Source organism: Corapipo altera, unplaced genomic scaffold (genome assembly GCF_003945725.1).
Source record: "Corapipo altera isolate COAL_440 unplaced genomic scaffold, ASM394572v1 68, whole genome shotgun sequence".
Classification (NCBI taxonomy): domain Eukaryota; kingdom Metazoa; phylum Chordata; class Aves; order Passeriformes; family Pipridae; genus Corapipo; species Corapipo altera.
In genome coordinates, this window is record NW_020884919.1 from 1,843,292 (window position 1) to 1,911,347 (window position 68,056).

At 44.0% G+C, this 68,056-nt stretch overlaps 3 protein-coding genes across 6 annotated transcripts in view; 1 reads left to right on the forward strand and 2 right to left on the reverse strand.

Annotated features, from left to right (window-relative positions):
- MMADHC (metabolism of cobalamin associated D) overlaps nt 1-2,218 on the forward strand; it is a 10,003-nt gene extending 7,785 nt beyond the window's left edge. Inside the window, exon 7 of the mRNA XM_027656243.1 lies at nt 4-2,218. Within this exon, the coding sequence (XP_027512044.1) occupies nt 4-170 (167 nt within the window). The 3' untranslated portion in view covers nt 171-2,218. The remainder of the gene's footprint in view (nt 1-3) is intronic.
- An 8,013-nt stretch (nt 2,219-10,231) lies between these two features.
- LYPD6 (LY6/PLAUR domain containing 6) lies at nt 10,232-46,265 on the reverse strand. 3 transcript variants are annotated; one of them, XM_027656331.1, is made up of 6 exons: nt 45,738-46,265; nt 45,218-45,394; nt 17,703-17,848; nt 16,079-16,177; nt 13,104-13,234; nt 10,232-12,271 (listed from the first exon to the last, which is right to left on the reverse strand). In XM_027656331.1, the coding sequence occupies exons 3-6, from the start codon at nt 17,803-17,805 to the stop codon at nt 12,047-12,049; spliced, it is 558 nt and encodes a 185-aa protein (XP_027512132.1). In that variant the 5' UTR covers nt 17,806-17,848; nt 45,218-45,394; nt 45,738-46,265; the 3' UTR covers nt 10,232-12,046. The 3 variants fall into 3 exon arrangements, with proteins under 3 accessions (XP_027512132.1, XP_027512131.1, XP_027512133.1); XM_027656330.1 differs by having other exon boundaries at nt 45,218-45,399; XM_027656332.1 differs by lacking the exons at nt 45,218-45,394; nt 45,738-46,265 and adding an exon at nt 41,079-41,630.
- Nucleotides 46,266-65,016: 18,751 nt separating this feature from the next.
- The window catches only part of LYPD6B (LY6/PLAUR domain containing 6B), a 46,564-nt gene continuing 43,524 nt past the window's right edge, over nt 65,017-68,056 (reverse strand). For both annotated transcript variants that reach the window (XM_027656295.1, XM_027656294.1), the window contains exon 6: nt 65,017-67,900. In XM_027656295.1, coding sequence (XP_027512096.1) covers nt 67,736-67,900 — 165 coding nt within the window. In that variant the 3' untranslated portion in view covers nt 65,017-67,735. The remainder of the gene's footprint in view (nt 67,901-68,056) is intronic.

The window sequence follows — 68,056 nt, forward strand, 5'->3', positions numbered from 1 at the left end:
CCCTGTTCGAGACGGACGAGCGTTACAGGCACTTGGGATTTTCCGTGGACGACCTCGGCTGCTGCAAAGTCATCCGGCACAACCTCTGGGGCACCCACGTGCTGGTGGGGAGCATCTTCACCAACGCCGAGCCCGACAGCCCCATCATGAGGAAACTCAGTGGCAATTAAAGCCCTTTGCACCCTTTGACTTGATGATCCTCTCCAAGGAAATGCCACGTTTTCAAGTGTTCTTAGGTAATAAAGTAGCTGTTATTTATTCTCAGTCTTTGTGTTCACCACACGTGACTTGGAAAGATGAATTGGCGGCGTCCAAACAGATCCTTTTGTGCCACACGAGTTTCCAGCTGTGAGTTTCCTTCATCTTAAATGAGTTTAAATTTACAAGTACATAGTTATCTGCATTTCCTTTTTAATTTTATCACACAAGCCACACTTTTCAACCATTTTGTCTTTCAGTGTCCAACAAATCTGCTTAGTAATAAAAATCCTGATGCCACTGAAATTTGTAGGAATTGTACCACTTAATCATTTCAGTAAGTGGCAAAAAAAAGTGGAATAAGTAATAGAAGTAATAAGTCACCACATGTGACTTGGAAAGATGAATTGGCAGCATCCAGACAGATCCTTTAGTGCCACACGAGTTTCAAGCTGTGAGTTTCCTTCATCTTAAATGAGTTTAAACATAGTTACTTGCATTTTGTTTTTTAATATTTTTTAATATCATACAAGACACACCTCTCAACCACCTTGTCTTTCAATGTCCAGCAAATCTGCTTAGTAATAAAAATCCGGATGCCACTGAAATTTCTAGGAATTCTGCCACTTACTGAAATGACTAAGTGGCGAAAAAAAGAGTGGAATAAGCAATAAAATTGTGCTCCCAGAATATAGAATTTTATAAAAACTACAGAAGTTAATACTGGACTAATCACTTACTCAGTGTTTTAAAAAGAGGATATTGAGATAAGCTCTAAATACAGGTAATACTTTAGTAAGGAAGTGTTCACTCAACTGCTACATCCACAGACTCCATAAAAAGTCTTAAATTACTCTAAAATCAGTCATCTCTTATTGTTTTTGGTTTTTTTTTTTGTCTTCATGGTGCTTGGGATTTATTTTCTCAATGTTAGCTAAATATATTTAATTAGTTTATATATATAAAGGTAATTTAAAGTTGCTTTTGTAACTTTCTTAGGTCATTAAATACAGGAGGGGAAAAAAAAGATAATAGAGCAATGCCTGGATATCATCATTGTTTTCCTGGACTCTGATGCAATTTGGACTTGTCTCTGGAATTTTGAAATGCCTGTGCAAAGAGCAATTATGATCAATTAGTGCAATTATAAAAGGAGGGTTTCAGTAAATCAGTTCAGGCTCTTCAGGGATCACAAAAACAATCAGATCAGTTGAAGGCACTGGGGGAAGAACAGGGAAGACATTTCAAGGCACTTGGAACACCTGGAATTTCAATGCCTTGAAATTTGGCTCCATAGGTGAAGGAATAAAGCAGATTTTAATCTCATCACAGTTTTGGGGCCATTCTTTATGACACCCCTGCAGTCATGTAACAATGGGAATCCCTCAGTCTTGACTCCATCAGAAAGTTGAATTTTGAGGATAATGACTGCCCAGGATGAGGATCCAAGAGTTTCAGCTTCCCCTCAGGTAGCCTGGGATTTTATCCTTCTGTCTTTTCCCAGTGTTCACCAACAACATGAATTTAAACCTTGTCCTGGGTGTGTGTAGTTCTTCTGTTCCCTACTCAGGTCTCAGCCAGTTTCCACCAAAGTCCTTTTCTTGGCTTTAATGGCTTTAGAACCAGATCCTTTCCCAAGTGCCTGTCCCTGTCCTTGGGAACTTTGCTGGACCAGGGAGGTGGAAGTGAGGAAGCCTTTCCCTTGGAGAAGTGAGGAAGCCTTTCCCCTGGAGAAGTGAGTGCTGCCCACCCTGAATTCCCTCCCAAAGCCAGCAATTCCAAGGTTATCCTACTCACCTTCCCTTCACTGGCTCTACTCTGCCCGCATTCCAAGGTTTAAGTGTGTGGCTGCTGGGGCAGGATTTTTGTTTTTCCCTTTGTCCTGGAATTTGTGCTGTATTTCCAGAGCCCCAGTTCTTACCCTCTGCTCTGCTGTCCAAGAAAACTGTCACTTCAAAGTCTTTTATTGCTGTTTGATTTCCTCATTCTCATCAAGAGGATTAAAAAAGCTTGAGAAGCTGCAACGTGTCTTGTCTGTTTGCAAAATACACTTAATTTTGGTGAGCACAAGCGAGCTCATGGGATAAAAGAGGGGTGGTGTCTTGCTGGACTCGGGGAGAACTTTGTTGGGTAAATATTAGAAAAATCAAGTTGTGAAAGAGTTTATATATATTGTAAATATCCTGACAACTTGATGTTACCTTTCCCTGTGCTTTGCTGTACTTCCTGTGTTTTAGAAAGGGTGGGAGCTGTCAGGTTATTCCAGTTAAGCTTGGGATGCTCATTTTTAAATTCATGTCAAGTTTTGTCCTGTAAGGGATTTTTCCTTGTCAGAAATCTCACTGGAAATAATGAGAGTTTTGCCTTCACTGATATTAATGTTTCATGCCAGGATTTGAGGGGAGGGATGATTTCCCAATATTTTTCTAAACAGAACTTTCTTCATATTAATTCCCAGAAGAGCTATTCCAGTTCCATTCCCCTCCCATCAGACCTCAAACTGTGTATTAATTAACTATATTAATATACTAGGAAATAAAAGTCCTTGAATGCAGTGTAACTGAACTTCTGATAATAAAAGCCAGAACAACTTTCAGAGTTACAAAATGAATTCCTTTTTAGGGGAAAGAAAGGTAAGGTCACATTTTCCTGCCTAATTATCGTCAGGTCTTCAGTGATTGGGATCTTTCCACGTGGACACTCCTCAAGTTCAGACTGGGTGATCATTTTTAATCAGACTTCAGTAGAAATGTTGAGGGAGAAGCCCCAAAAATGTGTGTTCTCAGGGAGTGGCAAGTTAAATGTCCAGTATAAGAGCTTGTTTTCAGAGCTGTTACCTCATCAACACCAGGTGGGGATTTTCCAGGTTGGGATGGAGGAATCTCTTCCAAATCCTCTGCTCAGCCACTTGGGTTCAGGGAATTCGTTGCTTTATTCATGAGATCCTCGTGCCACAGTGCAGGATTTACAGCTCAGCTTTATATTCAGCTGTTCTTAACTTGGGAGAGAGCAAAAAAACCTGGGCTTTGGAGTTAAAAATTAACACTGTACATGTGGAGGGAGTAAAAACCCCGTTAGTGATGAGGAGCTGAAATACAAGAGCAAAATAACTGCCTTGCCTCATGTGCCCGCTCCTTTTAAAGCCTCTTTTTATTAAGAACAGGAAAAAAAGAAGCTGGGTCATGGAGCAGCTCCCATTTCTAAGAGCATAAACAGCAAAGAACAATATTCCCCTTCCACTGGCAGCCACCTGGCTGGAAAAAATAATCCCGAGGGTCAAAGAGGGGAGAGGGGCCCTTTGCTGTGCCTGCCATCTTGGCTGGGGGCTCCTTGCCCTTTCCTGCTAATTGAGGTGTCATTCAACAAGGGATCCTGCAGTTCCTAAAGCCCAGGAAAGCCAGGTGTAACTTTAGACAGCTCCAGGAGCTGATCCAGAACGGAGAGGCCGCGGGATGGGAGTTAGATTTGTCACAGGAACATGCTCTGGGAGCTTGGCTTGCTCCAGTGGCAGCAAAAATCAGGGTTAAGTCTGGATGGCTGATGAAGTTCTCTGGCCAAAGGTCAAAACTTCAGTCCTTCAGCCCTTTAATAGGAATTCAATTAGCCCTGGGCAAAGGGAATAGTTTATTGTATTTATTTTCTTCTAGTTCAAATAAACCACAGGAATTTTGCTCTGTCTTAATGTTATTTATAATTTTCTGCTGGAAATTCTGACTGTTAGTGCTATGACACAGGACTTGCATAAAGGAGATATTTTTGGACCAAAAATATGGAATCCCAGCATGGATGGTTTGGGTTGGAAGGGACCTTAAAGTCCATTTAATTCCAACCCCCTGCCATGGACAAGGACACCTTCCAGTAACCCAGGTTGCTCCAAGCCCCATCTAGCCTGGCCTTGGACACTTCCAGGGATCCTGGGACAGCCCCATCTGAAGGGATCCTGGAGTTCCTAAAGCCCAGGAAAGCCAGGTGTAATTTTAGGCAGCTCCAGGAGCTGATCCAGAATGGAGAGACCGCGGGATGGGAGTTATTTGTCACGGGAATAACCCTCAAACCTGGTCTTGCTCTAAAAGCTGCCCAGTCAGGCTCAGCTAACTGCACAAATCTGGATATATATGGGAAAACATCAATTTGGAAGTGATGCTGTTGCTCAAATAATTGGAAATAATTATGGAGTGGCAATACCATTTTTATTCCTGGGGTGGTTTTCATGATCTGAGATACCAGAGCACACTTGCTCTGCTTGGTTTTCCCTCTGCTGCAGCTCTGGAGAGCAGCTCTCCCTGCACTTTTCCTGAGGGAAAGGTGAAAGCTGCTGGTTCAGACCCCTGTGGAATTGATTTTCATGGCTGCATGGAATAAAATGGCTGATGGATGCAGACAAGGAGGTTATCGTTGTGTTGCAAGGTACACAGCATATATATAAATATAAATATAAATATATTTCTGAATTTGTGTACTTTAGAAATGAGGTGACAAACCCACAGTGCTGCCACTTAAAAGCTGCCCATGGGCCTGAGGCTGTTAAATTAATTCCTTCCTTTACTCTTAAACTGGGACCTGGAGGGCTGAGGAAGGAGAATGAACTGTATCCATGGGAATATCCATGGAATTCTGGCCTACAGAAGCTGTGGCTGCCCCATCCCTGGAAGTGTCTGAGGCCAGACTGGAGGGGGCTTGGAGCAACCTGGGCTAGTGGAAGATGTCCCTGGTGGAATAAGATGAGCTTTAAGGTCCCTTCCAGCCCAAACCATCCTGGCATTCTATATTTTTGGTCCAAAAAATATCTCCTTTATGCAATTGCTGTGCCACAGCACCAACAGTCAGAATTTCCAGCAGAGAGAGATCTAATTATAAATAACATTAATACAGAGGAAAATCCTCGCAGTTTATTTGAAACAGAATAAAATAAACGAAATAAATTATTCCCTTTCCTCGGGGGCTAATTTAATTCCAGTTAATCCCTAAATTTCGTGCAGCCTGGCACTGGTTTAGGGGGGACTTTTCCCTAAATCCAGGAGCTACATGCCCAGATCCACACACACTCCCAGCAGCTGCCTGGGGACAACAAGGGCAGCCTGTGCCAGCTGCAAGAATCCCTTGTGTGTTGGCTTTTTCAGAGGATCCTGCTCTGGGATAATTCCCTTTGTTTCCAGGGAAATCAGGGCTTCCTTTGTCAGCAGCTGGTGGGTGACACCACTTAGGTCTGGGTGATACCCTTAGGTCTGGTTTAAGGATGCAAAGCTGAGCTTTGCCCTGTTAACACACAGGTTTGACTCTCCAACCTGGTTACTTCTTAACCAGAGCTCTCAGTCTGAGTTGTTTGCTCACAATCCCACCCTAAACACTGCACTTAAGCACAAAAAAAAAAAACTCATAAAAAAGCAAATTTTAGCTTGGCAAAGCTTCAAAACACCAAACAAACCCCACCCTCACCCAGTGGTTACTGGTTTTCAGCAGGTGGGGAACTGGGGCTCAGTGTTCTGCAGCTTTGGGGTGATGGGACTCCCCATTCCTGCCTTTTCCCCTCCTGCTTCTCTAATCCCCTCCACCAGCACAAAACTCTCCATGATCACTACCCATATTACTAATTATTAGTTAATTATTTCTTCCCCCTAGCCCAGCTCATTCTCATCAGAAAAAAACCTGTGGTGGGGTGTTTTTATTGAGCTGCTCAACTAATCCTGCCTCTCCCAAGAGGATTTAATCAAAGTTTTATTGCCTCCACACAGGTAAGTTGTGTCTGTGAGATGCTTTTGGCTGTGAATGCTGTGAAAATAATTTAAATTACTCTAAAATAATTTAAATTGCCCTGAGAGTATTTGGGTTTTGAGGCAGTGAGGAGCCTGTGAGAGTCCTACAGGTTTTGGAGGGGATTTATCTGGGTCTGTGCAGCATGGGGAGGAGGAAGAAGGAGACTCCAAGGTGGCATTTTTGTCAGTCTTTGCTGAGGAGTTGATGTGGTGACAGCAGAAAAAGCCTCAAGGTATCAGTGAACTCAAGTGTGGCTCAAACACTTGGGTGGTTTTGTGCCAGCTGGGCTTTCCCTCAGGGCTCCTTTTGCTGCTCAGCCCCAGGCTTAGCTCAGAAAAAACTGAATTTGAAACATCTTGAACCAGGTAATTTATTAATTTGACTAGAAACTAAATGCTGAGGTGGTTATTTAGTAATTTCCTTTAGTTTCTTGGAGGATTTTCAAGATATTTTTCTCTTTATTTTGCCCAGTTTGCTCCCTCTAAGGGGAGGAGTGTTGTGTGTTTGAAGCCCAGAAATACATAATATTTCTGGAATATTGAAAAATAGAGGTTGATGATGAATAGTGAGATAAGAAAAGAGGTGCAGGAGTGAGGCAGGTTTGTGTGGAAGTGTGGAAAAGGAAATTAGGGAGTGAGGGGAGAGGGCAGGATTGTTGATGACCTGGTACTTTGGGGTCTGAGAGAGGAGAGAGAGATCAGGGAAGTTGGGAATTCAGAGACAAAAGTACAGGTAGTAACATCAGTAACTCCTGCATCCCAGCAGGAATCAAAGGAAATGCAGGTATTTAACTCCATCCTGTTATTTATGGAAACATCCAGAGCAAGACGTGATTTTTTTAGCCCAGGAATTTTCCCTACAAACCAACACCCTCCTGGTTGTGCTGCAGATTTGGGGGTGATGGGACCCCCATTCCTGCCCCTTCCCCTCCTGCTGCTCCTCACCCTCCACACAAAACACTCCATAATCATTCCCTACAGAGCTGGAAAACTAATTATTAGTTTATTATTCCTTAGAAATCCAGGGCTGTGTGATCCATAACCTTTTTCTGTGCATATCTAACAACAGACTGTGAGCAATTCCTCCTACTCCATAGGTATGCCCTGGCCTCATTCTTCTGGCAAAATAAATATATAAATAAATATATATAAATAATATATATAAAATATAAATATACATAATATAAATTTATATTATATATAAATAATAAATATATATTGTACTTATAGACAGGTAGACACTCTCATGTGTGTCTGGATCTTGCAGGAGTTGAGGGTTTATGTGGATGCACAGAAAAAAAAAGTCTGAAAAAATCTATATTGAATTGTAGAAATCCCCTATTAAAGAGGATTTTCACAAACAAAACTGATAGATGGGGTTGTATTATTATTATTATTTAGTAGTTTAAAAATAATTCCTCTCCTTGCCAGCTTTTTTTTACTGGTCAGGTTTTCTGCTGGCTCTGATGCTGGAAAATGGCTGCAGATTCAGGGAATATTTGGTGTTGGAAAGGGCCAGGGGAGGTGGTCAGGCCCAACCTGTGGGGCCAGCTGGGAAATCTGGGAGTTTAAAAAAACACTGACATATCAATGGGTTTAAAACCACTGAACTATCAATGAGTTTAAAAACACTGAACTCTCAATGAGCTGAATAGCAATAAAATGATAAAAAATTAGGTTCCAAAAAGCATCTCAATGACAATGTAACTGAAAAAAAGCTCTGTTATTCCCAATTTAAAGTGTAGTGAATGAGGTTTTCTGCTACACAGTAACCCCCAGGATTAAAACTAGCTGGGTTTTTTTCCTCTGGATAAATATCCCAACACCATCCATCAAGGAAATCCTTGGAAGCTGGGATTGTTTGCCTTTATGGTGGATAAAGTCCATCTTTTTGAAGATATCCTGGAATTTTTTCAGCCTGAGGCTTGGAGGGTTGAGCTGCACTCCATGAAAGTTGTGAATGTTACGTGTCTAGAACCTGGTGAAGATAAAAATGCTTTTAAAAGCTTTACCCAGCCAGTTATTTCTACCTGGGTTTTGTGGGGCTGGGCTGGAATTTGGTTGAAAATGGAGAAGTTGGTTTGGATCCCAAAAAATTTAAATATCAGGGATTAATAATTGGGAGGTTCAGCATTGCTTTGGCTGCCTGGGGTGGGTTAAAAAGGGATAACAAAGTGTTTGTAATCCAAGGGTGCACCAAACATGAAACCACAAGAGAAGCTTATTTTGGGATTATTGGGAATTTCAGGAGCTCTAAATCCATGTTCCATAGTTATCTGTGCTACCATAAATTGCATTTATTCCACTTCAAGCTGTGGGAATTGGGGCTGTGCAGAAACACTGTGAGCTGCCTCTGACTTAGCATTATCCACAAATAACTTGGAAACCTTTCCATCAGCTCCAGGAGGTTGTTTCCATCCAAGGAATTGTTGGTTTCAGGAGTGGAAATGAGAGGTAAAGCCATGAAAACCCCCAGAACACGCTGGGACTAAATTAGTGTGACAGCACAATTATGGAGAACATGTTTTCCCAGAGCAGGGGAAGCAAGATCCAGGGGTCACAAATTAAACAGGAACCTCCTCAGACTTATTTTATTAAATAATAATTGTCCAACATGAAACAATTTGTACCCAATAACCACGGGAGCTCAACAGGGGGGGAACCATGGGAAAGATTCATTAACTACAGGGAGAGTTAAAACAAAATTCCCTAAATAGAACTCACAAAATTCTCTAAATACAGCTCAACTTTTGGGGTGTTTTTGCTGATAGGACAAGGAAAGAGAAAGGAAAAGGGACACAGGACAGGGGGTGACAACTCATGGAAGATCAGGACTGGTGAGGACAGTTTGATCAGACACCACCTCACACATCGTGTGCATATTTAAAACATTTATTTATACAAATGTACAGCATTTACAAGAGTTAAAAAAATTAGACATTTCAAAGCAACAGCACAGAGAGAACCTAAACAATAAATATGGTGCAGCTCAGCATTTGTGTGGTTTAAAAACCCTCTAGAGCTCAGTGGGCAGAGCAGGCACAGGGACCTGCTGGTGCTGGGTGGGCTCAGTCACCTTAATTTCCTATTTTTTTTAAGCTCAGTGTCCAAAATCCTCAGACCAGGAGGCAGCAGCTGAGCTGGGCAGGGCTCAGGTCCCTTTGGAAGAGCAGGATGGTGGCCCAGTGGGGAGGGAGAGGCACCAGCACAGCACAAGAACTGGGATTTTCTCCATTTGCAGCAACGTCCTGGTGGGAGCAAAGCAGGTGATGTGCTCAGGAGTGGCTCCTAAAACAGGTTTTGCAAAGCATTAGTCTTGGCTTAACATGTCTAGGAGCTGGACACCTTCAGTGGGGTGTATTATCCACATCCATCGTGTGCCTGAGCTGAGGGAATTTAACCCTCCACCTTCACATATAACAAATCAACCCCTGAAATGCCACTTTGTCCTCCACTGGTTACAGAGGGAGTTGAAGTAATGGCTTGGTTTAATCTCTGTATGACACCAATAACTAAATTGGATCAGTGGCATCCCAGAGTTTGTGGGTAGAGAACCCAAAAATGTCTCTGGTCACAGAGATCCCACCTGGGAGTGCCCCCCAGCCAGCACCGAGCCCACCTCACCTCACTGCAGGCACCACACCCTTCAGGAGGTGGGAGCGGTCCCAAAATCTAACATTTTATCAAGAAATCCAGCCATTCCTGCAGCTCAGCCCTTGTGGTTCCACAGATTTAGCCCAGAGGAACCACAGGGAAGGGTTTTAAATAATAAAGAAACTGCAAAATATGTGTCTCGTGTGGAGGCAAACTGGGAGAGCTGGGGGGGTTCATCCGGGGAAGAGAAGGCTCCAGGGGCTCCAGGAGAGCTGGAGAGGGACTGGAGACAAGGGATGGAGGGACAGAGCCCCTGCCCAAGGCAGCAGCTCAGCTCAGGAGGTGCCATCCCCTAAATGCACATATTTAAAACTATGAGGCCCCCAAAATTAAAATGCAATCCCCTTAAAACGCCCCAGCTGAGCTGCCACAACCCCTGCCTGAGCCCTGAGGACAGTGGGGACTTGGGATACAGCCCAAGCCTTGAGCCCACCTCGATTGAATCTTAAACTCTTCCATTTTGCAGGCTAAAATAATAATAAATATCTAAATTAATGCCAGAGAAGTCACAACCCCCTCTGCCTCGTTCTCCCCCAGCCCCTCAGTACCTTAATTCCTTAGATTCCCTAAATACAGAGGAGGGGACAGGCTTCAAGGAGGCTGCAGGGTTAATTTTTTTTTTTTTGGGAATCTCCAGAGACAGGTTAAACTTGCATAGAACAGCAGATTGCAACAACCCTCTTAATATTGGAGATCTGTGAGCAAGTCACAGAAGGACTGAAAGGACCCCAAAATATCTGGCTGCGTGTGAGGTCAGCCAGCACCCCCCTCAAAAAGGGTTTTATATAAAAAAATTGAAAATAAACAGTGTTGGAAGGTAAAATTTCCAGTGGTGTATATATAAGTTTTTATATATATATATATATATATATATATATTTTTTTTTTTTTAATAACACCACACTGAGGTTTCCAGCCTTTCCTTCCCCAGAGAAATCACCTGAAGGTAGTGCGGAGCAAGTGCTGCTCCTGATCCTCCTCCTCTGCTTCCAAGAAACCTCCCAGGAGCACAAGGCCAAAGGACACAAAACCCAGGACAACCCTTTGTGTGCCCAGATCTTCAGATTCCTCATTTTTCTACTTTTTGGGACTCTCCAGGATCCCTTGACACAGCCTTCGGATTCCAACTTTGCCTTCCTTCATCTGCATTTCACTGTAACTCCCTCCCAAAAAAAGCACTTCAGGGCAAAAACATGCTGGAACTTGAGCTCAAGTTACCTTGGAGCCTGAGCAGCAAAAGATTAGCTCATAAAAGGACAATTTATGACTGTAATGGTGTAAAAAAATTAATTATAAAGTCGTTTGATTTAACTTTAAGCAAGTCCACGACACCCTGCTTTTATTACTGACTTTGCAAACAAAGTTAATTCTTTATATATATATATTTCTGATAATTTATATATTACAGGCTCACTGACTTGCAAAACACCCATTTTTTTTCCTGGCAATATCAGCATTAAGAATCTTTTAAACACTTCAGACCTTACTCAACGTAGAAAAATAAATATTGCATCCGAGATTTCCAAGCAAAACAAGCAACACAGGGCACCAAAACACAGCTGGGGTAGCCCAGACTTCATTAAATAAAATAACAGAGCTATTCAGGATCAGTTTTCTCTCTCTCATACTCTAGGGCTAGGTGCCCAAAACAGGAAAATATTGTCCTAAAACAGCGTGGAAATGGTGGTTGGTGACCACCAGCAGCTCAGCGTGGGGATCCACCAGCTCTCCATCCTCCTCACACCTGAGGGTTGGGGATCACACACCTCTAATCACACCAGAACAAGGATTTTTTTGAGTTTTGCTGGTTCAGTTTATAAACCCCAGGGATTTTCTTGGGGTGGGGGGGCCCTGGGGGTTGCTCTTTGCCGTTGGACACCTCGGAAGAAGCACCTTTGGGCACCACTGGTTGCTCCAAGCTCCCTCTGCTCCCTTGAGCTCATCCCTTCCAGGTTGCTGCTTTCTTGCTGCGAATTCCTACCCTCTCCAAGAGGATCAAGAGGTGTGGGGACACTGACTGTGTGTTATTTACTGTGGGGTCTCAAGCAGGTTAAGGAGACACCGGAATTAGTGTGCGGGGAGGTGACAAAGGGCCATGTCCAGTGAGTAAGTGATGACGTGAGCAGGGGTGTAGTACTTGGAAAGAACATTTCTTCACAGAGATAAGACAGACATCAACAAATGTTAGGCTGGACTCGGTGTCTTAGAGGCCTTTCTCAACCTAAGTGGTGCTGTGAAGAGCACATTGGATTCTGGGAATATTTTCCATGAGTTTCTTCAAAAAAACAGTAGGAACGTGGAGGTTTTGATCCCATCCGGATCCCAGGCTTGGGAGTTCATGATGATCGAGAAACCAGGAGGAAAACCAGCCTTTCAGAGCCAACTCCAAAGCTCCAGCTCTGCAGGGAGAGGTTGGATGTCCATGAGATGTTCCCGCCTGGCTCAGCTGCCCGGCCGGACCACGTGTGGCATTGTCACCCAGAGCTGTGCCATTGTCACCCAGTACTGGGCCAGCAGCCCCAGCCAGAGGCACACTGTGGTCAGCAGGACAGGAGGGGACAGTCTCTGGGCCTTGTTGAGGGGGGACAGGGTGGTGAACACGGCGTCTGTGGAGTTCTTGGGCAGGGGCAGGTTGCAGATGCTGCCCTCGCAGCAGGATGTGCACACCTGGGGGGAACAGGTCACAACTTGTTTTTTTGGTGAATAAAAACACAAGGAATATAACATGATATTTGTAAAGGAGCACAGTGGCCAGTCTGATCATTTTCCCCATTTTTTCCCTCCCCCTCCCTTCTTTTTTTAATCCATCTACTCGCAGACCAATTTTTTCTCCTTTTTTTCGCCCCCCCTTTTTTATCTTTCCCAAGAGAAACTTTGTTTCTGACAACGCTGATTTACAGAGTCGCAGAATCAACTGAGTTGGAAAAGACCCCCGAGATCATTGAGTCCAACCCCACCTTGTCACCCAGCCCATGGCACTGATGCCACATCCAGTCTCTGCTTAAACACCTCCAGGGACGGTGACTCCACCACCTCCTTGGGTAGCCCCTTCCAAGGTCTGAGCACTCTCTCTGTAAAGAATTTCTTCCCAATGTCCAACCTAAACCTCTCCTGGCACTGCTGGAGACTGTACCCTCTTGTCCTATTCCTGGTTCCTCCTGTCAGGGAGTTGCAGAGCCAGAAGGTCCCCCCTGAGCCTCCTTTTCTCCAGGCTGAGCCCCCCCAGCTCCCTCAGCCCCTCCTGCTGCTCCAGCCCCTTCCCTGGAGCTGCTCCAACACCTCAATATCCTTCCTAAACTGAAGGGCCCAGAACTGGACACAGCACTCGAGTGCCCCTCACCAGTGCCCAGTTCAGGGGCAGAATCCCTTCCCTGGTCCTGCTGCCATGTGATTCCTGATCCAGGCCAGGATGTCCTTGGCCATGGAACCAGTCAGGCTTCTGTCAGACCTCAATTCCCAGTTATTACATGGAATAAAAAAGCAGTTTTTTCTGCCATACCTTGTACTCTTCATGCTTTATATACGTGCATCCTGTGGACAGACAGTCCTCCAGTGGCACACAGCGTTTGGTGACAGACACACTCTCCCCAGTGGCTTTCATCATATGTTGGCTAAAACAGTACCTTGTACCTGCAAAAAAAAACAGAAAAAATGTGTTTATCTGTCAAATTCCAGTTTTCTGATAGGCTGCAAAGAGGAAGAAATAGGAAAGAAGCCTTTAAAAAAGAAAATATTCCCAATACCTGTTTAGGTCTGAAGCTTATTTTCATTTAGGTGAAGAGATTTAATATATAAATATATACAATGTACAACATAAAATAGATACTTTTAGATTATATATATATATATATATGGTTTTTTTCCTGGTTTCCTTTGTGTTCCCTTGTGTTCCTGCACAGCCTGGAGAATATCCTTCACCTTCTCTGTCCTTCACTTTTATCATGTATAAAATAATGTCAGAATACCTATAGAACACTCAGGAGGATTTAAGTATTTCTCAGTTTTTCCAGGTTTTGGAAAAAGCACCATGGCATGGGCTGGTATTCCTAGTATTCCCAGTGCACCTTCTGCTTGTCCCCAACGGGGACCATCCTCTTCCTCCTCCTTTTTTAAGCCATTTCTCCAGTGACATCTGTAAACCACACCCAAAATTCACAGCAGAATGACTGACAGATGCTGTGGTCATGCCCAAGTATTAGGAATTCAGATTTATTTCCTGCTTTAGTCATTAAAGAGAAGCTGAAGGTGCTGCTCCCCTTCTTCCAAGCACTCCAAGCTGAAAACACTGGATTTTCAACACAGGAAACACACCATTATATATTTATCCTCTAAATTACACATTTCTTTAATTAATCCATCTTATTGTGAATAAAACTGTTGTTTCCATGGGTGGAAAAGGAGGAGTGTGGTGCATTTAAAGCCCCCATTCCTGCCCAGCCCTGGTTCCCAGTGGGCAAACCCTGCACTCCTCTCATGTTTTAGGCATTCAGCAACATCCCAGCAAGCTTGTGGACTGAACATGTCCCTCTTTAGGCAATAAAACCCCCCAGATATCTGTCATATCTCTGACCTGCTCTTGACTCAAGTGTGATATCACAGAACAGACTTAACTTATCACCGGGGGATGGAGTCTCTCCGTGTGCTGTTTGCCTTCATTCCCAGGGCTTTTGATGTGTTTTCCAGCCTCTCCTGCCCTAAAACTCATAGTTTTACCCCAAGGAGAGCACACTCTGTGCCCCAGCTGTGAGCTCCTCCCAGGACTTTCCCTGGAAGTGCCATTCCCAGCAATTCTGAGCTTTTTCATCCCTGCTCTGGCAGCGGAGTTTCCCCCTGACCAGTCCCAGATGGAACAAATAAAGCTTCCAACACCCTCTCTCAACAACTCTTTTAAGGCTGTTTCATTCTTTCTTCCTTCCTTTCCTTCAGAAAATATTGTGCAATCATCTTGGAGATACAGATTTTCCTGGCACAGAACACCAGGCACAGGAGAGGCTGTCACCTCCTGCAAGGCTCCACACAAATCCACAATAAGCAATAAAATCCACTCATTCCAATGAAAATTAACTTTTACTCTCTTCTCCAGGCATTCCAAGTGTAAGGATTGAGCCAGAGAATACTTAGAGAGCCCAGAGCAAAGTAAAGGAGGGGAACATCAGGCCCTCCTGCCCAGAGGGGTGGAGGAGGAACTCCAGGCTGAGTTTGTGAAGAACGTGGACCCAAAAATTTTACCAAAAATAACAAGAGAAATTTAGAGCAATGAAAATCAAACATTGCAGCGTGAAAGTTGATGCTTCTAAGTAATGGGGATGCTGTGGACACACCAAAGCACAGTTTTCCTCTCCCTTAAAGCACCATTTGTCACTGATTTCACTTTCCAGATCAGAACTGGGTTTGCTCAAGTTATTCCAGCTGGTTGTTTCCAAAGGGAGACCCTGAGTCACCCCTTTCTCCTTGCACACAGCCTCCTAAATACCCCCTTCTCCTGTCAAAACAGGGAGTGTCTGGGAATATTTGTCTCATCCCATGCCAGGCAGCCTGAGCTCTTTTATTGTTGTTGTTGCTGTGCTGATTTCAGCTGAAAGGAAACCAATTCTGGGACAGATAACATGCTGCAAACATATCTGTGTCCCCACAGGGCAGGTCAGGGCCTCCCTCCTTCCAAAGTAAATATTTTCTGAGGGCACTTGTCCCAAAACAGACCCAACTCAACTAAAGGGGCTTCATAGGTGGATAATCTTAATGTCTTGTGTCTCAAAGGAGTGGGAAGGGAAGAGGAGGTCTGGGGAATATCACCAGTACCTGGGTGTGATATTTGAGTGCCTGTATTCCAAAGGTTTTCCTGAGCTGTTCCAAAATTCAGACTCCAAGCAGAGTTATGAGATCAAAACACTGAAAATATCAAAATTACAGCCTCAGTTGCCCTGAGTGTGGGCTTGTGCCCAAGAGGAGGGAAGTGAACAAAGGCAGAACCAGGTCTGTATTTCCCAGTAAATTAAACACAACCTTTAAAAATACACCCCTATGAGGGTGGGGAGGCCCTGGCACAGGTTGCCCAGAGAAATTGTGGCTGCTCCTGGATCCCTGGAATTGTCCAAGGCCAGGTTGGACTGAACTCTGAGCAACCTGCTCCAGTGGAAGGCGTCCCTGATTGGAACAAGATGGGCTTTAAGTCCCTTTGAACCCAAACCATTCCATGATTCTGTGACTCTATAAAATAAACATCCCCCTGATTTAATCCCCAGCTGAACCAGAGGAGTGCAGGGAAGAGATGAAAGTCCTGAACTTCATCCAGCACAGAGAAAAGCTTAAAGGATTACTCCTATCGCTTACACCTCTTCCTTTACTGGGGAGACTTCACAGGCAAAAGGAGCAGAACCACCAGATCTGGGAATACCAGGGGCTCAGCGTGGCCCGTGGCAGGGACAGGGAGCAGCAGTGGGAAGGTGGGTTTAATTAAACACTAATTAACGTTACCTCTGGGACAGTAGACGTCCGGAGCCCAGCGGTTGCACTCGTAATTATCCGCGGCCCTTTCGCAGGTGAAACACTTAAATCCCCGAGGATACGGCGTGGCTGGAAGGAATGGATAACACGGAGTTAAAATGAGCCTGGTAATCTGCTTCCATGGTGCTTTTCACGGGCACACAGCAACGTTTGTTCTCCTCAGATCTGTTCTTCTACAAATACACACCTGTGAGCTTCGGCAGGTTGGGCCTGATTTGGAAAATCCTGTCACCTATAGCAGGGCAGAGGCACTTTTAGGTACATATGGACTCGTTTCAGATGTGTTTTTACCCAGCAGACTGACTTCAAAGGGAGTTAATGTGAGCAAGGAACACTTATTCCTCTGGAATCAGAGCTCACATCCAACACTGCTGCTTTATGGGCGCTGATAACAAAATATCAGATGGATTAAAATACTCTGGAAAATTTCCCACCGAGGAAAAGAGCTGCTCCTGTTGAAGGCTGATGTTCCCAAAGGGCAAAAAAACCACTGTGCTGAACCTCCAGCTTTCACCAGCAGCCTCTGTCCTAATTTCTCTTGCCAAACAAAGAGCATAATTCCTTAAGTGCTCTCCTGGCAGCACTTCTGGAGTACCTCCAATGCTTCTCCAAGGTGCTGCCACCTTCTCAGAAGCCAAGTGGTGAACAGGTCACATTTATCTTCATGGGGTGAAGTAAACTGAACCTTCACAGCCCCGTGGATCACATCTTAACCCTCGCTCCTCTTCCTCTCTTTCCCTTGTCCCTCAGTTCTGGGCCAGAGTCACCTGGGAGCATATCTGGTGGGGCTGGTGATGCCCTCAAGGAACAGCTTGGGGTGGGAAAACACATCAGCACAGACTAAATTTATCCCTGTCACTCTGGACTGCTGGTTGTGGTTATGGTGTAAAACTGGAGTTTCATCCTGCTTGTGCAGAATATAAATTTTCCAGCCAAATGCAGGATGTGGTGAGTTTTCTCTGGGAAGAGATGGCAGGAACAGCTCCAGAAACGCCCTCTTCTCATGGAATTCACTAAATTTGTGTCTTATAAAGTGAATAGACTAGTGAGAGCCCAGGGAAGATCTAAAGATGTCCAACTCTGGTATAGCATTGCTCTGGGAGTCGCTGAGATCAAGCCAGGAGCTTCTGGTGTCACAGCTGCTAATGGTGGTGTTTGGCCCTTGCTCTCAGCTATCCATGTGCTCAGGGTCCACGTGGCCATGGTCTCCTGGCCAGGGAGATTATTGAGGGACAGAAAATAGTGAACTAAAGGCTCCTGACATGCTCAGTAGCTGCCTGTGACCCCTGCCTGTCCTATAAACCCTGGTCCGATTTTACATAGGATCATAGAATGGTTTGGGTTGGAAGGGAAATTAGGGATCATTTTATTCCACCCCCTGCCATGTGTAGGGACACCTTCCACTAGCCCAGGTTACTGGGTTAATTCAGAAGGAAAAACCTTGAGGTGGGTCCAGAGAACTTGGTTCTTCTTCCACACCAACTCAGCTCCATGAGAGCGGGGATGTGCCTTTAACCTTCGCTCCGCTCTCAGTTCCACCCTGACATGTGTTTGTCCTTGTCCCTGTCCTTGCTCCCCCCCGGAGGTGACTTACTGGAGGGGTGGAGGTAGACGATGTCCTTGCGGGTAAAGTCGCGGCCGTGGGCGCTGAGCAGGCCGAGCAGCAGCAGCCAGGCCGGCGCGGGCGGCGGGGCCATGGCCCGGCGAGGACGTGCTCATGCGGCGGCCGAAACACCTCCCCTGGGCAAGAGCAGAGAGCAGGGGTGAGCACAGCAGAGCCACCAGGAGCAGGGCCACCACCTCAGCCCCGGCAACGTAACCTTGACAAAGGCACGGCCACGCGGTCACGGAATCCCAGAATGTGCTGCATTGGAAGGGACCCACAAGGATCATCCAGTCCAACCCTCAGCCCTGCACAGGACAGACCCAAGAGTCCCACCCTGTGCCCCAGAGGATCATCTAAACCCTCCTGGAGCTCTGGCAGCCTTGGGGCTGCGCCCACTGCCCTGGGGAGCCTGGTCAGTGCCCAACCAGCCTCTGGGGGAAGAACCTTTTCCTGAGATCCAACCTGACCCTGCCCTGGCACAGCTCCAGCCATTCCCTGGGTGCTGTCCCTGGTCCCCCCAGAGCAGAGCTCAGTCCCTGCCCCTCCTCTGCCCCTGCCCAGAAAGTTGGAACTGCACTGAGGTTTCCCCTCTTCTCCAGCTGAGCACACCAAGTGCCCGTAGAGTCCTCACGCAGCTTCAAATCAAGGCCCTTCCCCATCCTCACTGCCCTCCTTTGGATGCTCCCCTGAGCCTCTCCACTGCCCTCCCATGGGTCAGGCAGTGGTGTTCATAAATCATAATAAAGTCATTTAAATTAATTAAATGAATTAAATTAAAATAAAATTAATTAAGTTACATGAACAAATTATAAATTATTAAAAAATTATTTGGCATAGACATCCCTGGCACTGCCTGGGAAAAGGACGTGGACAAACCCTCTCCTGGCTGGAGAGCTGCAAACAGGAGTCAAGGACAAGGGTGGTCAACTTTGTCACTATTTAGAACTTAAACAGTCAGAGACTGGTTGGCAAAAACCTCGGTAGGATGTTGATAAAGTCATGAGAGACTGTGCTGTGACAGGATTTAACAGCTGTTAGAGAGTAATGGAAAACTGCAGGATTAGACCAGGAAGAAAGGAAACAGAGTATGTGGAGATCCATTGGGATATCTGGGAGAGCAGTGGTGGGTCTCCCCCAGCCACTCTCCAACACAGCTCCACACCACAGCTCCAGCCCCAGCCCAGGCTTACACCCTCCACCAATGTACAAACCAGGAGCTCCACATCACTTCCCACATATCTCAGGGAAGCTGAGGAGCTCCAGCTGCTGCAGGTGGGCTCTGCCTTCACCTGGCTGCTGTTCATAACACAAAGTGACCACTGTTTTCTCCTCATCCGTGCTCCAAAGGGTCCTATTCCCTCTGTGATGCTGTTGACCCACAACGCAACATAGTTTTTCCCCATGTTCCTGTCTGATGGGAACTGATGTGAAACCACCCCTGAAACAGCTTTCAGGAGCATCCCAATTCCTGCATCCAAGCTGTGGGGAGCCATCCAGGAGCAAACAATGTTAATACATCATTAAATACACGGTTCATATTATTACAAATCCTTAAAAATTATGGCAGTGCCTCAAAAACCGAACGGGACAGGAAAATCCCAAGAGGATGTGGCTGCCTAGCCAGGCAGGAGCCACTGGTTTCCCCTGGAATCCATCCACAACACACAGGTTTGGGATTTTTCTTCTCCCACCCAGACTGACCAAGAGATCTGCAAAACCCAGATATTTCCCAAGCACCTTTGAATATGTGCTGTTATTTAACAAATATTTTTTGTTGGTTGTTTTTCAGGAAAGATGTGCCAGGGGTGGGGACCTTCCATCTCTGCCTCCAAATGTTTGTCTCACAGCAGAGACCACACAGGCCCAGCAGCACAAAGGCCATCAGGAGGGGTTGTCATTGTCCTTGCTCTGGTGTGCAAACAGCTCTTTTATTAAAACACAGTGAAATCCATAAAAACAGTGAGGGGAACAGATAACACACAACTGTGGTGCATTAAATGTTGTTGTTTTAACCTTCTGAGAAGGAAATGCCAGTTTTCCCTGGGTTTACTCCACAGATGCCTATCAGGCAGGGGAAAATGAAAGCCTGATTGGAAGTAGACAGGAAGTAAAACAAAACCTCTCCCAGCCCTGTGGAAGATGAAAGAAATGGGTCCAGCAGCTCCACATGGGGTCTGGAGGGAAAGCCCACAGTAAATCCATTTGGAGCCCACCTGGGTGAGGGAGTCAGGTATGTACATGGATTTGGGACTGAATAGTCCTGAATTTTTGAGTTCCTCATGGATCCAAAAGGACCTGGAGCTCACCCTGATGCTCCTGAGCTGAGGACAACAGGAGCCATTGGCTGCACAAGCAGCAGTGCTGGGTAGACATGTTCCACTCCAGGAGATTTCACTTCCAGAACATGGATCTGTGCATAACACAAGTCACATGGATGCTCAGTGTGGAAACAAGATGTTTTTGGACTCCATCATCACACACAAATCAGCCTCTCTGCTAGTTGCTCAACCAGAGCCACTCAACCCAACATGTAGAATTTGCTTAATAATCATACCCTTAAGATAACAAAAGTTTGGAAGAGAGAGGGATTTGGGGATTATTTTTTATCCCAAAAAACTCAAGGCAGATTTTACAAGCCCCACTATTCCTTTCCAGACATCAGCAGTTTGCAGTGAAACCGTGGGTTCGCGTGGTCGCAGCCGCAACCCTGGGCTAGAGCCCCAAAAATTTGGGATTCACATCCCAAAGAGAGGAGCTCGTCACAGCTCAGTGCTAATCACCAACCAGTGATTAACATATGGTATCAACACAAAGGACAAACAGAGTCACAGAATCATTAAGGTTGGAAAAGACCTCCAACATCATCGAGTCCAACCGTAATATTTTAACCAATATTTTAAGTTTGAACATAACAAGGTTAAAACAATGGCATGAATTCCTCCCAAGTGCAACAAGACAAGAATTTGTTGAGTTTGCTCATCCCAACCACAAAAAGCTTTTGTCTTTGCAGTGCTGATCAAAGCCTTCCAGTGGAGGACACCGGTTCTCCCTCTCTCGCACACGCTCCCTTTTGTGGCACCGATTGCTGATTCAGCCCGTCTCCAAACCCTGTTAGCACTTGCCTGCTCATCAGATTCAGAGGACAAGTGGCTGTTAGTCCTGCCTGAAAGGGTGGCAGAAATCCTCCAGCTGCTCTCTAAAAATGCTCACATCATGCCTCTCGTAATTGCAAAGAGCTTAATTGCCGACACCGCTTCTAATGAGAAAGAACTGCGAATGAGTACAGAGAATTCACTTCCCATCTCAATTTTGTATGTCTGGAACATTTAATTGCAGGCAGAGAACTCAAGTTAAAAACTCTGTGGGTTACAAAATGATCCAGGGCAAGGCCAGTAGGGCCAATATTTTGAATTATGGCACTTGATGAAGTAGAAAGTCCTTAGTGGCAAAACACCTACCACAGAGGGAACATCCCCCCTGCTCATTCCACACACACAGAGGTAGTATAAAAATAGGTATTTCTGCATTATCTACTGTCAGAAACCCAAATACTCAGTATTTCATAAATATTTCAAGCATAAACACATGGGTTCACACAGTTCTCTCTTTCATGAGGGACAAAATACAGGTATAAACATGCGGCATCCACCCAAGAAAATGTTCATTGATGCTTAAGGTGATAACGACATTTCACAGAGAGTGGAACAGCAGGAATGTTTTTAATAAAAGTAACTATAAAATATAAAAAAATATTCAATAATTACTGGTCAGCACACTCATCCTCCCTGGTTTTTTACACCCATGCATAAAAATAAAAATCTAATTGCTTTTAAAGGAGTAGATAATATAATATATATAGATAAATGTATATAGATATATACATATATGGATGCACTGTCTTAAAATCTGCAGACATTTGACAAGAAAAAAATGGGTTTAGTTCCCAAAATGATATTTTTCCTGCAATGCTGGATTCTCCTCAGGAAGCCTCTAAGCCCTAAGAAGCCTCACCCAAAGCATGAAGACTTTTCCTTCTGCTCACAATTCCCTTTTAGTTCATGACTTTCACCGAAAGTGCCAAACTTCACAGAAAAAGCTCTAGTTTTTCATGGAGTTATTGGTGCTGGATCAGCTACCCCAGGGCTAAACCTCTGCTGGCAGAACCTCTCCGGGGCACGGGCACAGATTTTTTCCTTCTGAATTAACCCGGTTCCTTTCCAGGCTCCTTTCCCAGCCTAATGGAACCTGCTCTGAATCCAACACCAGGCTGCAGTTTGGGGCCACATCACATGGTATTTAGATCATACAGTCTGTTTGCGAAAGGTCCTGGGCGCTGACACAGAAATCCTGGTTCAAACTCCATCTTTCCAGCTTCCCCAGCACCTTTCAGTCGGAAAGGCATCCCCATCCCGGGATTACTCCTTCCTGCCCTTTGCCCCGACACGGCGCTATGGAAATGAATCATTGGAGACCCCGAGCAGAGCCCAGTTGCCCATTTGTCAGGTCTCATTAGGGAGGTGACATCTCGTCCTCGTTGTCACCAGCGCTGGGACAATGGAAGGTCCCCATCCTGCAAGGAAGGACAGGGAGCCCCGGAGCAGAGGCGCTGCCGGATGGATGTCAGACTTCCAATCTGGGGGAGAAGTGTTGATGGAGGAGACAGTTATTTTTAAGGATGTGTTTGTCCCTCCCGTCCCTCTCACAAGCTCAGCAGATACCTACTAACTGACCATGACTGAAGCCTGTGAGTTAGGCCACTGCCAGCTGCAAGTTTGCAGGAAATACACCATCTCAGGGGGAAAAAATGGAAAAAGAAAAAGGAGTCAGACACTAAATCTTCCTATACAAACACTTGGACAAAGCCAGGCATGAAGGAATTCCCAGTTCATGGGCATTCCTGTGGTTCTCTTCATGAACCTACAGCACAGGCTGCAGTGGGCAGTGTCCCTGCCCCTCCCTCTCGTGGGAGATGGAGCATTTCCTTACTCTCCCTGGCATCTAATGCCATAGGAGGTTGATGATTCTGCTGAAATCTCACCTCAACCTTCCTTCTACATCTCCTTCTTGCTGTCTAGGCCACTCTCCAAGTACCTACGAGGTTCCTACCTCATTTCATCTTGCCATTTTCACTCATGGAAGAGCCTCCACCTCAGAACACCCCAAAGCAACGCTTCCCTCAGCTAAACAAATCAGCAGGAGCAAGTAAAAGTCCCCTCCCAGCGGGACCCACCAGCCCTAAAGCAGCAGGCACAGCATGTCCAAGCAGCAACATCTGTGAGAAACTGCAGAGACCTCGGCGCGAGTAATTTGCTCTCGCGAACTCCGCTGTGCGGGGTCAGCTGAGCCATCCCTGCCCTGGGTTAGGATGGTTGTTCACCAGGGAGAAATGAAGTTATGGGAGCTACAAGCAGCATGACAAGGCTGGAAGATCTGCTCCCGGATGCAGGGTCTACCCAACAGGAATTCCTCCTCGTGCACAGCCCCGGCGGGACATTCCCAAATAACGTAAGAACTCACTCAGCTGATTTTTCTCCCAGTTCACACTAAGCTGCAGGCTGGGGTTTCCATGACTGAATCTACAATATTTGGATTCATTTGCATCTCTCCACAGCTTCAGAATCCAAGCCCAGCTCTCTACCTGTGTCACGTCATCACTGTCCGGAGACAAATCGGAATGGCAATGGAACCTTTCCCATCTGCCGACTGTGGATCCCAGACAACAATCCCAGAGACTATTTGCAGCTTCTCCAGCTCTAATTGTAGTTTTCCCTGTTTTCCTCTATCCCACTTAAACTTTTTCCTACTTTTTTTTTTATTTTTGTCTGTTCTGTTAATTTCTCTTCTTTTGGTTCCCACTGCACACATCAGAAAGCTTCTGAATAAAAACCAAAATTTCTGTGAATTGCCTCAAAATCCAGCTTCTTCCCACATGCCATTTAGAGGTTTTTCCTTGCAGTTTTTCCCTGGGAATGGTTAAATGTGTCTCCTGATAACCTGGGACATAGTGAAGCACATCCAGCTTGGATCTAAAGAACCTCTCGGAGAAGGGCTTCGCTGCCTCTCCCCAATTACAGTAAGCAAGAGTAATTAAACAATCAAACACAATTAGTGCACAAATTACTCCCAGAAATCTAATCGCCTTGCTGCTAATTACCAAGCCTGGAGTTCATTGAGCTAAAAGCCCATGTCCTGGGCAAGTGAAGGGGGGGACAATATGTTCCCTCTCACACCGCCTTCCCTTGGGTGCAATTTAATCTTTACCAGGATGTGATTCCAAGATTATTTTACCAGCAGCAAGTTGCTTCTCTTTCCAACCTGAAATACTTCTCTTTCCAACCTGAAATACTTCTATTTGCAGTAGCAAAACTTTTCTTGGGTCTCGTACAAACCCCTCGTCTTTTAATGAGTTGGGGTAAAATGTCACTTCTGTTCACGTGTCCCTGGGATACTTCAGCTTCAGATAAACACAGAGAGGGGATGGAAGAGAGATATTTCACCTGAGTAGTTCAGATAATTCATATTTGGCATAAATTAAGGAAAAAAATTGACTGAAAATCAGCCACGGCATGACGTTCATATGAGAGAATAGAATTTCTGCAAATTAATTGTCCAGCTGAGGAGATATGAAAAGTTAGGCAGAATTCATTCCCATTTTACCCCATAAAGAACACACAGTGGTGCAGGGACACCACTATTTTTATTTTTAAATTACACAGGATATTCAAAGCCCTGACCATAAACACCTCTGAATCAGAAGAAAGGTGGACATGGATGATCTAGGAAATCATTTCAAAATCTATCGCCCAGAATTTTGAATGGTATGTGATAGAGGTAGCAGGGGTAGCAATCCCTGAACTCAGTGGGATGTGGAAGATCAGGATTTGGCTCAGTTTGGGAATTCTGGAAGGCAGGAACCACTCCTCCTGTGTCCCACAGCACAGGGAGTGACCTCAGACAGCCCGGCTCCACACAGCCAGAGGGGAAGGAAACCATGCGTGAGCACAGAAATCCCGGTATTTTCCTGCTAATAAGAAGCCAAAAGCCCCAATCATTGAGTTCCTTTGGAGAAGGGGGGTTAAATAATTTCCTAAATAAACATTTAAATTCACAGGGGCAACCATAGGGGCTCCTCTTCCCAAGACAGGGATGTTATCCCTGTGGATCCCAGGACAGGAGCCTATGGCTCCTTTCTGCTCCCAGTGAAAATCTTGGAGTAAAGGAGGAAGGGAACACCCAGGGAAGGATATTTCAAGACAGGGAGGCTGTGACTGATGGTCCAGGGGTGGTGGCCCCACTACGAGCCGAGGGCAAGGTGGTGATGCTCTCCTAGGGAAAAGTAAAATGAGGTCCAAGATCCTGAGCATTAAAGGTAAATTTTGGTGAAGCTCAATTGGGATCATCCCAGACCACCTTTCCTACTTTAAACCAAGCAGCAAGACCATTCAAATAACTAGGAAAAAGGGAAAGAATTTCAGTGTGTTACCAAATAAAATAATCAAAGAGAAGCCAAAGAGAAGTGAAATCAAACAAAACAGGAGAACATGTCCCATGTTTATGATCAGAGGGCTGGAAAATGATCTAATCTGCAACCAAGACATGAAACTTGTCAAAAAAATACTTTTCTAGTCTATGTTCCACTTGGCATATACATATAAACAGCATTTTGAGAGGAATGAGATGATCCTGCTGAGCTTTTAAGGATGTATTTTTATTACCTCCAGAAAATTGAGACAACCTCGAGACCAGGAGGATCTTCAGCACAAACTCATTATTTTCAAAGGCTCAAAGGAACAACTGCTGAGTCTGAGGTCATCCTGGGTAAACTCACGGAGCAGTTTATTTGTCCTACAGAAAGAAGTATTTTGAGTGCTAAAAAAAAAATCGCAAGGTGAATTAAAACTAGAATTAATTCAGTTATTCGGTGCAGGGGGAGCACTTTGTCCATTTGGAAATCGTAATGGCATCAACAAGAGGGGGTGACTTCCTGCACAAGGGGAAAGAATTTTCTGTAGGAAGGCACCTTAAGTGCAGCTCAGCTTCCCAGGATATGGATGGATGGATAAAAATTGTGGATGTTGTGGAAAAATAGGTGTCCAAACAAACCTGTCGTTTTCCAAGGGGCAGGATTCCGGTTCTGGCTGTGAAAGGAGACTGTTACACAGAATAATTGGGGAGAGACCAAAGCACAGCCCCAAAGCACCGAACCCTTGTGATTACAAAAACGAGTTCTACCCAATTAACCAGGCATGCCCAGGCCAAATTAAAAATCCAGCTTAGTGACATCTCCAAATCTAATTGGTGAAAAGGGCGCCTCCAAATGAAAATACTTACTTTTTCCCCCCCACCACCACTTTCCTGCAAGTCTACGTTCAACATTTTTGTCCCAGAAGTATTGACAAGAAACTTCTTGATGAGAGGCCGGAGAGGACGTTAAAGGCCGAGCGAGTCGTCGTGCGACAAACTGTGCTTTAATAAAACCATACATCAATCTGCACCATTGTGTCCTGGCTCTCCTGATGCCTCCCCCCCCCCTCTCCAGAGGGATTTGTGACAGCTCTTCTGGGACATCACCCCACACATTTGACATGCTAGATTAGGCACCGAGTCACAAACTGCTCGGCGTCCACCCCAAGCCAGCTTTGTACGACTTCAGACATCAGCCCTGGCAACATCAGCTTGTGGAAATGAGGTTTTCTTGCTGTGAACTGATTCAAAATTTGAGCTTTTTCCCCCCCATTCAAGAGTGTTTTGTCACCAAAACCAACATAAAATTGATCGGGCCGTTATTGCTTCTTGCAACGGGAAAGATATTAATGAGCTTCCTTGTTTTGCCTGCTCCCGTTGTAATGCCGTGTTTTTTCCCCCCCAAACAATTTAACATTTGCATGTAGCAGTTAATGAACACCAGGAGGTTTTTCCCAGCCCTGGCCATGCAGAGATGAGGCTGCAGAAAGGCTCTGTTCTCCTGGCAGTTCACCCAGAGTTCATCCTATTTTTCATTTCCCAACCCGCCCATGAATTCCCATTGGCACTAGGCATCAAAAACCCAGGGAGAGGACATGGAGGAGGACAACACTTCTGCTTTTGCTCCTTTCCAAAGGGCACATCTCCAACCAGGCTGGAGGAGACACCTCAGGGATGTCGGCATTAACTCCCAGGGAAATAATTGGGAATTGGGAATGGACTGACCATTCCCGGCTATTCCCTTTTGGCACCTACTTAAATTTTAATGACCAACGATCCAACCCTGGCACAACCACCCTTTGGATAAGTATCTCAATCTCATTTTTCTCTTGGTAGAATAGAGTAGTTTGTGTTTGTCTGTGCCCACATGGAGTAGAGTCAGAGGTGGCTCTCAAAACCAGTTTTCTACATCAAAATAAATCAGACTTTCTCTTGCTCTATTTGATTATTTCTGCTGCCACCCTTTGCCATAAATCTCTTGGCAGAAATTGCCATAATTAGTTGCTTTAAAACAGCAAAATTCACCTGATTTGGTATTTTCTATCCTGTGATACCAAAATTTAAATACTTTCCTCAAAAAGCTTTACTCAAATTGATGCTGCTGCTGTCACTCTGATTTTAATGCATATTTTATTTGGTATAAACAGTAGAAAAGCTACGTATCATTAAACAAACCCAAATGAGAACTGACCAATTAGTGTTCTTTCAGCTGTCTGTTAATTCACAGAGTAAACAACTCTGTAATTCATTAAGATTTTCATTAGTTTTTCCAGAAAAACAAACCTCGGCATAACCCAAAACAAACAACGCTCCCTCTGCTCCATATGATTTTCCAGTGTTATTTGAATTCAATGGCCAGTTAATTGCCACTTGTCCTCCTAGAAAAAGCCATTTAATTCCTTTGTTTTTCCAACTTGTTGGCAAAAAAAAAAAAGGTCTAATTAAAAGAAAATTATCATCTCCACAGTGATGGGAAGCTGTAAAACACCATCCTCAATTTTGGTCACTGCTCCTGTGGTGGTTTCAAGCTTCCAGCTGATGGGTCTCAGTGGATATTCCTGAGGTGGAGACCTTGCTCTGCTCCCTGGTTTTTATCCATCCATCCATATCCTGGGAAGCTGAGCTGCACTTAAGGTGCCTTCCTACAGAAAATTCTTTCCCCTGGTGCAGAAAGTCACCCTCTCTTGTTGATACCATTAAAATTTCCAGATGGACAAAATGCTCACCCTGCACTGAATAACTGAATTAATTCTAATTTTAATTCATCTTTCTGAAGCCAAAATGAACAACTTCGCTGTTCCAACTTCAGTTTGGAGGGAGATGCTTATACAGTGAATTAACAGCAGACAGAAAACTGCAGGAATAAAATGGAAATATATTCACTCCCCCCAGCATCAGTTCCCTTGTGCATTTAATTTTCCATTCATTTTTCACACAAACTCTGCACCCCCCCCTACACTTCACCTGTGGTTAATCAACCCCTCCTCAATTTTACTGTATATATATCACATAAACAAGGGCATGGGCATAACACAATATTGTAATAAAAATTATGCTGTTATATTCCACAGTTAGAAAGGAAAACATTCCCATGATTGTTCATTGCCATGAAGCTGGTGCATAAATTTATGTGCTAATTTTTAAGAGCAGTGAATACATAATCTAATAAGTATTTATTTAATAAATAAAATAAATTAAGATACTGAACAGGGGTAAACATGTGCACTGGAATCAGTACAAGCACAAACCCAGGCTCTCATCTTCCTGGATTTCTCCCCAAAACAAACCCAGCCATTTGTAAGGAATATCAGAAAAGGAATTTTTGTTGCTGATTTTCCTGTTGTTTGGGGTGGTTTTTTTAGTTCTCTTTTGTGGTTTTTTTATTTCTTTTTCTTTCAATTGTTACTTTAACCCACCAGAAAGAATTCCCTGGAGCTCATCACTTGTTTATTGTGTCTATTCGTGGTGAGCTGCAAACAACAACAGTGCCCAAGGATAGAAGAAGTGAATCTCCCTGAAACTGTGGTTCCTGGCTTACTGATACTTTTCCAAAATAACAAACTTTTATTCATATGTTCATTTTGGCAGAAATAATGAGGACATGAATAAAGTTTTCTTGAAGTGTTTGCCTCCAGTATTCAATATATGATACATTTCTTCTGTTACTGAACCCATTTTATGTTTCATACATTCAGCACTCAAAAATCCCCACTGTAATGATGGAATCACAGAATGATTGGGGTTGGAAGGGACCTTAAAGCCCATCCAGTGTCACCCCTGCCATGGGCAAGGACACCTTCCACTAGCCCAGGTTGCTCCAACCTGGCCTTGGACACTTCCAGGGATCCAGAGAAGCCACAGCTTCTCTGCCCAACCTGAGTCAGGGCCTCCCCACTCTCACAGTCAAGAATTCCTTCCCAATATCCCATCTAACCCTGCCCTCTGGCAGTGGGAAGCCATTCCCTGTGTCCTGTCCTTCCATCCCTTATCCCCAGTCCCTCTCCAGCTCTCCTGGAGCCCCTTCATGCCCTGGAAGCTCCACGTCTCTCTTACACTTCACCCTATAACAGAATGAGGAAAACACAGAAGCATTTCCTGGCTCATGAATTAAACTCTAACACCTTATTGGCATTAAACTTTAAACCAAAAAAAAAAATAAAAAACTAAATGTTTCCCTCCATCCTGGCTCATCTGCAGTGGAGGAGGTGGGACCTCTTCAGTGCCAAGCCTCACTGGGGCAGGTTCTCACACGGGGTGGTCAGGCCTTCCACTCCCTCACCCCCCCTTTGCCCTCACCTGTAACCAGCCCCACACCCTGCTGCCTCCTCCATCTGCCCCAACACCTTTCCTAACTCCTTCCATCCCCACCATTCCACACCCTGGAATCTCTACCACCGACCGTTTCAGTCAGTTGAGATGCTTTAATACCACGAGTTCACCAGATGGCAAATATTATATAGGACATTAAATGAAACATTCAGTAACTGGGAGGTCCTGCTGCTCCATCTGATCCATCAAACCTCCTGGAGACTCCTCTGCTCCTTCACTTATCTCTTCATCTGCTCTACCTCTTGCAAGATCCGAATGCCTCATCATCTTGGCATCAGAAAGTCCACTTTCCCAAGGTACAGAGTGTTTGTGGAGCATCATCAGTAATTCCAGTGTCTGCCAGCTCAGAGATGTTATCTCCAGCATGGCTGGAGAATACCTCAAAATCATGCTCCAACTCATCAGCCTCCAACACTCACCCACAGACAAAGTCTTCAAAATGGGCCCCCCCAACTTAACCAGTTGCTTAATTTTCACCTGTGAATCACCTGGAATTCCACAGGCCACGATATAGAACTTTCATTATGTCCCCACTGACATTTTCACTGCTGGAAGATGGTGATTTACTGGTTTTCAGGAGATCTGATCTCCACTCTCAGTCCTGCCCCCAGCTGGGTGAGGAATCCACATCTAATCCGCGAGATGTGGATCTGACTGGAAAATAAACAGCTTTTCATCCACTAATTTCTCTAAAATTGGCCTTTTCTGACAATTACTTCAGTGCTGGCAGCAAACACAGACCACTGTAGATAATGACCCTCTGAGGGACCTCTTCCTCCAGCCTTGGGAGAAAAGAGGCTTCTAGAAAAGACACTCCCCAACCAGAGCCACAGCTCTGCTGTTTTTACCACACCAAACACAACAGAATATTTAAGACAAAATAAACCCATTTTCTTGAAAACATTTGAACTGAAGCTTTGCCCAGTTTTGCTTTCCAGCTTAAGCACTGGGCCAACATCACTATATTTCTTTTTTTTTTTTTTTTCCTAGCAAAGGACTCCCTAATAATTGAGAAACCACCCCCAAAAGGCTGGAAGCTCCTTTGCATTATCATAAGGATCAAGATATTCTTGAGAGCACAATCAGGTCAGCCCACAACATTGTATGAGAAAACAAACAAACAAAACCCAAAACAAAAACCCAAAACAAAAACCCAAAACAAAAACCCAAAACAAAAACCCAAAACAAAAAAACAACCTAACAAAAAAACCCAACCTAACAAAAAAAACCCAACCTAACAAAAAAACCCCAACCTAACAAAAAAACCCCAACCTAACAAAAAAACCCCAACCTAACAAAAAAAAACCAACCTAACAAAAAAAACCCAACCTAAGAAAAAAAAAAAGCTAAAAAAAAACCCAAGCTAACAAAAAAAACCAACCTAACAAAAAAACCCAACCAAACAAAAAAAACAACCAAAAAAGGGCAAAACAAAAAACCAAACAAAACCACACCAAAAATAAAATTAAATCACTCTCGAATAAAATATGACAGAAGTTTACTCCATAAAGCAAACAGACTAACTAGAAAATGGGCTGGAAATTCAAAAATCTTCCTGGTCCAAAGGATACATGAGAACAAGTCTGACAAAAGGAATTCTAAATTGCTTTCCATGCCACTATTTTGATTAATTTATCTTTTACATGTCATTGAGACCCCATGAAAAAATAAACCAAGGTTCTATCATGGAATAAGGTTCTTTTATTATATGAAATGATTGACTTTCCAAGAAAATTATAGATTAAACATAAATTACTTGAGAGCATCTGTGACCACCCCCTCCATGCTCACCAAGAGACACATTTTGGCACTGAAACACTGATTTAATTCAGTGATTTAATTATGCCACAAGTCATTGGCTGTACAACCATCTACCTGCTTAAATCCAGGTTGGGTTCCAACTAAAGAAAAATGGCATTTCTGTTCTCTTTGCAAGTAAAACACACACTGGCTGGAAATATCTCAAGTTAACAATGCAAGAAAGACATTTTAAAAAGGAATTACAGCCCTGAGGAGGTTTCTGTGAGCTCTGGGCACTGATCACTCCCACCCAGCTCATGAGGGAGGGCAACTCTGGAGATATCTTGGAATGAAGGCACAGTGTTGGCACATTCCAGGGTGTCATCGCTGGCTGCAATTATTACCTATTATAATATTATAATTTATTATTAGATATAATCATGTATTATTATAATTATTCTCTATTATAATTCATTTTGAATCATAGAATGGGTTGGGTTGGAAGAGACCTTAAAGCCCATCCAGTTCCACCACAGGCAGGGACACCTTCCACTCTCCCAGGCTGCTCAGAGTTCAATCCAACCTGGCCTTGGACATTTCCAGGGATCCAGGGGCAGCCACAGCTTCTCTGGGCAACCTGTGCCAGGGCCTCCCCACCCTCCCAGCCAGGAATTCCTTCCCAACATCTACTTTACTCTTTCTCAGTTTAAAGCCAGAACTTGTGGATGCCCCTGGATCCCTGGAAGTGTCCAAGGCCAGGTTGGGCAGGGCTTGGAGCAACCTGGGCTAGTGGAAGGTGTCCCTGGCCATGGCAGGGGGTGAATGAGTTGAGCTTTAAGGTTCCTTCCAACCCAAACCATTCTGATTCTCTGACAATTCCATGAATCCCTGGTAGAAGTTCAGGCTGGAAAATGTGCAGTTATCTCCGTGATTACACCCTGAATGTTCCTCTCAGCAGAAGTCAGCAGGGTTTGCTTACATATTTAAGTGTCAAGCCTTACTGACTCCAAAAGCGCGTGGAAACCAGAAAATCCCAGGATAAGACACTTCATCTGCACTGTTTTCCTCTGGAATTCTGGGGCTCAGTGCTATGGCATTTAAGTGAGCAGAAAACCTTCCATTGACTTTAAACACCACTTCCATAGGGATGTTGTGGGAATGAGCGGTGAGATCACACAGAATCCCAGAATATCCTGAGCTGGAAGGGACCCACAAGGATCATCCAGTCCAACCCTGCACAGGACAGACCCAAGAGTCCCACCCTGTGCCCCAGAGGATCATCCAAACCCTCCTGGAGCTCTGGCAGCCTTGGGGCTGTGCCCACTGCCCTGGGGAGCCTGGGCAGTGCCCAACCAGCCTCTGGGGGAAGAATCTTTTCCTGGGATCCAACCTGACCCTGCCCTGGCACAGCTCCAGCCATTCCCTGGGTGCTGTCCCTGGTCCCCCAGAGCAGAGCTCAGTCCTGCCCCTCCTGAGGAAGCTGTAGATGAGCATCCTCCTGCAAAGGCTGAGTGAAGACCAGCCCCTGCCCAAAGCTGTGGGTGCCCCCCAAAGCTGGTACCTCCTACCACCAGTGCAGCTTTACAGTTGCAGCCACAGCTCCAAAAGCCACAATTCCTAAATCACAGTAAAATTAATTTCCACATCCCCCAACTCACCCCAGCACCACCCTGGCACCTCACACCCCCAGGAAGCCACTCCTCTCTGACACAGCAGCATAAAAAAAACCCTCCCAAAACAAGAAGTGCTTTTAAAAATATACCTTTCTGTGGAGCACAGGTAACCCAAGAGGTCCAGGCCTGCTGAGATGAGCGGGATAAGGAGAGCAGTAACCAAGCCTCCCAAACCAGGGAACAGGATCTCCCTGAGCTCCTCATAAAGTTATACAGCAGCGTGAGAAGCAGCAGGAATTAATTAGAAAGCAGGTCCCCACCTCTGATCAGGTGTCTGCTCTTTCTGTTACAGCTTTGTTTACAAGGAGGACGGGCACCACACCTGACTCCTCCAGAACCAGCAGACAAAAAGTGTTATTTGAGGTAAAAATTATAGAGAAATGAGGAGAAAAAATAACAAATAGAAGTCTGTACAGTTTGGTCTTATACTTTCAACCTGTGCACATCCATGACTTCTCCCCTTTGCAACAGAAAGCAGGAAAGGTCTCATCCCAAACAAGTGATTTCTTTCTTCCAGACTCACCCATTATAAACCCTAAAACTTTGCCCAATAGTCATGAAAACTGTTTGCCTCAGAAAAACCAAATAATCAGTGGTTTAAGTCTTTGCTTCCTGCTCTTTCAGTAAAGAGTAATTAAAAAAACAAAGTAAAAAAATTAAAATAAAATAATAAAATAAAACTTTACACCAAAAGCAAAGTAGCTGAAACTCTTGCAAGCTAAACAGGCTGGGAGAGCTGGGGGAGATTCACCTGGAGAAGAGAAGGCTCCAGGGAGACCTGAGAGCCCCTTGCAGGGCCTTAAGGGGTTCCAGGAGAGCTGGAGAGGGACTGGGGACAAGGGATGGAGGGACAGGACACAGGGAATGGCTTCCCACTGCCAGAGGGCAGGGATAGATGGGATATTGGGAAGGAATTTCTGGCTGTGAGGGTGGGGAGGCCCTGGCCCAGGTTGCCCAGAGAAGCTGTGGCTGCCCCTGGATCCCTGGAAATGTCCGAGGCCAGGTTGGAGCAAGCTTGGCTAGCGGAAGGTGTCCCTGTCCATGGCAGGGGGTGGAATGAGATGGGATTTAAAGTCCCTCCCAGCCCAAACCATTCCATGGTCTGTGATAAACCACCATATGTTCTCACCTGCCAGCACAGATTTAGGATTTTTTAAGTGTGACTGGAAACACATTCAACCCTCTTGACCCCAATTTTGCCCTAAATCAGCAGATCCCAGCCAAAGTGAAGGGATGTCAGGGATTTTTCAGTCCCAACAGCCACAGAGGAGACAGGGCAGGTCCCCACCCCTGTAGAACACCCCATAACTTCACCCCCTTGGCTTGCTCATCCTCTGGTATCCAGAGAACAGCTCAGAAAAATTCATCTTTCTTCTTGAAGCGGAAGAGAAGAAATCAAAAATGTGCTGTACAACCTTTTCTTGTTGTGACAGACTTGCCCAGATACCTCACATTTTGATTTATTATCAGGGGGCTGATTCCTGGAGCTCCAAACCCTGCTGCTGTGCCAGAGATATGATGTCATGTAACTGCATTTCTGACTCCCTGCCAGCTGGAGCAGTGATATTAAAAGAAGCCAAAATGAGCTTCCTGTGCTAAACTGGGAACAAAAGAGCATTTTTTCATCACTACCCCGAGGGTTAATAGAAATCTGTATGTCCAACTCTAGGCATAGTTACCATCTTATCACACTCTCAGCTCCTCCAGGCACTGAACAAAATACACTGTGGGCTCTTATGTGATGGGTTTATATTTAAATCAGAGACAGACACACAGACACCTCAGAACAACAGCAGGATCAAGCCCCCGGCTCAGATCTGCCCACCACAGACATTCCCAACAAGGAATGTCCTCATTTCCCAAATGTGGAGCACATGGAAGAGATGGAAGATGAAACTTCAAACAACAGTTGGAGACAGAGGAGTTACTGTTTGTTTGGAATTACAAGAAATCATTTGGATTTTGGTTTAACACCACTGCCAACCAGTCCTGAGAGCTGGAGACACCAAGGAGGTTTAACCAAATCAAACCAAGAGTACAATTATGGGTCAGATTAAGAGAGAATCTGACATTTAGATGTTACAACTCACAGCAAGGCTTGGTTTTAACAGCACTTCACCTGCACTAGTGCACCCTGTTATCAGAGGATGGTTTGGCTTGGAGGGGACTTTTAAAGCCCATCTCATTCCACTGCCTGCCATGGGCAGGGACACCTTCCACCAGCCCAGGTTGCTCCAAGCCCCATCCAACCTGGCCTTGGGCACTTGCAGGGATACAGGAGCAGCCACAGCTTCTCTGCCCAACCTGGGCCAGGGCCTCCCCACCCTCCCAGCCAGGATTCCTTCCCAATATCCCATCTATCCCTGCCCTCTGGCAGTGGGAAGCCATTCCCTGTGTCCTGTCCCTCCATCCCTTGTCCCCAGTCCCTCTCCAGCTCTCCTGGAGCCCCTTTAGGTCCTGCAAGGGGCTCTCAGGTCTCCCAGGTGAACCTCCCCAGCTCTCCCAGCCTGGCTCCAGAGCAGAGGGGCTCCAGTCCTTGGAGCATCTCCGTGGCCTCCTCTGGACTCTCTCCAGCAGCTCCACGTCCTCCTGATGTTGTTCCCCAGGGCTGGAAGCAGCTCTGCAGGGGGGTCTCACCTGAGCAGGGCATAGTCACCACCCAACTGATGACCCGAGTTACCACCCCACTGTCCCCAAGCACTGGCCAGGGAAGATGTCCCCCATGAAGGACTGGGCTCAGGTTTGTCTCACACAGCCTGAGCTGGGCTCTCCACCACCAGCAAACCATGGACAAAGGCCTGGTGATGGTGGTGCTTTCTTTAAGCAGCCTCAGTGCTTAATTTCACGTGTCAGAGGACCAAAAAATTCCAGATGAGACAGAAAGTTTTTGTTATTCAATCAAGTGTCACATTCTGCAAGGTGTGTCCACGGGACAGGATATTTTTAGTGCTTCAGAGGCACCTGGCTGCTTCTCCAGCCACCCAGACAAACAGCAATGGACCACAAGCATGTGTCCTGTGTTCCATGAGTCCAACAGGATGGACCTACACCCCAGGAGATCAGACAACCAAGGATTGACAAAGTATTTACACCTCTTGGAGCTACAAGGAGATTTATTGCCCCACTGGAGACCACCGAGAGAGCTTCACTCCTGAAGAATAAACCAATCTGAGTGGAACTCTTGTGACACACAGTGCCCTGAAAAATGCCAAGTTAACCAACCCAGAGCTGCAGGTATTTGGGACTTCTAAAGAAGAAGCTGATATTAAAGTCTTACTTGAAACACTTGGGAATAATGGGAAAAATCCAACAGTGCTCAGACAGATCCAGCACTGCTGCTCCAGACCTGTCAGATGCTGCTGACAGCTGCTGGAAGCACATGGAATCTTTTCAAGACAGATCACCTCGAAAATAATCCTCCCTCAAGAAAGCTGATGATACCCAACAAGCATAAAGCTTTTCCACACATACGTGGGAAGAAGAGGACTGTGAGGAAAAAAATTGCTTGGAAAAGCAGTTATACAGAATGAACGACAGAGTGGTTGGGGTTGGAAGGGACCTTAAAGATCATTTAGTTCCAAGCTCCCCTCCATGGATGCTGATCAGAGAGAAAAACTGAGAGAAGACAAATATCACTGAATACATTGATCAGGTATTTTAGACCAAAACTCAAGCCAATGGCTTGGAAGTGCTCTCCCTTCCTGAAAATGCTGGATACAAGGTAGCAGGCAGGAATGGGACCAGCCTCAGGAATGAGACCTCCACTGCCAAACTCTCATTGGCACCAGAAATGCCGGAGGGAATTCCGATGTCCAGTGCACACATCATTTTTCTATCACCTGGATCTGTCTGAGAGCTTGTGAAATAAAAGGGTCTTTCCTGCCTTTCACTGAAAGTTCCTATATTCTTAAAAAATTCTGCAGATAATGTGAGTTCTAAACACATCACCAGAACTTGCCCTGTTGTCCTTGTCCTTCCTTGAATTGGGGCCAACAGTTCATGGGGAAAATGTGTGGTGTCCACGGAATTCCGTGTGCCTCTCAATATATTTAGAGGCACTTTTCCCTTCACAAAGAGACACTGAAGTGTTGCTGCAAGACTTAAAAACCCCCTTCCCACAGAGGTTTTGTGTGCTACATCTTCCCATACCACATCCCCTGAATGGATATTGGATACAAACCTGTTAAATACACAACAAGTCTTGAAGTGAGTCAGAATTATCACAGCAACAAGTGTCTCCACAACAAAGCTGTGGTTATAATGTTGGTCCTGCTTTTGGAACCTCAATCTAATTTTCATTCTCTGCAATCAGACAGTTCCTCCATGTTTATTTTGACTGCCAAGCCAGGAAAAAGAAAACCCCTCACAGCACAGGAATGAAAACGTGACAGACATCTGGGGCTGCACACCTTGCACAGGAACAATTTGGTGCACGGTCCAAAGCACCCAACCTGTACTAATCACCTTGAGCTCATTAATTTACAAAGCTCTGGCCCAACTCTAGGGGCTGGCAGATGATCAAGCTCTTAGTGGATGTGATTCAAACTAATCCACTAAAAGGCATTTAAGAGCCAGCGAGGAAATCAGTACTTTTCAATTATTAGAAGTGCTGAAAAGTTTTACCGGCATCAGACCTTCAAGGTGAGGGGAGAAACCTCAATTCCCACCACTACTGGGTCGCTCAATGGTTCCTCCAGACCCATCAGTGGCATTTCAACAGGCTGGACATGAAGGCAGAGGCTGGGAAATTAGGGAACACACACTGGGAACATCCTCCAACTGCCTCAGTTAAGGGAACACTGCAATTTGTATCAGCACCTCGTTAGACACCAAAAATCCCAACCCAAAAAGACCACCAAACCAAAAAATACCCTCACCACACTTGACAGAGAAAGAAAGGAAAACCTTTCAGGTGCCCCAATAATGGGGAAAAAATTGAATTACAAACCAGGATAAGACACAAAGTTGTAAGAGAGCAGCTTCCTCAGAACTGGGGCTCATGGTCTGCGTTGTGGGGAATTTGTTGTTAAAACTGGGTCAAACTCAAGGATTTTTTGTTTTACCAGTTCCCCAGAACCAGAGGCTGGTTGTCTGAACACCAAACTCTATTCCCAGATGAGACATTTTAGTGTATATAAAATTCTACCTTCACTAAGCAGGTAAACCCAAATTCATTTAACAAATGGTTCAACTCTTGGTTGCCTCAACTGAAATGTGCTCAGTAAAACAGTTCCTCATGAGAACGACACAAAAAACCACAAGAAAGCCTTTTTCTTTTTTGCCACTTGAATACCAGATCTAAAATCCAGTTAATACCAAAGCAGAAGCTGTTTAAAATGCCTTTTATGGGGGAAAAAGTAAGAAAATAATTGCATTTATTTTTAGAACCCCACAAAACTGCTTTGTACTCTGTGTTGAAGCAGTGTAGGCTTGGCACCTACAAGCTAAACTCTTGTAGAAAACCACTTAACAGCAAGGAAACTCTCATTCTTACAATGATGTTGATAAAACAGCCTTAAAATCTTTTCAATCCTTGAAGACCAACTGACAAATATATAGATCTATGTCTTTATGTATGTATTTTATACACTTTAAAATAGATATTTTATATATATTTATATAGGGTTTTTTATATATATATGGATTTACACGCTCATCATTCAGCAGAGACAGGAGGTAAAACAAGGACAACAAGGACACTTAATCTTTTCCTGGGAATCAATAACATTTTCACTCCCCTCAAACCCCTTCTTGTTGACTCCCTTGGACGCTCGAAACCACCACAATTGTCGCCCACCAAATAAGTATTTTGGAATCCCTGGAAAACTACCCAAAGCCACCACCTCTATCCCAAGGACACAGGTTGAAGTTGGCTCCAAAGGGCGTCTCCCAACCCTTCACTCACCCGTTCCTCCAACACCGCTCGACGCCGTGGCCGGAGACGCCGCTCCAGCCCCTCGGATCTCACTGACAAGGAGCCTCTCTGTGGGCTGGAAGCTCCTTAAGAGCATGAACACATCTCAAGAGATGTATTAACTCTTAATATCTGCAGACTGGCATCTGCTTCCTCGGCAGTTTAGCCCCAAATGTTTGTCTGGGAAGACAAACTGGGCGGGATTTCTACAAAATCCAGCCCTGTGCTGGTTTAGCTTTAGAATCCTGTCCTGCTAACACAAGAATCCCAGGAAAACAAACTGCCTTGGCTAAATATTTATGGTCTGATTTGTTAACATCCGCAGAAAAGTCTGATGCTTAATGACATCCACGGAAACAAAGAGCTCCACAGAGGTAATAAATATAAAATATACAAAAAACCAACTTAAACTCCATTAAATATTTAAACATACATAAGAAAAGAATAAGCCAAATTGGTCATGAAAATACATTCATGCTCATGTTAAAACTGTGTTTATTTGCCTTGTTCACGACAATTCAAAGGGTCTGTTTTGTTTCATGTGTTTAGACCTACATCAGATTCACGTGATGACACTCAAATAGCACGAGATGGGTATCTATATAAAAATACAAATCAGGTCTAAACCAACTGCAAGTGGACGTCACAACTATGAAAACAGTCAATTTGGGATGAGATTAAACTGCTGCTCCTTGGGACTGTGGTCAGTGAAAGCCCACGAGACCGTCTGACTCGAGCAACAGAGTGATAACTTAAGACGCTAAAATTTTATCAAGGGCTTCCATTCTTCTGCAGACAAGAGCTATTGTTTGCCCTCACATCAGTGCTGTTTGGGGGAACTGGTTATCTCACACATCTGCCCAAATTAGTTTTGATTCAGTTATTCAGAAATCACATCTGAGAAGGAACCCGCTGGAATTTACTTCGCTCGTTCCAAAATCACACACGTGGACGCGAAACAACGAATTAAAATCTGCAGGAGGAAGTTGGAGCTGGCAAAGAGAAATCCAGGGGTTTCAGTGAAAAATATTCTGGATTGATTGTCCTTCTCATTCCTAACAAACTTATTTTCAGGTGACTTTATGGCATATCTTTACCTCATCTTCCAGGGCACACTTTATTTACTTTAATAATCCATCCTACAGCTGATTAAACTCCAGAAATGAGCAGGTCAGGCCTCTCCCTCCATCAGCCAGACCAAAAAAATTCCTGATTTCCATAACAGGAGCATGAATCTCATGCCACAGAAGGACAATGAGCTGCAATCACCCCGGTCCAAGTGCTGGAAAACAGCACGGACTCACACTGAGACGTGATTCCATCTGAAAATCTCTTCATGGATAAAGGAACAGTAACAGTGAAAGGGAATGGGGACTGGAGTTAGTGATTTCCAAGAATTTAGGGAGGAGAATATAAATAATTAATAAAAAATAAATAAACTCTAAGAGAGCAACAGTTCAGATAATTTTCTGAAAAAAAGATATTTTTGAGGATTTTTTTTTAAAAATTGCCCTCGGGCACTTCACAACCAGAGCTAATAAGCTCAAAATCAGACAAGATTTAATTCAGCCTTCAGCATTTCTGGATATAAAACACTAGGAAAACACCCTGTTTGCCCTCATTCCAGTTTCCCAGAGTCATTTTACTCACTGCACCATAACTAATTCCTGAATCCGAATAATTCGGTCTGATAATCAATTTACACACTTTTCTTTCTGGCAGCACGTGGAAACACCCTCCACAGCCCAAACCTCGGGAATTTTGCAACCTGCCCGGTGCTGAAATGTTTCCATGCCCGTTTTGCCAGGCAAATACCTTCTGTATCCACAGGGATCATCCCACTGGGAGCCAGTCACCTGCCTGCAAGTCATAATTGGTCTGCACCCCAGCTAAGGAGATGAAAGCAGAGACACACAAAAGCAGAGGGGTTGACTGATATGAAGTAATTGCAGGCACAATTTGATGACAGTAATTTATGTAATTCTACGAAAGGCACTCGTAGAGGAAGACAATTAAAAGGCAGATGAACCGCTCAGAATTTAAATAGAATGCACAAATTTTATACACTTATAAATAGTTCGTATAAATGAGACACATAAAAGGATAAAAGATGTAATAAATTTTAATTATAATCTAGTTAATTCCTCCCATTAATTCCTGTCATTTTAGCATATATAGGATATTTAGCTATTTATATCAATTTTTAAATATATTCACATTTATATAAAACCTGCCAAAGCTTACTCAGAAACACACCCTGATGGAGGAGCAGATGGGATATTTTATGTCCTCACCCAAAGTTCTTCCCAAACTTTAACTTTGAGGCTCCCAGGGAGAATTTTCCGAGTATTCCAGCAAAGCCAAGTCCCGGTACGAGGCGCAGCTCCCGCCGTGCATCTGCAGCATCCCTTGGGAGAGAGCCCCAGTCTTAATGCCTTGGCACTGCTGCCACCCAATAAATGGGAATATTGTGGATTCAGAGGGAATCATGCACCGCCAGAGAAGGGTCTGAGCCGGGATCACGTAGGCACAAAGCTGGGCAATGCACAAATTGTGACACCATTTATACGGGATTTTTCCCTTTTTTAACCCATGCCAAGTGATAACCAGGATAAGACACGAGTTTTTAAGGAAGCAGCTTCCTCAGAACTAGGTCTCCTCGGAGCCAGGCACATTGTGGGCAATTTGTTGTTAAAGCTGGGTCAGACTCAAGGATTTTTATTTTACCAGCTCCCCAAAACCAGGGGCTTGTTGTCTGAACACCAAACTCTATTCCCAGATTTCAGTGTATATAAAATTCCACCTTTGCTAAGCAGGTAAATCCTAATTCATTTAACAAATGGTTCAACTCTTGGTTGCCTCAACTGAAATGTACTCAGTAAAAGCAGTTCCTCATGAGAACCACAGTCTGAGAACAAAAAACAACGACAAAGCCTTTTTCCTTTCTGTCACCTGAATATCAGATCTAAAATCCACTTATACCAAAGTAGAAGCTGTTTAAAATGTCTTTTATCTGAGGAAAAAAAAGCAAGAAAATTATTGCATTTATTTTAGAGCCCCACAAAATCATGGATTTATTTAGCATGCAAAATTCAATATTTGAGAAGTTAACAATGACATATTTCCTGTGATGGAGGAGTGCTGCCTGCAGATCTCCATCCCTACTGTGGAAACCATCAGAATTTCCACAGTAAATTTAGGAAAACTCTGCCAAAGACAACAAAGTCCTGCGGACACACAACAGGCCAAGCACTGGGACTGACGGAAAACGATGATTATTTCTGGGAACATATGGTGACTGAGGGATAAGAACCACGCTCCTCTCTCAGTAGGTCACACCACACAACAAAGAACACACCAGGGGGAGAATGGGCATCTAAGGTCTACCCCAGATATTGTAACACTTGGCAACATGGAAAACCATGAGGAATTATCCACTTTATAACAGAAAAAGGGATTTCAGATGAGCCTTGTCGTCCGAACTGACCTGTCCTCCAAAAAAAATCATGCAATCCAAAATAATTAAAAAAATAAATCACATAAACATGAAATATATTCGTACTTTTGTCCTTCCTCACCTATTACGTCACTGTCTAATATAAAAATCTATCCAGAGTGCCAAAGAATCAGCAGAAATTCCACTCTCCCACTGACTTTGTGCCCTTGTCACTCAGTAAATCTCTTCTTGCCCCGTCAGCAACCAGGACACGCCACCTTTTACCCAGGGACCACGTCGGCTGCCCCAGGATTAAAATAACAGTTTGTTTTCGAGGCAAATGAGTCCATTTTTAACTAAATAGGTCTCACTGAGCCCCATGGGACCCAACCATCGGGCTCCCCAAGATACTCCACCCTCCCCTGTGGAGTTTGCTTGGCCCAAGCGCGGTCGTTGTATCACTTGACCCCGTTGACTCGCTCTGCCCGTTCCATCACATCAGTTTGACAGACACAAGGTGCAACCTGGGGGCCAGGAAAAGGAGAGTGGGTTATAACTTACTGCCCTCAGGTCCAAAGGTGGCTGAACGACATCCTGAAGGACGTAGAGCGATTATTTTAAACTCTTTTGTTGCCGATCGATCTGGTTCCTAACTGGGTAAATCATGAGATTCAGGCTTGGGTTCCCACCCCTGCTCATGAGCAGAACTGAAAGAAAATAATTTATTCTATTTTCAAACTCCATTGTAACTTAAACTTTGCCTTTTACACCAGAGAATCGGAGGAAATCAGACTCACGATCAGACACGCGGATGCCAAATAATTAAACCGGCGGATCGCTGACGCATAAATAAAGTTTTAGATTTACAGTGAACAAATCTTCTACTGTAACACAGCCAGGATGGCTTTTCACATGTTTTTATGTCAGCACTGGCCTAAAAAAACTCCAGTGGAAACTGGAAGGGTCAGATTCCCTCCCTGCTGGCACCTCCCGGGGCTGTCCGGAGGCAGCAGGGTTAGATCTGAGGGCGAGCCCCATTAAAATCCTGTCCTGGGTGTTTGCATAGCTAATCAGTGGAGTGTTGGGAATCATTTTAGCTGAGCAGTGCTAATGAGCTAAATCACTGTGCCCCTTTTGGTGATCACCCACCCGGGAGTGTTTCACCCATGGTTTATTTTCACCTCGTTCCATGGGGCCGAGCGGAGAAATCTCGTCCCGACACCTCCTCACTCCCGGTGTTGGACACTGAAAGCTCATCCCTAACCACAACCAGAGCAGGAATATCTAAGTTTCCATTCCACCTGTCCTTCCTTGTGCACTCATTACACAAAGGATGGCACTGTTTCCACACCAGGGAACCAAACTCACACATCTGACATCCAAAGGCCGTGGAGCGGGATCTGGATGCGGAGCCTGCCCGACCTCCTGCCACCATCAGCCCCGAGCTCTGACCCATCCAGATACTCCTATCTCGGTGCCAAACAGCATTTCCACAGCAATAAAAGCAGGAAAAAATTCACCAGAGGTTGTTCTGAAGGTGGGGGTTTCCACCCCATTCACACTGGGATCTGCCTTAGTTACAATAATTTCTGCACAACAAAATCTCTGATGCAACATAATAATTTTTTTTTAATAGAAAATACATCTATTTTGCCAGTTCTGCCCATTGGAAGTTCACAATACATGATAAGCGTCAGCCCTGTGTCTGGCTTGGCCTGCCAATGAATCTTAAAGTGATAAAAAAAACCTAATCACAATCCTTTCTGTGCAGTCTGAGCTCCTGATGCTGGAAAAATCAACCAACACACGCCTGACAAAGTTACACACAAGGGATATTCCTGCAGGCAGTCCCACAATTTGGGCAGGTTTCCATATCTATTGCCACATAAAAATTTACAAAATATAACAGAAATCACGTGGGTTTATGAAAAATTGTACAGCTTACTGTACTGGCAAGTGATGTAACTGAGTGCTTAGCTACAGAATGCAATTATAATTAAGAAATGGTTAATATTCCCTCCAAAAAAAAGTATATTTTAGCCAGAAAGAGCGCAGACACTGGCTACAATTGGAAACACAACTATTTATCCATGAAATTAATTTAATTTTTAATTTAATTCAATGCAAGGTTAGGCTGCATAGGGCTTTGAGCAACGTGAGCTGGTGGAAGGTTTCCCTGCCCATGGCAGGGAGATGGAATGAAATGAGCTTTAAGGTCCCTTCCAACCCAAACCATTCCGTGATTTTTTGCAGAGTGATGTTTTTTAATTAAGAGGGAAGCTCAGGAAGCCCTTTTGCAGCAGTGACATTTCTCTTTTACAGATTCACAACACGTACAATTATTCCATTTGCTTTTACTCGGGAAACGATTTGTGAAGAACTACATTTCCCCGAGCGGGCTCTCAAAAATAAAAATAAAATAAAAATAAGAATCACACCCAGAGCCTGCTGCCAAACGCTGGGGAGTGGGGCAGGACCAGCCCCGGGAGCGCCTCTAGCACCCGGAGATCCCGCTCCTGTGTTTGGGATCCCCCAAACCAGTGACTCTGGGGGGACAAGAGGGACATTTGGAGGGGAAGGAGGGCTCCAACTCCCGGGGGGCTCGGCTGGAACCCCCTGAAAGCCCCCAAACCCACTCGCAAAGGCGGGGCCGGTTCTGCTCCAAGAACGGAGCGATGGTCCATAAATCCAGCTGGAATCACCCGTCCGAGGGCTGGACGAGCTGAAAAAGGGCATTTTCCCTTTAACCCGACACAGACACGGTTTGTTTTCCTAAGCACGTGTCAAGCCGAGTGACTTTCCCAGTAAAAAAAGTGGCTTTTTTCCGCCGTAACAATAGAGAAAACAATAGAGAAACAATAGAGGACAACAGAGAAGCAATGGAGAAAACAAGAGAGAAAAATAGAGAAAACAATAAAGAAAAGGGTTAGAGAGAAGGGTTATGTACCTTTGCAGCACGTATTTTCCAGCCGGTCCCTCAGGGAATTTCCATCGCGCCCTCGGCGGCCGGGGGACCCCGGGAGCCAGGAATGCGGGATTCGGGGATGCGGGACCCAGGGATGCGGGTGCCGGGGCTGCAGGTTGGGCTCGGCTCCCTCCCGGGGCCGGCTCATGGAGCACTCTCCTGCGCTGGGAAGGGAAGATTAGGATCTCCGGCGGGCAGGGATTGTGCTGAGCTCTAGCTTTCCTTCATGCTTCATTAAAAATTAGATGCCGCATTATTTCAAGCGTTTATATACACATCGAACAATTAGGTTGTTATCCTGCTCTCTTACACAAGCCGTCGTTGTGCCGGGGGGGAGCGAGGGGGGAGAGGAGAGGAAAAAAAAAAAAAATCTATGGATAAGCACGGATTCAAAAGCACAGGGAATTAGCAGCCCAAAGGGAGAAGAATCGCATCCTGAGCAGCAAAGAGCGACCCAAACACCTCAAACACGAACCACGAGCACTCCTGGCTCCGGGGTTACCTTATTCCCAGCAGCTTTCCCGCTCGGCGGGGCTGATGCCGCTCTTCCCGAGGGGTCACCGGCGAGCGAGTTCCAACTCCCTGCTCCAGCTGGGAGTGTCTTTCCAGCGATGAATCACTCCGGTTTATCCCGGCATAATGTTACAGAACGCTTTACCCAAGCAAAACTGCGCGTACGAGGCTGCAGGTTTTCATCTCCTGCCAGTTTCCAGTGGGTTTTTGTTATCGTTTAAAAGGCCGTAATTAGGTTTATCACAGCGCACAGTCACGGCTGCGTCTCGGCAGACTGAGCACAAATACCTCCGTGTATTTAGAGAACATGACATCACATTTTAGCTCACTTAAGTGGCTTTTAGATAACAAGCGATACCCCCCCCCCCCCAGCCCCTGAGACTGCCGAGATTAGATAAAATATTGAAGAAGAGCCGTTTGTTTCGCACGTCCTGAAGTTTTAACAGCGCAATTTAAATCATTTCGGGTCGTTAATTAGTCATGCAGAAAGTATTCAAAACAGTCTAAGCAACGATTCATAAAAAAAAGCATTACTATTAAATCAGCTCTGGCTGCCAGTTGGAAGCTGCTAATAAAGGCAGGAATGCTCTTGGGAGAAGCTACACAACCTGTCTCCCATTCCCACTGCTCTCCCGGCACACAAATCAGGGGCAGGGGCTCCGGCAGGTCTTTCCTGCTCCGTGCTGCTCCTGCTTCCTCTCGCAGTGTTTATGGGAACAGCATCTATAAAATAACAAGCTCGCTCAAACAGTTCCCTGACATGGCCAAAGGTGTTTTTGTCCTCTGGGTTTTGAGCTCTGCCACGTGTACACTCCTGGGTATAATTTAACTTTCTAAGAGTTGCTCTGTTGATACAACCACTCTTACTGTAAAGGCTGCAAAGTCAGAATTCTTGAATTAATTCTTTTTTTTTTTACCTACACAGCCTCTTGGAGACATCCATTTTTTTCTCTTAAATATTCCTTATGGTTTTGCCTGAAAAATACTGTGTAATTGAGCCCTAACTCAGGGTGAAGGGCAGACCTCCTTTTGCATCCCAAAAGTCAGATAAAGGCTGGGGGAGCATTTGGAAAGTGACTGGGAAAGAAAGAAATGGTCTAGAAGAGCAGGCAATGAATAAAGAGGTTTGGGAAAACCTATAAGGACTGAGGAACAAACCCTGGCATGGGCAGGACACAATCCCTGTCCTTGTCCTGCTGCAGGACCAGAGCTGGGGGTGGTGCTGGACCATGAGCTGAAAGGCAGGTCCCAGCTCTGGGTGTAAGAACTTAGTCAGGGCTGGGTGTGGAGGACAAGAACTCCGTGCTGAGCAGGCAGCACTGGGATGGAGAGAGCAGGAGCTGGGAATTCTGTGTGAGGAGGAAGCTACAGGAGCCCCAGACAGAGACAGGGAATTGCTCAGACCAGGAATCGTGGAATCACAGAATGGGTTGGAAGGGAAGGGAAATTAAGGATCATTTTGTTCCACCCCCTGCCACAGGCAGAGACACCTTCCACCAGCCCAGGTTGCTCCAAGCCCTGTCCAACCTGGCCTTGGACACTTCCAGAGATCCAGGGGCAGCCACAGCTTCTCTGCCCAACCTGTGCCAGGGCCTCCCCACCGTCCCAGCCAGGAATTTCTTCCAAATATCTGATCTAAATCTCTCCTCTCTTAGTTTAAGGAGGGGCATCTCCCTGGATCGCATTGGGTGGCCACAGTGATCCTCTCTGGATGGAGGTGGTAGCCAGCCTTTCCCCAAAAATTAATGAGTAGAGAAAGAAATCTCCTTTTCAGGGCAGAAAACATTGTTAGAAGAGTGGAACAGACACTGAGCATTGCCAACAGAGGGTGGGCAGCCTGGGACAGAGCTCCTGACTCCACTCAAATCATCCATCAGACCAAAAAACCCTCACCTGACACACAGGATTTAATTACACATACCTAATTATTTCCACATTTGTCCCCACAAATACCATTTATAGGAACAGAATTACCTGTCTGGTGCTTTCAGTGCTGGTGAATCATCCCAATGAATCAATGATACCACAACAAGGAGCTTAGAGAAGAGAAAAGGAGCAGCAGGGCTGTGAGACGACATCAGGGGGATGAAAAGTTTGACAGGACAGGCAAAAAATCCCAACACAGTGTGAGGATTAGAAGGGCTGTAAGTCTTGGGAAGGCTACAAAAGCCCTGTGTTCCTGTAGGGAGATTAGGAGGTCAAAATGTCTGATTTTCAGGGGTTTAGATGAATCAATTTATTCCAACTCTCTCCATCAGTACCCAGAGCAGGGAACACCTCCCTGCCTGTGTGTGCATGCACAGAGTTATTTCAAACCCTTTGTGTGTCAAACCCATTGTTAAAACAACTCATAAAATTATGTCAGCTCTGAAACAAATTGTAAAGCGTTTTAAGAGTCCCATACAGAGTGGAGGATTAATGAAATAATTGATGTCAAGCGTAAAAAAAGCTGTGTAATTTATTGTGAAAGGCATTTCTTTCTCCTCCTGAGGAGGATCCAGGCACCACGTGCATCCCTTTGCTGAGAGTCTGAGCCCTGACATGTGATATTGGAGGCAGGTCCTGAGCAGCAATTAAACCACAACAGCCCAGTGAGTACTCTGGTGTCTCAGCCAAGCCAAACTGGGGAATCCCAAAACATCAAAGGCCAGCTATTAATAGCTGTTATTAATTCATTAATTTAAAATATTACATGAAAGAATTAATGTTCACAGAGGGCAACACCAGCTCTGTTGTGAGCAGACCCTTATGGTGAATGAGTGACTGGCATCTGTTCCTTCGGGGATTTTGGGGGCCATAAATGCTGGGGCTCTGCCTTTGGGCACGATATAAAAATAGATTTAGATTTTCACACATCTTCAGACACTTCCTAATTGGCCAGACATGAAACCTATTAGTATTTAACAGTATCTCCAGTGCAGCCCTTGGCTTCTGTGCCAGCATTCAATGGTTTTTATTCATTTCTTGCTTTTATTCATCTCTTGCTTGCAGTGGTTGATGAGCCATCAGTTCATGGCTGGGGGAGATGAAAGCTGATTCTTGTACAAGCAGCAGCTGCTCAGCACTGCTAGAAAGGATTCCTCAAATTCCCCATAAACACTGGGAAAAGACCTAAACTGGGACTGTCATTTCATTCCCTGTGTCCATCATGACCTAGACTGGTCCAGGCCCAAGGCTGGGCTTGGCATCTGTGTCTCAGAACAGTAACTCTCCTATAAAGCATAACTATTTATAGTTCCCCAAAGCATCAAATATAACATCTGCCTGAATTAAATGTTGTTATGTCCTCTTTTGAGAGCCTTCTGCCAGTTTTGGTCCCATTTATATCCCTGTTGAAGCTTTGCCAGGAGCACCCAGCACTTGGTGCTCCTGAAAGAGCAGCTCAGTGATTGCAGGTGGGTCCTGAAGGGACACCACTAATTTTCAATAACCTCCTGGATTATAACAAAATTTTGGAAGGCAAAACCTAAATCATTAACCTTTGGGCTTGTGGAATTGGGGCTGGGTGTTGGAGTAGCTCTGCAAAGAAGGACTTGGGGGTGTTGGTGGATGAGAAGCTCCACATGACCCAGGTAGCAAAAAAGAGCTCCAAAATCAATGTCAAGGATATTGGAATTTCCATCAAAGAAACACGACCAAAAATATTGAGTTTTGAAAGTTCTAAGCTCCAAAATTCTTCCAAATTCACTCATTTGGTGGGAGACTCAATGACAACACACCTTGGAGACATATCCCAAGCTATTGGTGGTTTACAGTCCTACTGCAAATGGAAGGCTGGGGTTCCTACATGCCCAAACAATCCTTGGTTTCACATGGAATTAGTGACATAATTAACAACATTTAATAATGTTCAGCAGATACGCAGAGCCTGAAGACTGAACGAGGAGTCTAAATTAAGACTGAATTTTCCAGTCCTTCAGAGGGAATGAAAGTAAAAATCTGTGGTGTTCCTGCTCTCTAGCATTTGGAAACTACTTTCCTAGTAGTAAAACTGGAAACACATTATTAAATCTCAGCACTTTATGAAGAACAGGAGGTACTGGGAATTCCTGTATCCTTCATTTGACTTCAGACTTCCTGGATTAAGGATCACTTGAAGAGAGTGAAAAATCTAATCAATTATAAGTTTTAATTCCGTCCAGTTTAACACTCCAACCACCAAAGCAATCTCCAGAATAAAAGGATTTCATATCAGTTCAGCAATCCTTAATTTTCAATAACTCTCAAACATTATTCCTTTTGGACATCCCTTTGAGAGGGACTGGCTTAATAGAAAAAAATGTATTTCTAATTTGATTTTAAAAAATAATACACCAAATGAACAAGAAAACATTATAGGAAATAATGGAATTAGAAAGATGGGCAGGCGAAGGAAAATTGGAGGGGGGGAAAAGTAGGAATGTTTCAAAGGCATGGAGAAATTCCAGGTTGCCCAAAGAAGCTGCCACATCCCTGGAAGGGCTCAAGGCCAGGTTGGGTGGTTGGAGTTACTGAGGGTTTTGTGGGATGTTTGAACAACACACACCACAATTTATAAACTGCAGTTTCAGCCCATCTCAGTATTCCAGCAAACAACTTACTGTGTGTTTTTCCTTCGACTCTGAGCCAGGAAGGGAATTCCAGAGGCAGGCACCGAGTAGGAACTCCAGTTGTGAGGCTTTTTGCTGGATGAAGGAGCACTTCTGGATCGGCAGCAGCCACAAAAAGCAGAGAACCATGAAGGAAAGCACAAAAATAGAGAGTTAGTGGAGCAAAAAGGGGGTTAATTTTTTTTTCCCCACCAGTTATTTTTGTGTTGCAAAGAGCAGGCAGACAAGTGACAGGCATGAAAGGGACCCTGACTGCCTCTTATTAACTGGGAGTAGCAGCATTGCTTTATTTAGCAGAGTGAAAACTAATAATGAGACTAATGAGAGGTTTGGTTGGAGGCTTTGTGGAACTTCATTGCAGTCGGGAGGGAAAGTTGGAAATGAATCCCAGAGCTCTGAGCTCCATCCACTCCTCAGAAAAATGGAAACACAGGAAAACTCCTCAGAATTTTTTGTTTGTTTGTTTGTTTACAGCTTTAGAGAATTTCTTGCTCTTTTTGCTCTTCACACCTAGAATTGAAATATTACAGCACCAAAATTCATTTAGTGTCACCAGCAGCTGTGGCTGCCCCTGGATCCCTGGAAGTGTCCAAGGCCAGGTTGGAGCAACCTGGGATAGTGGAAGGTGTTCCTGACTGTGGAAGGGGGTGGGAAAAAATGATCCTCAATTTCCCTTCCAACCCAAACCATTCCATGGTTCTATGAAAAAATAAAACAACAAATATGTCTGTTTTCCTCCATAATTAAATTCCATCAACATATTAATTATTTTTAATTATCAAGAACATCTTGGGGTTTGTCCCTCTTTAGGTATCTTTTAGTTGATATCTGAAGGCAGCAAGCAAACCATATTGCCTGTTGTATATTTTGATTTTACAGATGGATGTTTTGTTTGGGGTTTGGAGATAAAATATTAAATGGTGAAATGACAAGCAAGTTTAAAAAAGAAAATTAAATATACAGCTGCAGTTGCTCAGAAAACCATATTGGCAATTTGGCAGAACCGTGGTGTTGCCATGTTTAATACACAGGATGAAAAAAAGCTTTGAGTTTAATTTAAAAAAAAAAAGAAAATAAACAAAAGAAGGGGGAAAAGCCATTGGGAAATACTTTGCATGTCTTTATAGCTCAGATGCTAATGGTCCAAAATGACACCTGTGTTCTTCCTACATTCTTAAAAAATAAAATAAACCCCCCCTGTCTGATTATGTCAGTTTGCTTTGAAAGCCCACAGCAGATTTATTATTTCCTTTGGAAAAAAAAAATGCACTTTGTTCTTCCTCCAATATCATTCCCATCAAGTGCAGCGTGCCAAGAGAAGCTGCTTTGGGAAGGAGCCAAGAAGATGGAGACAATCTCTTATACTCCAAGTACAGGCTATTTCTGGGCCAGGAGAGAAAATCCTTTTGTCATTTTGAAAGTCTGCATTTGGGGCAAATTAACGAGAAAGTTTGGGAGCCTGAGAGGTCTCGTTAGGAGGTGTCACTCCAAGATCACATCTTTGTTTTCCTAATTGTCTTTTAAGCTGCTCCCAAGCTGCCTAAAAGGAATCTTTATGAGAGAGGACGAGAGAAACTTTGGGAATTTGAATGCAAAGATGGCCTGGACAGACTGGATCCAGTGGTGAGCTGGTGAGGGAGCCTAAAAGTCACTGAGAAGAGAGGCTGTGACAGAGCTATGAAAGCCCAGCTAGATTTTCCTCCCACTCTGTAGCATCTTTTTGGGCTGAGGAGAGAGTTTCTGGTTATTTACAGTGCTGTGCACGTTGATACAAATCCAGTGTTGATGATCCTGAGGTGGTGGATTCATCATCCCTGAGGAATTTAAAAGCCACATGGATGTGGGACTTGGGGACTTGGGTGAGTGAGGATTTAAACAGAGGTATTTCCCTGGTACCTAATCAAGGATCCAACTGTTAAAATGTTATGAATGCCAGAAATTATTTGGAATCTTGTTCAGATGATCACAGAGTCATGGAATCCCAGAATGGTCTGGGTTGGAAGGGAAATTAAGGATCATTTTTTCCCACCCCCTGCCGTGGGCAGGGACACCTTCCACCAGCCCAGGTTGCTCCAAGCCCTGTCCAACCTGGCCTTGGACACTTCCAGGGATCCAGGGGCAGCCACAGCTTCTCTGCCCAACCTGGGCCAGGGCCTCCCCACTCTCCCAGCCAGCAATTCCTTCCCAATATCCATCTATCCCTGCCCTCTGGTAGCGGGAAGCCATTCCCCCTTGTCCCATAATTCCAGCCCCTTGTATATATATATATAAGACCATATCATATCATAAACATATATAAATGATATCTGTAATATAACAATAACTTTGAATTTTTGTATTAAATAATAGAAATTCCTAGGGAATCTTAAAACTGATTCATGGGATTACAACTTTACCTGGGAATCTTCTTTCCTGATGGGTGAACAGGCAATATTTGGAAGGATCTATAAGAAAACTGACGGATAAACACAACTCCTCCTCTCTGTTTACTTCCCAGTAACCATTTGTGCTCCCAGCCCCGGAGCCGAGCTGTCTGCTCCTGCTCAGAAACCAGAGGAGCTGTAAAAATTGCATCAGTGCAAAGATAAATTCCCTCACCTGGGAGAGACAGGGATCCACAGCGAGTAGGGAGGAATGTGAGATGAGATCTCCCACAAACGCTCCCCGATAGTAACTGGGCAACACACGAACGCTCCCAAACTGCAGAACTCAGCTGAAATCCAGCCCTTTCTCCATCCCTGGTTGCAAGCAGGCTGCTAAAGGGCTGCTTTCCAAAGATTTTTTTTCATTGGAATACTCCCATGTCTTGAAAAATTTTAAATGTGCTCTTGTGTTTCTTCATTTAATTCTTTTTTTTCTTCGAATCTCGATTACGAGTATCCAACACTGAATATGATAAATTGCTTCATTGGAAATGAAACCAGTGGGAGTTAAAGCCTTTTTACACTTTTTTGTTTGTTTCTGTTGATAATTTTTTTTTGGCATCATTTCAAGCTCATTAGCTGTCACTTGACTGATTCTGTTCTTAAAATAGCACAGTGGAAACCGATCTTGTCTGGACTATTTTCATCCCAGAAATCTTCATCACCCGGATGACTTAGTTTCACAGAAAACATAATGGCTAAAAACCTGCCTGTTCAAGGATAATGAATGCTCTGGTAATGCACAGCAGCAGCCAGTGGCTCAGCACTGGGAATACCAAGGAATGGGAATGCCTCATTCATGGCCATGAAGCTCCCCAGGCCCAAAATGGGAATTGGATTCAGTTGGGCTCCTCACATGCTTGAAAAAATATATATATATTTATATTTAAAATGCTTGTGATGAGGGTAGGGAGGCCCTGGCCCAGGTTGCCCAGAGAAGCTGTGGCTGCCCCTGGATCCATGGAAGTGTCCAAGGCCAGGTTGGAGCAATCTGGGCTAGTGGAAGGTGTCCCTGACCCTGGTAGTGGGTAGAATGGGATGGGCTTTAAGGTTTCTTCCAACACAAACCATTCCATGTTTCCAACATAGTTTTAGACCAGGATTCAGTCCAGCTGGCAACTGGAACAGGCCCATCAGAGGGATATCTGGACCCCCAGCTGGAGGGGGAGAAAGGCTGTCACGATTTTGTAGCTCATACAGGACCCTCCAGTGCTTCCCTGTTGCCTTCAGCCTCACACACAGACTCTTCCTCCTGCTTTTCCCTGTCTTCTACCTCTGCCCACCCCTGTCCTGCTTCCCAGAGCCTTGTGCCCTGGAGACACCCACATCCTCCCACATTGGCACTTTAGGACAGGGAGAACAGGACCAGGAGGGGAACAGAGAGAGACAGAGAGGCTGAACCAGCAGAGAAGGAAAAGCATCAAAGAGAGAAACAAGAAAGAACAGAGCTCAGAGCTCATGACTTTCAAGGAAAGGTGTAATGGGTGGGAGCTGTTCAACCCACAGACATTTTCTGACAGAATGAAAGGGCAAGTTCCCTAAAGGTTGACAAGGGACCATCTATTCAGCCTGTCCACAACAGAATCCCAGACTGGTTTGGGTTGGAAGGAACCTTAAAGATCTCGTTCCATGGGCAGGGACACCTTCCGCTAGACCAGGTTGCTCCAAGTCCTGTCCAACCTGGCCTTCAAGTGAACATCCCAATGCAGCAAAAACCACTCAAACTAGACAGGAGCAAAATCCTAACAGAGAGGGCAGGGAAAAATAGGAAGAGCTTTCTTTGCCCTCACTAGAGATCTTTCTTCCACTCCAGGACAGGAGGAGCTGAGGAGCACAGGGAGCAGAGTTGCCTCCATTCCTACCTCTCTGAGCCTTTTTGAGATCCATAACACCAGTTGCACCTACTGGCAAGTTGACCACAGGTATTCCCTGCATTCAGACACCAGAACCCCTCTGGAACACACTCTGCAAACAGCACCAGGAGGAACATCTGCTCCATCTCTCACCACTTGGACGGCACAAAACTTTACAGGGATCAACTGCCCCCAACCCTTTCCAGGGGCACAGGACACTCCAGACAGTGTTTGGGAGTTCTGACTTGTTTTTCCAACACATTAGTGAATAATTTATCTTGTTAATCTGAAAAGCTGGGAAGAGATGACTGTCTTTAAGATTAATAGCAGAAACTGGGGAGGAGGGGAACATGAAACAAAATTCCTCCAAGAGCATGTTTTGCTAAGGGAAGATGATTAATGGCAAGGGTGATGTTATATTAATGGAGAAAATTATGAAAGTACTCATTCTAAATATGAGAATGAATCCCACTCCCGTGGACTACGAGTTGAGGGGCATTTTAAAAGAGGGAGAGGCTGTCCCACAACCAAACATGTCACTGCTAATGTCACATTGCCCTCACACTTGCAGACCAACTGTACGTGCTGCATTTGCACATCCAAAATCCTTCCATCAGTCTGCTGCTGTCTGAACTGATTTATGGGTGAAGATTTTAATGAGTGGTGAAAAGAGGGAGCTCCAAAAATCCTCTCATAAAGATTTTTGCCAACGAACTGTCAGCACAGGTTTTTTTTCTTCCCTTTATAGTATAAATCAGGCTCTGACCAAACCACCTTTCTGTAAAGCCAGATCTTGTGCAAACCTGGTTTTAATTGAGCACAAACAGCAGCTCCTGTGGCAAGGAATTGTATGGGGAAAGTGTTTAGGCCCTTCCCTTCTTCCAGGTGTTTGAGCCCCAAACCTGAATACAGAAGGGAATTTGTCACCCCTGTGGAAAGTTATTTAATCATCAGATTCTTTCCCCTCACAGCACCTTGATTTGGAGCCCAATCTCTGCGTAAAACCCTCAAAGCTGCTTTTCAGATGCAGAAAGTCCCCAGCGCTGAATTCTCCTGCAGGCAGGTCCTCTCCTCTTGGGAATCATCCTCTGCTATTTTGAAATACCTGAAAATTTGGGAATAGCCATGGCAATGGGTCAGAACTGTGCCCTCTGCAAGGCTTGTTTGTACAGATCTGAGTTCATTTTTTCCAGGCAGTGGAGTGAAGAAGACGGGGTTCCCCACCTTTTCTCAGCTTTAGCAAGACAGACACCAAAGCTTCACCCTGGGCTTAAACCAGAGCATTGGTTTAGGGTCTCAGAGATGTTATTTTACCCTCCAGTCCAGATTATCAGATCTTTCCTCCTCCAGGTCCAACTCATACAAAAGCCACAGTTCCACTGTCCTGGCTGTGATTTGGGGACCCTTGTCATGGTCCTGCCCCTCTCCAGCAACATTTCAACATTTCCATTGGCTTGGACTATTTTCCTCTGGTTTTTTGTTTTAAGTACAGACAGTGAATCTTTTACCAAATTTAGTTTGCTGCTATGCAGGCACTGAATCTGCTTTATCCCAAGTAAAATTCCAAATTCAGGGCTTAATTCTCCCCACAGTGGTTCATAATGTTCAACACTCAAGTGTCTCCTGAAAACCCAAGCCTGTATTTCTCTGGCTCCTCTTTTTTTTTCTGCAGCACTTGTTTTACCACTGCTAATCTTTAACTCACCATATAAACTCACACTTTGCTCTTCTGCACCTCTGTAAATAGCTTTATGATATTTCTGAATGCACCTGCATCCATATTTTGCCTTCCCAAGTAGCCAAAATTCTCTACATGGGCCACTTCATTGGCTGTAGTAGCCAGAGCTACCTAGGCTGGAGCCCAAAGCCCTTCTTTATAGATTGTAAATAATGAATATTCAAGTTAAATATCGATTTTAAATAATGAAGATTGATTTTAAACATCAATTTTAGATAGTTAATATTGATTTTAAATATAGATTTTAAATAATGACCACAGCAATCCACGAGAGTTTGCTTAAAACAAATAATTATTTTTGAATAAGTCGGAGGGGAGAAAAAGCACAAGACAAAACAAATGCCTGGGTTTTGCTCCACGAATTTTACACCATCTGCCACAGATAAATCCTACATTATACTGTCTGTGAACATTAATTCACACCCAGGTATATATTTTGGAGGGCAATGGTTATAAAAGCAATTTTCTCAGTGGAAAATGGCTTACTGGTCATAAATTCTGGGAAATTCTCTTAATGGTTGTAAGGGGTTTTTATCTCTTCCCTACACATGAAGTTGTAGGAGATCAGTGACACCTGAACAGAAGTGAAATCAAAGCCCAGCCCAGCAAAACTCAGCTCATCATGTGTGTGCACATGGGCCTGGGCAGGTACAGGATGTGTGGAGAACATGGGAATGAAGGGTCTGAAGGGAATATGAGCAAAATTGGGCAGGACCAAACCAAACTAAACATGCTGAACACTGTCTGGGATGGCTCAAAGCCACATGGAATCGGAGATGGAGCCAGAGGAGGCCAGGAAGGTTCCCCAAGGGCTGGAGCCCCTCTGCTCTGGAGCCAGGCTGGGAGAGCTGGGGGGGTTCACCTGGAGAAGAGAAGGCTCCAGGGAGAGCTGAGAGCCCCTTGCAGGGCCTGAAGGGGCTGCAGGAGAGCTGGAGAGGGACTGGGGACAAGGCATGGAGGGACAGGACACAGGGAATGGCTTCCTACTGCCAGAGGGATAGATGGGATATTGGGAAGGAATTGCTGGCTGGGAGGGTGGGGAGGCCCTGGCCCAGGTTGCCCAGAGAAGCTGTGGCTGCCCCTGGATCCATGGAAGTGTCCAAGGCCAGGTTGGACGGGGCTTGGAGCAACCTGGGCTGGTGGAAGGTGTCCCTGCCCATGGCAGGGATGGAGCAAGATGACTTTTAGGTCCTTCCAACCCAAACCATTGTGTGGTTCTATTGTTTTAGCCCCAGAAAGAGGCCAAAGAAAAGCTACAAATCTAAAATCATTATTTTCAATGAGATTTTTTTCCTACAGTACCAGCTCTAAAATGCTTCTGGAAAAACCTACTTTAGGGCTCTGTGACTTTGGTCATCTCTCTCCAGTAAGTAATGAAGTACTGGTTTTGAGGAAGAGTATCTTGTTTTGATGAATTTGACGTCATTTGTTGAATCTTGGAAAACAGAGGTGGGTCATTTCACACCTTCAGGATTCAGCCTGAATTCCCAACCCACAGTGGGAGGGAAGTCATGGTGCCCTGGCACTCAAGTCTCCATCCAGAGTGAAACCATCACTTTTAGCTTTGACGTCCCAGAGAATCAGACCTCAAACAGGAAGGGGTTGGGGGAAAAGCTGTTTAGAAGCACAAAGTATTATCACCAATATGCAGCTTAGATCAGATCCTCAAGAACAGCATTTTGGCCCTGTATATCATTATTATTATATTCTTGCATATATATATAATTATATTATATTATATTCAATTATATATTATTATTATATTCCTGCATCTGATTTTCAGCATTTCCAGCTCTTAGCGAATTGTTTAACAGATCTGCCTGGGGAATGAAAAATGCTATTTTTTCCCCCCAAAATAAATATGGAAGGGAGCACAGCCCCCATTTTCTCAAAGCCAGCAGTGCAGCCTCTGTAATCACTCATTTCCAATCTCTGAAGCCCAGCATGAATAACACCATTGTTGCCCCATATCAGTGCCCAAACGCTTGGGTTACAGCACTTCTGGAAATCAGCAGCCTTGGGATCAACCCCTCCTAACAGGGAGCAACGTTTGGGTTTTTAAAAGGCATTAGAGCATAAAAACAAACACCGGAAAATTAACGTTGCGTCGCTCGGGGTTATAACCAGAACCCAAAATGTGAATTTTCACTGGGTAAAACACCATTTCCTCCACAGAAATGGGACAGCCCAGCCTTGCATTTGCACTATCTCCTTGCATTTATCAAGTTTAAGGGAACAATGGGAATACTGAAGGAATCCAGGGAGGGAACACAGAGCTATTGAGCTGCTCCGGCCTATCGAGGGTTCTATCGATCTTAATGTCCAACAGCACATTCCCCCTCTCTTAGATTTCAAGGGATAGGGGGAAGAGTTGAGCAAATTTGATGTAATTACTGTGCACTTAAGAGCTCCAGAGGAGGCTGCATTTCACATTTAGGTGCTTTGCCATCGCAAAGATTTGGGGGAAAAAATACAGAAATCAGTGTCTTGAAATGTTTGAGGAATTCTAATTATTTTCCTGCAGTTCCACCATGTAATTCTATATTTGCCTGTATTTGGCTTCCTGTAAAATACATATTTATTGTGCCAGAGGGGTGCTGGGGATGTATTAGAAGGCACCAAGCCTGGTTTAATTAACGATTAAATGTTCATGTAATTTTAAGTTATCGATGTTAGTAACGGTAAAAAGTTTAATAAATGATAATGTTACAAGATTAATAAATAATAATGTTAAAAGTATTAATAAATTATAATGTTAAAAGGTTAATAAATAATAATGTTAAAAGGTTAATAAATAATAATGTTTAAAAGGTTAATAAATTGTGTTTAAAAGGTTAATAAATAATAATGTTAAAATGTTGATACTATATAATATAAATATGTATTTCTAAATATATAAAAGCAGTATATAAATAAATAATGTTTATAATGGTAATAATATATATTATAAATATATATTTATAAATATATAAAAGTAATATATAAATGAATAATGTTTATAATGTTAATAAATGTTAATATAATTAACCCAGGGACTACAATAAACCGGACATGTTTAGCATCCCAGCCAGTTTTGTGTAACCCTGAAACGAGGCTTCTCATGGCATTATAAATTTAATTTCTGGGACACTGAAGTGTCAAAATGTCCTTTCCAAACTGGAAAAGGGAGGGAGTGGCCAAAGTTCTTCTCACTTTTAGTAACAAACAGGCTCCTCAGGGTCAGATTTTGAAGCTGTTGCCGTCTGTATTTTACAATACCCTTCAAAACCTGCCCCCCAAAATTATCCAAGCCAATTTTTCCAGGCTGGTCAATGGGCTCCCCTGTCCCTCAGGACCATCTCAGAGCTCCCACACCACCCACGTTATAACCTTCAGTTCTAACATCAGTTATATATCAATTATAACCTTGTTATGTATCAGTTATAATCTTCAGTTATATATCAGTTATAACCTTATTATATATCAGTTATAACCTTCAGTTCTAACATCAGTTATATATCAGTAATAACCTTATTATATATCAGTTATAACCTTCAGTTATAACATCAGTTATATATCAGATATAACCTTATTATATATCAGCTATAACCTTCAGTTATAACCTTATTATACATCAGTTATAACCTTCAGTTATAACCTTATTATATATCAGTTATAACCTTCCGTTAAAACACCCAGAACAGAAAAAAAAAGAAGAATAAATTAAAAATAAGCCTGTGAGAGATCCCTGCCAGCAGTTTTTATGGATTTTTTGGGTGAAACTCCTGTTCCTGCTTTAAGGCCGGTGACGAGCAGCTCATGGGAGGGAGGGGCACAAAAAACCCAGCAAAGCTGCTTTTCACCTGAGACAAATTGCTCTGGCTTTATTTGAGTTGAGAAAAGCGTGTTCCTGCTGGTCCTTCCCTTTGAATCCAGCCAGGATTAGTCAGATGCTTCAACCTCTCAAAAATCTGCTCCTTAATGCACCCCTGGCAGCAATAAAACCACAGGGATCTTCCCTGTAATAGAAATTATTTGGATTTTTTTTTTTTTTTTTTTTTTTTTTTTTGTTCTCTCTGGGTAAGACTTTCAAGCTTCGCTCGTTGATTTACCAGGCTGGAAAAGTTGGCTTGGATAATTTTTGGGGGCAGGTTCTGAAGGGTATTGTAACATACTCTTAAAAGTATTTTGAAGTAGCAGCTTCAAAATCTGACCCTGAGGAGCCTGTTTGATACTAAAAGGGAGAAGAACTTTGGCCACCCCCTCCCTTCTCCAGTTTGAAAAGGACATTTTGGTCCTTCAGTGTCCCAGAAATTAAATTTATGATGGCATGAGAAGCCTCATTTCAGGGTTACACAAAACTGCCTGGGATGCCAAACATGTCTAGATTATTGTAGCCCCTGGTTTAATTACATTAACATTTATTGCAAATTTTAACATATTTATTTATTTATTTATTTATTCTTATTATTACTTTATAAGTAATTCTATATGTATATATTTATATGTATACATATATGTATATATGTATATACTTATACATATATATTTATATGTAATTATATATACTTTGATATGGTGTATAATATTATATATATTAACAACATTTTGACATTATCATTTATTAACCTTTTAAACATTGTTAACATTGATAACTTAAAATTAGAGGAACATTTAATTGTTAATTAAACCAGGCTCAGTGCCTTCTAATGCACCCCCAGCACCCCTCTGACACAATAAATATGTATTTTACAGGAGGCCAAACATAGAGAGAATTACGTGGTGGAACTGCAGGAGAATAATTAGAATTACTCAAACATTTAAAACACACTAATATCTGTATTTTTTCCCCCAAATCTTTGGGATGAGCAAAGCTTTTTCAGAGGACTAATTACTGGTTAATCCTAGGAAGTATCAGGGGTTTAAACAGCTTGTTCTGGAGGGCATCAGTGTCAGACAAGGCTATATAAAATTGTATATATTAAATTATTGTATATATTAAATTACTGTATATCAAATTACCTCTGGTACAGGTATATTGTGTAATCTGGCTAAAGGGACAAATAAATAACTAACAAAATCTCATAAGAGGCAGTGGTACGAAAAATAAATCTAAAATAAAACTTGCAGTTTGCAGAAACAAATGGGATACAAAAATCATTGTTTTAACATATTATTTTACCCGTGGAGGTACTTCCTGTAAAAACCAAAGCAAGTCATGAGAATAAACCAAAAGTGGAATTTTTTTTGCCTACAAAGCAATTTTCTTGCACAACACTCACCCACAGTTTATTTTCTGAAGTTTGGGTGTTGGTTTTTTTTTTTTTGTCAGATGGATCTTTTTGCTTCACTTTGCAAATGAGAAGGAAACCTGAGAGTTTTTAGCCTAAGGCCCCACATAAATTCTTCCCTTCTTGATGGATGTTTTGCCTCCAGCTTTTGGCCAGGAAAAAAAAAAAGCAGAATAAAACCCACGTGTGCCACGATTCTTGTTGTCATATATGGCCTGTGATGTAGGGGAAATAAGAGCCCACAGAGCCCAGAAGTCACACCCTAAAACGTTTCTGGTGGGTTTCAAAGGTTCCTGCAAGGTTCATCACAAGGGAAAAAAATGATAAAAAGTAGAAATTATCCCTCAGCACATGAAAATGAGGTACAAAATGAAGACTTTGTGTCTCTTTGCCAGTTCTGGAGCCTTTATCAGCCCGACATCAGCACGTGGGGTGGTGGTGGGATGGTCTGGGGTGAGGCAACAAACAGCACAGACAGGTCAGATGAGCAAGAGATACCCTGGATGGTATTTAGGCTCCATTTCAGCTATTAAGGGAAGCTGCTTCTCCGAGGAAAGATTAATAACAGGTCTCCAAACCACCTGAGGCAGTTTGGGACACGGTAAAAAGAGGCTGCTCCAAGCTGTTGGAGAGGAAGATGTTGTGGGGGAAGTGTTGGAGATGTGCTTCCAACAGACTCAGGGCTGAGCATGCAGGTGAAGATTAACACTAAATTAAACATTAAATAAATAGTTGATAATTATTATGTCAACAGGTTGCCCAGAGAAGCTGTGGCTGTTCCATCCCTGGCAGTGTCCAAGGCCAGGTTGGATGGAGCTTGGAGCAACCTGGGATAGTGGAAGTTGTCCCTGCCCATGTTGGGGTGGTTCAAATAAGGTGATCCTTAAGGTCCCTTCCAACCCAAACCTCTTGATTCCATGATTTAAAGCAGCACCTAAATGCCTTCTGGAAGATGAAAGGGAGCAAGTTCTTGATGGACCTTAAGGCCAAACAGGTTTTGCTCCCCCCTCCCCAAATCCAGGGAGAGGAGAGCAGAGGCATAAGAGCACCTCAACCTGCAGAGACATTTGTACCTTTATTTTCCATCTCTGATCAGGGACTTTTTCAATTAATCTAAATACATCAGAACCTTTTCATCTCAATTATAAAACGCCTGGAAAAATTAAATTAGTATATCAGTTTTTGAATCCATCAATCACTTTTATCCATCTGATCGTTCTTTTATCTATACCCCTAAGATCCTTCTCCAAAGGTTTACTCCAAAGGTTTACTCCCCATCTTTTTTTTGGTCAAAAATAAGACAACAAAGAAAAAAAAAACCCCAAACCCACTGCGATTCAGTCACTTTTACTATCTCCAAAATCACCTCCCCGTGCTGGATTTTCATACCTGAGAGATTTACAGGATTTAACGGCAGCCAGGGCTGGAGGTCAGGTCAGGGAGCTCCGAAATTCCTCGCCTCAGGACAGCAAATTCCGCAGCAGTTGCAGGGAATCTCAGGCATAATGACTGGTTTGGGATGCTCTGATGACAGATGGAAAATAGTCCTGATACCTGTGCAGTGCCAATGTTCTCGTGGAGGGCAGGATTTTCCTCTGGATAACTTATTTTCTGGAATCCGGGTGTCTCCGGAAGCATCGCCAACCACACTCAGCTCCTCTGAGTCCAACACCCAGTGTCACTGCATCCACTGTCACAACTGGGATGTACAAACTCCTACCTCCCCACGGATCTTCTCTCTCTGGCCCAGCCAAAAAAAAAAAGGTTTCAGGTTTCCAATCCAGCCCCCACCCTGCAGTTAGAGATGAATCGCTGCGGCGATTTCCGGAATCGCCACCGCGCTTTCATCCTCCTGGAAGGAGCACTTCCAGAAGTCAAGTTCCCTCACGCTGCCACCGTGTTTTGCCTTCCCTCCCCCACATCGACTCTTGGAATTCTCTCTAATTGGTTTTTCCAAAGAGTGTGGCCACCCACCCCCTCCCCAGGCTGTGCAGGGACAGCTCAGACGCTGCTGTCCCACCACCTTTCCTTGCTCATCCTCTCCTGATTCTTTCACTCTCCTAATCCTCCTGTTTCTGCAGGATTTCCCCTGTTTCCCACATTTATTTTAGGTTGTTTTTCAGTGAGGGAGGCAGCGAAACAAAGCTCCCCAATGAAGGGCCTTGCCAGCTCTCCTGATGATCCAGGAGATGATCAGGCTCAGGGTGATGTTTGACACTTTATGATGCAAAAAAAAGAATCCCAGAATGGTTTGGGTTGGAAGGGAACTTGAAGCTCATCCAGTCCCACCCCTGCCATGGGCAGGACACCTTCCACTAGCCCAGGTTGCTCCAAGCCCTGTCCAACCTGGCCTTGGACATTTTCAGGGATCCAGGGGCAGCCACAGCTTCTCTGGGCAACCTGTGCCAGGGCCTCCCCACCCTCCCAGCCAGGAATTCCTTCCCAATATCCCATCTAACCATCTGGCAATGGGAAGCCATTCCCTGTGTCCTGTCCCTCCATGGAATACTGACCTCACCAAACACCACAGTCCCCACAACAACCTTTATGCTGATGAGCTTTAAGGTCCCTTTTAGCCCAAACCATTCTGGGATCATTATATATGAAATTCTAGGATATTCCATTGGGGAAATGTTACAAATGAAACCTTCAAAATTTAACATTTCAGCTGCTGAAAACCCTGAGACTCAGGGATGGACAGATGTGATTTAGAACCTTCAGTTATTAGGAAATATTAATAGTCCATATGAAGAGAAGGAGGATCACTGAGTGTCCAGAGCAGGTCTGGGATTACTTGACATGCTTTATGTGTGTGAGTGGAACACTTATTTATAGCTCAGGAACAGAAATAATGCACAAACAGAAAGGAATACATCGGCAGTCAAATGTCACTCAGCCAAATCACTGATTTTTTGACATTTAGGGCTGAAGCCACATTAGGTTTAAGAGAAACATTTAAACTTGGATTAGTCAAAGCATTTTCTGAATTTCTGAATTTTCTGGACTGAAGGAAGTCACAGAGAGAGGGACAGATCTCTCACTGATAAATGAAAACTGTAATCAAGTATTCACCAGGTTCTTTTAATCTGTTTTCATTACTTTTCATCTAATTACTTTTAATTTTACTAACTCTTCATATATGGACTTAAAGTAATATTAAAATCCCCTTAAATTCATAAGCATCAGATAATTCCATTTAGGTAAAATCCAGCCATTACAGAATGATAGATATACACATATATATGTATATTATACACATATATGTGTATAAAACACACATAAATAAGAGCTTTAAGGTCCCTTCCAACCCAAACCATTCTGGGATTCTCTGACATGCTCCAAAACTTTACTTCCACAGAGATGACAACTATGGAATGCAGGTTTGCTCTTCCCACTTCTTCTTGTCCCGAATAAATCCCAACATTATTTGACAAGATGGAAGTGAACCATTCACAGGAGCAGAACCTGCAACAGTTTCTCTCAGCTCTTTCAATTCATGTCCCACTTTCTCCATCAATGCAAAATAATCCTTTCAAAAAACAAACAAAAAACAAACAAAAGAAAAAACACTCATAAAAAAAAAACCACAAAACCCTTCAAAAACTCTTTCCAGAACCCCCTCCAAAAACAAACCAGCCCCAAAGACCAAGAAACCAACTGCCAAAAAACCCAAATAAACCCCAGGATGTTCCATTCTGACCCAAGAACAAAGAGAAAAACCTCAATTCCAGGAATTCCTTCTCACTGACAACTCTCATGGGCTGCTTTCCAGACTGGAGGAATGATGTCCCACTTTGCTGCAGGGAAAACTCATTAATATAATGTTCTCCACTAGACATTTGTAAAGAATTTGATTTACTGCCAATACAGGCTGATAACCTGGGATAGTGGATCCAAAAAATAAAAAAAATAAAATAAAAAAACCCAATAAATATCCCCAAAACCACCCATAAAGCTAAAAAAAGTCCCTTTCTTTTTGCACAAATCTCATCAAACCTCGAGTTTTCCTTCCTTCAAAAGCAACTCAACACAGAAAACTGATGAGGCTAAAAATGACCTTAACAAATCACCACAAAATAGAAATACTCCAAAATAATTATGAATGTTGAACATATTTATTCCTTTCTCTCTCCCCGCTCTACAGAAATGGCTTTGTGCTCTGAAATACTCATATTTTTAATTTATTTTCTTTTTAAACCTTCATCTTCTCTTGATGGGATTTGCTTCGATGATCCTTGTGGATCCAACTCAGGATATGCTATGAAATATAAGAGTAAATTTTATTTCCACTTAAACACCACAAAACTACACTTTAGCAACGATTCCAGCAATCAAAGTTGGAGAAATGCAAATTAATCAAGTTTTCTTGTCCTTTTTAATGTCTCTGGGCACAGAGTGCCTCTACCAGGATATATCACCCTCCAAAAAGGGAGGATTGGTATCTGTAAATATTCCCAAAAACTGGGAAAAGCCAAAGCAGATGAAATTCTAAACTATACTGAGGTCAGGAGAGATTTTAATTCAAACTCAGGTTTTGCCAGGAGTTTACCAAGCAATTTTTGTCACCACAAATGTTTTCCACCAGCAAATATTTGAATATTTTTAATTAAAAGTGCCATTTCTGGAGAAGATATAAACCAGTAACACAGTAGACAGGAAATATCACACAAACAACACTGAATAGTGAAGAATTTGTCAGTATTTAGGCTTTTAAAAATAAACCTTCTATAGGCTCTTCAGTGCAATGTAAATAATAATAAAAAAAATCATATTACACTTACTTATCATAAAAAATACACTTCTCTTTCCTCAGCTGCACAAATTGAGGGATTTGCCATTATTCAAGAATTATTTTCAGGTTCAAAGGGCATTTAAAGTTATGGATGTGCATAGACAGGAACATAATTTCCAAAAGGTGTGGCTAATTTATGCATTAAATTGAACATATTTGAGTTCCAACACCTGTGAACCCAAGCTGAAATACAGACATTATGGAGTGCCCAAAAATCAGTTTTCTCAAATAAATTAATGTATGATAATGTGCATCATCTAAACTCTGCTGTTTGTCAGATTTGCAGCTGTTCATCTAATTGATGAATGAGGTGAACAACCACCTAAATGAGAAGGAGTCAGACAGTCCAACTATGCAAATAAACCACATTAAACCCCAGAATATTGTCAGGAAAAGCAGAATATTGGCCCAAACTTTTCAAACAGGATGATCTCCAGAGGCCTGGAGTATCCAACAGTGCTGAGCTAGAAAATCCACCAAGGGCAATAATATTTCTGGGAGAAACTTCTTGCAAATCAAGAGAGAACAGAGACTTCTCTCTATTTCTACCAAGTGCCCACTTACAATTTTTATGACAAAAAAGCTGCTTGGTTGTAGCTGCAGTTTCAAAGCTGTGGGATTCCAACATCACAAAGGTGAAAATCCAGCTGAGGTGATGCTCAATTGCAAGAAAATCATCCCTTGGGGGCGGGGGATCAGGAATTCTGGTCATTTTTAGAAATCCTCCATCACTTCACACTGTTTCAAAACCCGAAGGTGATACATTTTGAAGAAAAGCAAGATGTAAAGGATCGTTTTGTATTATTAGCAGGAGGAATTATAGCTCTGATCAAAGCAGAAGAAGTCCTCTCATATATGTTCTCTATGAAAACCATGACTAAAGACAAGCTTAAATGCACCTGTTGACCAAGAGAAGAAACTCTGGGTCCTTTATAAGCAGTTCAAAAGCAGTTTCCACGTTGGCACATCGCCCATAAAAAGTTCCCTTTCATCTCAGCTGGGAAAGTGATTGTCACAGTTCTCTCTGTCCAAAAAACATGCCAAGAAAATGTGCATTTTCATCATAAACCAGTAAATTATGACTTGAGTTCACCCCTCCTGCTCAGTCCAAGTGGGTTGTCCTGGAGTTTATTTGCAAATATTTGTAAATGTTTGTAAATGCTGGGGGCCACGTGAAGCATCTTCTTTAAAATATCCAAGGATTCCATGATGTGCACTTGCATTTTCTGTAATTACGAACTACCAGTGATTTCTCCTTGAAGATCCTGACAGTTCTGACAGCCTGTGGACCCTCAGAGGAGGCCTGTGGTGAGGGTGCAGGGTCAGGACAGGGTGACCATCACGGCTGACACCAGCACTGCTATGCTGACTGTCCTCCTGCTGCCACCCGACGTCCTCCGGGCGGGCAGGACGGCGAACACGGCGTTGGTGTCGTTGGTTGGGATCTCCACGTTGCAGATCATGCCCTCACAGCAGGAAACACATTCCTGGGGGGGAAAAAAGATCATCATTGGACACAGCGGAGCTCAGCAGGGGCTTGGGGAGGGGAAGCAGAGGGGCAGGTACTGATCTCTTTACTCTTGTGATCGGTGACAGACCCAAGGGATGGCTGGAACTGAGTCAGGGAGGTTTAGGTGGATATC

What these genes read in the sequence shown, in the direction of transcription:
- LYPD6 (XM_027656331.1), bottom strand. Translation starts at nt 17,805, where the DNA reads ATGGCCCCGCCGCCCGCGCCGGCCTGGCTGCTGCTGCTCGGCCTGCTC. An exon ending in CGTCTACCTCCACCCCTCCA is followed by an intron (nt 16,178 to 17,702) that starts GTAAGTCACCTC and finishes CATTCCTTCCAG; the next exon opens with CCACGCCGTATCCTCGGGGA. An exon ending in GGACGTCTACTGTCCCAGAG is followed by an intron (nt 13,235 to 16,078) that starts GTAACGTTAATT and finishes TTTTTTTTGCAG; the next exon opens with GTACAAGGTACTGTTTTAGC.